At 48.1% G+C, this 72,089-nt stretch overlaps 1 long non-coding RNA gene across 1 annotated transcript; it reads left to right on the top strand.

The window, feature by feature from the left end:
• Positions 1–34,941: 34,941 nt before the first annotated feature.
• LOC121017764 (uncharacterized) lies at positions 34,942–52,938 on the top strand. The gene is made up of 3 exons (XR_005784887.1): positions 34,942–35,132; positions 41,662–41,742; positions 51,907–52,938. It is a non-coding gene; the product is annotated as an uncharacterized LOC121017764 (long non-coding RNA).
• Positions 52,939–72,089: the final 19,151 nt, after the last annotated feature.

Raw genomic sequence — 72,089 nt, 5'->3', positions numbered from 1 at the left:
GATTCTGTGTCTCCCTCTCTCTCTGCCCCTCCCCCGTTCATGCTCTGTCTCTCTCTGTCCCAAAAATAAATAAACGTTGAAAAAAAAAATTAAAAAAAAAAAAAAAAGATAAAGAAGCCTCATGCCAGCTGGCGTGGGGCCAGATTCTGCCCAAGCTGTGCACCTTTGGGCGAACTACCTGACTGCCTCTTCTACTTTTGGCCTCAGGTTTTTTCATCTGTAAAATGGGGATAATAAAAATGTCTTCCTTCCAAAACTATTGCAAGGATTAAACGAGGTACGTATTTAAGGTGCTCAGAACAGTACCCGATAGGGCATAAGCACTATAGGAAATGTTGGCTAATGTTATAATGACTGATTTGCTTTGTTGCCTCTCTGATCCGATCTGCCCGTCAGTTTTTAAGGTAGGGTCTGTATCTTATATATCTTTGTGTTTCTGGTTTGTGCCCAGCACTGGCATAGGATAGATTTATGAGAAATGCTTGTGGAATGGGTCAGTGAAACCACAGATGGTTTAGGAAAGGAGCCTGAAACAAAATCTTATTCTTTCCTTGTAGAGTGAAAGATACGCTATAAGTAAATTTTATGTACTTACCTGCCAGCCCCTTACACAATTCTGATGGGTAATCAGTACTGCTCCCCCCTATATTTCTAACATCTATCTCATTACAGATTGTACAAACTCACTTTGCTGATGAGGTGTCAATAAATCCCGTCTAAGCGGTAGAACGGTTTTTTTGAGAGAGGGCAGGGGGGAGGGGCGGAGGGAGAGAGAAAGAGAGAATCTTACGCAGGCTCCATGCCCCATGCGGAGCTGGACGTGGGGCTCGACCTCACTACTGGGAGGTCCTGACAGCCGACATCAGGAGTCAGATGCTTAACCGGCAGATCCACCCAGGCGCCCTCTGTAGAACATTTTGGATGGAACCCCCGTGAGTGGTTCTTAAAGCAAAAGCGAAATTCCCGCCTTCCCATCTCTACAGCATCCCCTTATTCGGACCCTCATCTGGTAGCTGGGTTCAATTCTTCAGATTCCTGCAGGCTCTTGTCCTGCTGGGGGGGTTGGGAACACGCAGCTGTGCCACAGACCTGCTCGTCTACGTTTCCTTTCCGGCTTACTTGTCTTGCTTCCTCTTTCCATGTGTCTCTGTTATCCATGGCTGCTAATGTTTCCTCTAATGTCTTCACGCTTTCCCCACTTCTTACTTAAAACGAAAGGTGCCGAACAGCCTGGCCAAGTCTGTAAGCTAGAGAGCTGCCTAGGCCTCATTTTCCTGGAAGATTACACATTTAGTGCTTCAGAGGCCGTAAAAGTCTACGACGGTGTGGGAAAAACCTTCGGTCGGCCAAGAGTCCCTCCCAAAGGAAAAAAAAAAATAATAATTAACGCTTAGAGTTTATTTTTTATTGTAAAGTTTGGTGACAGTGATATTTTGTATCAATGAACTCCAAGTTAAATTACTTATGCACAATCTATCAAATGGAAAGGTTCATCGTCTGAGCGAAAAAGTCAGTTCATTGTGATTATCTAATTCTGCTTAAAGAACATGATTAGGTACATTTTAATAGCAGTATCCAGAGGCCTGACTATAAGCTTATATTTCTCATTAACAAAGCTTCATGCTTGGCTAGCAGGGCTTGCACTGGGATCAGCTGCCGTAAGAAAACACTGCTTTTGGAGCTGTTAAATCATCAAGACAGCACAATCTTAATTAGACATTTAAGCTAAAATGAGTGTTTGAACATTGAGGCTTCCTTAACTCTTTCTTAATTTTTTCCCCCCCATAAAACACAGACGTGTCATTTCCTGCCAGAGTCAACACAAAAAGGAGCTGGGGGCGGGGTAATTTCACTCCTTCAACCTGCCTGCTATCTGCAAAACCACTGATCGAAAGCAACAGATTGAATTGACTATTAGCACCTGATTGCTCGCTGAGCAGGTTTCCATATTGTCCATCCATCCACCGACCGTCTCTCTTTTCTGTCTGGTTCTACGGTTGTAGCCCACTGCTTAAGGCACCGTGGAAGATGGCCCAGGCACAGTTTTAAAGACAAAACAGACCCCACAACTGCATGAAAGCCTCACTCCTTTTCGTCCGTTCAGTAAATGTCCTAAGTCGTCACAGAACTCGTTGATCCAAGAGCAAGCCATCTCTCCTTTTCATTTTGCTCTGATAGAGACAAGTGACACAAACATGGGGACATACTCCAAACCAGATTTCTTGTCTCAGTATTTCAGATGGGCTTTAACAGCTACACGGCATTCCCAAATCTAGAAAAATTTATGGACGCGCGGCTTTGCCAAATGTCTCCAAACTTAAATTTCTCTTCACATTCTCAACTCTTGTCTTGCTTATTAACTAACTTCACTATTTCTGTGAACAATGCTTATTAACGATTTAACGAATATCTCAGCCAAATGCTTAAATAATGGGTCTCTATGAAACTGTATGCATGTGGGGGGGAAATGGCAGAGGTTGGAAAGAGATACGTGGTTCTCTGATCACAATTGTACAAGATGTGAAAACAGTGAAGGTGGAGCTTACACTCTTTTTTTTTTAATGTTTGTTTATTTATGTAGAGAGTAGAAGCAAAAGAGGGGCACGGAGGGAAAGAGGGAGAGAGAGAGAATCCCAAGCAGGCTTCCCGTTGTCAGCACAGAGCCCGATGCGGGGCTCAAACCCACGAACCGTGAGATCATGACCTGAGACTAGATCAAGAGTCAGGCGCCGAACCCACTGAGCCACCCAGGCACCCAAAAGCCTATATTCATGCCGAAGGGGGGACACTTGTGAGGATCAAGACAGAGACCTATAAAAGCAAGCCAATTCTTTCTAATGAACCCCACGAAGGCTTGTAATTTGAAGTCACTAGGTGCCTTCTGGCCCCCCCCCCCCACCCGCCCAGTGTGCTGGGAGAGAATGTGCTCCCCACACTGCAGACAGCAGAACCATATTCCCCGGAGAAACTAAGCTAGAGACGTTCCAGGATTGGAAGCATCTGTTACAGAGGCCAGCATCTGGAGAATTAAGTAAACCTCTTCAAATAAATCCAGTCGTTATCTTTCAACAGTCTTCAGGATGCTGGCAGCCAGGCATCCTGGTTCCACACAGCAGAATAGAAGCTCTTTCTCCAGAGAAATTTAATCTCCTCAGAGAAAAGATATACAAATACCAATATGGCAGTGGGGGGCGTTTCCAGCAAAAGTATCAGCTGGCCACTCAATAGTAAAGTCGACCCGTTGAAAAGCCTCATCTGTGCTTGCAGAAATTCCGATTCACTCTCCAATGCCTCCTTAAATATGAACAGATGGTCAAGGAGCAATCGACTTTTAGGGGAAAGTTTCATATATGCAAAGGGGCGAACTTGAAAAAATAAAGCGTTGGGCGAAAAAAAACGCAGGAAGCAGACGTGAACTCCAAAATGAGTATACCTGATATCACCAATGAGTGACTGAGCCACTCAGGTGCCCCGCGTGTCTCCTCTCTTAATGATCCCATGTGTGGCCAGTAAGAGTCCAGAGTCCAAGATAAGTACCCTTGAAACTATGTAATGATGATCTAAAAAGGAACCTTTAGACAATCGAGAATAAGCTCTTGGAAATTAAACATACAGATAAAGACTTGGGTGGGAAACAAAATATGAGAGAATGACATAACCAGTTAGGAGAGAGAACATTCGAGGAGGTCAAGGAACATAGAACAAAGGAAAACGTGCCAAGGGAACGATCAAGGAAATGATGTAGAAACATTTCCAGACTGGAAGGACACGTAAGGCAAATCGTCATGAGAATTCAGGACAAAGGAACTCAAAGGAATCTTGTGAAAAGCTTTCCAGAAAGCAAATCGAAGGACCCAGAATAAACAAGGGCATCCAACTTCAAACGTGGAACACTGGAAATTCAAAGACAACGGCACTATGCCTTCACAAACAGCATCGAAAAGTATATTCTAACCTAGAATTCTACATGCAGCCAAATTATTATCATTCAACTATGAACAACAAGGTCTTTAACACAAAAGAGCCCTAAAGGATTTCCAGGACAGCCAAGGTTAAGTCCATAAAGACAGTGGTACGGGAGGTCTAAAGAGAAGTCAGTTCAGCCTGGAGCTGGAGGGGGCTCCAGAGGGGCTATCCCCAGAAGACGAATGAAAACAGAGAGATCGTCAGATGGTAAAGACTTGTTTTGAGAGACATGTCTCAGAGGGGAGGCGTGGTAAGAGCTTAGGCTCCTGAGTTTGATCTCGCAGTCCATGGGTTCGAGCCCCGCGTCGGGCTCTGGGCTGATGGCTCAGAGCCTGGAGCCTGCTTCCGATTCTGTGTCTCCCTCTCTCTCTGTCCCTCCCCTGCTCATGCTCTGTCTCTCTCTGTCTCTCAAAAATAAATAAATGTAAAAAAAATTTAGAAAATATAGGTCAAAGTGCTGGAAAACGGTTGCTTCCGTGGGATGGGAGAGGGATCTGATATCTTTAAGGAAGGTCTTTTAGTTTTATGTGACTTTAAGGCCATGCGTTATTTTTTTTAGAATATTTTGAAAATCTGAAAATAACAGCAAATGAGGGTTATATCTCATCGGATTTGGCAGGCCAAATTGGTGCTTCAAGAACATTGGCCACATTCACTCTGCAGTTTCAGCCTCCTGCCTCCCACGTGACCAGATACACTTGGGGTCTATGTACCCGAATTTAAGAAGCGTGGACTAGGCTTGGTCATGATGGGAAAAGATACAGTTTCCATTAGGTTTTCCCCACTCTCATCTTCTGAGACCCTCCCTCCATGCTTAGATGGTTTCATGTTCCCAATCTCTCTCTCTCTCTTTTTTTTTTTTTTAAATGTTTGCTTATTTATTTTGAGACCGAGTACAGGCGGGGGAGGGGCAGGAGAGAGAGAGAGACAGAGAGAGAGAGGGAGAGAGAGAATCCCAAGCAGGCTCCACAATGCGGGGAGCCCAATGTGGGGCGAGATCGCGACCTGAGCCGAAGTCAAGAGTTGGACCCTCGGCCACCTGAGCCCCTCATGTCCCCTCTCTTAATGATTCCACGTGTGGCCAGTAAGAGTCCAGAGGCCAGAGACCTTTGTCGGTACTGACCGTGAAAACAAGGCTCAGGGACCGTCAGCGATTTGCTGATGTCCCACAGCAATGGTTTCGCGATGGTTTCCAAGCTGGCCATTTGGGCCGGTTGCTATGATGCTTTATTATAATCCAAGCCGGAGAGAGGTAGGTCTATTTATATGTGCTTTCAATTTTTTCTCAGCTAGAGGCTGAGCCCACGGAGAGGCTATTGAGCACCAGCTGTCTACGGTTTATATTGTTAATTCATTCCACTCCATGCCTTATCCTCTCTGGAAATCACCGCCATCCTGCTCACCGGCAAACAATAACTCTGGGGCGCTTGGTGCGGCGGTGGCTAACAATATCAATTACCCAGTTTTCTGCCAATTCCTATTAGACTTTTTCTAACTGGAAAATTTACACCGTGTTATTGAATTAACAACAGCGGAAGGCTTTGGGGAATTTCAACTAATTAGCCGGCGTTTGTAAACCCCTTTGTTGAAGATAATTTGTTTACATGGCGGATGCCAACCTTTTCACGATGGGGGTCTGCACGGGCCACGGAAGGTGCCACGGTGGCCACACTTGGCTGGGCATCTCGAGGCCAACGTGGCGAAACTCATTTTTCTTTGTGACGAGGTGGGATGCCCCAGCTCACTGGCACCTAACCTGGCATCTTAACATGTTGATAATTACACCTGGGAGAAGCTTTGGGCTTCCCAGGCTCCCGGCTGTGCCTTTTTCCAAGCAACTCCTCATCCGTGTCAGCAGGGCAGCTCCGCATAACTATTTTACCAATTCTCCACCTTTTCGTAAGCTTGTCCCCGCCCCCCCACCCCCTCTTCCCCGCCGTTGACTCTTCTTAGACCTCTTTGTCTTTCAGAAGTCATGATCGGGTTTTTCAACGCTAAGACACTCTACTGGTGATACCACGCATGGCCCATAATCGCTTATTATCCGACCTGTGGGTACTCGTCACGTTAATAACTGCACGGCTCCGGGGAAATACAGCTGAATTTGCCCTGGTAAAGGGGAATGGAGAAGACCGACGTCCCTTTTGGCGACAGCGGACCTGCTGGTGTGGTTCTCTCTAATGACGACTGAGAAAGGAACTGGGTTAAAATGTAAATTGTGATCCTTTGTGGTCTTTTGACACAGGCTGCTTAAATGCAGCTTTCTTGACGAGGGCGGTCGGCACACTGCGTATTTTCTAAGAGTGATGCGAAGAAATAACATCCATTCTTGCGATAGCCTTACGTATTTTAACGAACTGAGTACTTTAGTTCAGATTTAAGGACCGGCTTGCCAAATAACCTCAGCAAGGGCAGAAAAGTGTAACCGGCAAGAAGTTATTTCCTGAGCTGATGCCTGCTCAGATGTTTAAACCCTAAAGAAAAGGTGGGTTGATAAATAATTGAATGTGTGGATGAAATTTTTAATCCCTTCTCCTTTCTAGGTCCGATGAGTAAATTGTCACCTTGGAGTTACAAATTAATATCCATGGTAAAGATTTTAATTTTTGTTTGTTTGTTTGTTTTGAGAGACAGAGCGTGAGCGGGAGGGGCAGAGAGAGAGGGAGACAGAATCCAAAGCAGGCTCTGGTCTCTGAACGGTCAGCACAGAGCTCGATGCAGGGCTCGAACCCACGAACCGCGAGCTCGTGACCTGAGCCAAAGTCGGACACTTAACTGACTGAGCCACCCAGGCGCCTCGTGGCGAGTATTTGAAAGCACTGTATTCATATTTACAGGTATGTTGTCCGCACGCACTTAGAGGTTGTTCTTCGTATTACCTTCTAAGGCAGCATCTGAAGTAAAAGAGGCCATCCCTCCCTCATGGTATTTCTACCCCGCGCTCTTTGTTCTGTGCGGAAGGTAATTAAAGTCTCCCTTGGCCTTCTGTAAGATGGTGGGGCGGGCAGGACTTGGAGGTCTTTAGTTAAAACTCAAGGAAGTTTCTGTTCTCACCTCCTCCTGACTGTGTCCAGTGAGGATATTTTTCACTTAATTTGCACGTATTTGTTCTGATGTGCAAAGAAGTGCTCTCACCGAGGCTGGCGTCGATGGCCTGCTTTCCGGGCATCACATCATGGAATTCTGCATCATTCCTAATGGGCAGTGTCGCAGGATTTCTTTCTGCTGAAAGGGACAAAACGCAACTCGAAGTGATTGGAGTAAAAAGGCATTTCTGGCTCCCAGAGTAGAAAAGTCTAGATTTGGCTTCATACTTGCTGGAATCAGGTGCTCAAAGGGATTTGCCTCACTGCAAATCTCAGCTGTACTTTCCTTGGTGTTGGCCGGATTTCACATAGGATTTCCTCGAAGGGGCAAATAACCCACAGGCACACAGAACGTGGCCCGAATCCTCCCCTGAGCTGGGGTTTTGTCTGCGATGTGTTTTGCAATCTCTTCAGAACTTGGGACCGTGCTTGGCACATAGTAGATACTCCAAAATACTTATTAAATGAATGAAAAATGGTCCTCCTTGGTTCTCATGCCCCATCTTAGAGCCTGGGGTTGGAGTCAGGTCTAGCTGATTCATGTGGCTAAATGAGGGGCGGGTGGTTCAGTTGGTTGGCTCAGGTCATGATCTCACGGTTTGTGAGTTCGAGCCCCACATCGGGCTCTGTGCTGACAGCTTAGAGCTTGGAACCTGCATTGGATTCTGTGTCTCCCCGTCTCTCTGCCTCTCCCATGCTCATGCTCTGTCTCTCTCTGTCTCTCAATAATAAATAAACGTTAAAAAATTTTTTAAAAAGGGCTGCTATAAGCTGAATGATGGTGTTTCCCCAAAATTCATATGTTGAAATGTATTCCTCCATTGTGATGGGATCTGAAGGTGGGGCCCTTGGGAGGTGACTAGTTTCATGAATTAATCTCAGGAGTGGAATTAGCGTCCTTATAAAGGAGGCCTCAGAGAGCTCCCTTCCACCATGTGAGGGGGGGGCTGACAGGGAAAAGGTGGCCATTTATGGACCAGGAAGCGGGTCCTCATCAGTCGGTGAATCTGCCAGCACCCTGACCCTGGACGTCCCAACCTCCAGAACCGCGAGAAATAGATGCCTGTCGTTCGTAAACCACCTAGTCTATGGCCTTTTGTTAGAGCAGCCGGGGCACGTTGGCCAAAACTGGACTCACATCATGGGAGTGCGTGTTTCCCCAGGAACTGTTGCCAGAATAGAGGAAAATAAATGCTGAACTGGAAAAACCTAATAGATGGCCACGTCACCGTGGCCAACAATAGCGTTCCATATGGAACGGTGAGAGAGTGATGTAATAACTGGTCGCATGGCATCCTGGGACTTCATTTGCTTTTGCATATACATTGCTAGGTAAAGGAGGGACGGTGCCTCACAGGATTGTTAAGATGCCGTTGCCAAAGAAAGTGGAAAAGAGACAGTGAGGCGACACAACAACGCCACTCCAGAGAACATCACCAGGAGCGCCAATAGATTTAATTCAGGGGGCGCAGAGCTGAAGGGCGACCCAGTGATTGGGGCGGTAACTGGATGAAAAGCAATCTCTCCTTGTGAATCGGGAAAGTTTTGAGTATTTGGCAACGTGACTGGCGTCATCTTCGGTTCCTGCGCGGGGAGCACAACGCAATGAAGGCACAGGAGGAAGCACGAATGCCCACCCGGAGCCTCTGGGCGTGCCGCCACATTTCCTGCTCTTCCTTGCGATTGGACGGGTCACGTGACTCATTCTGGCCAACAGAATGTGAGTGTGTGGTGCAAGGCCAAGATGGGTTCATGATTGGTCGGTCTTCTTTATGCGCTCTGGTCTAATGTCGTCCCACCTGCCTACGGTCGGATGCCAGGGAGAACGTGGAGTCACAAAATAGAGCCACCAGGTGAAAACAACCGAGCGCCTAAATCAGTACTTCAAAGACCACCATATTCTTTTCGTGAGACCGAGATACGGGTGAGAAATAAAACGTGTTTGTGTTCAGCCACAGAGAATTTGGGGATCCTTCGAGTCAGCGGCTAGCCACAGGTCTTGAACAATCTGCGGCATAAAGGCAGAAGCAGCGAGACAGGGTTTGAGGGGCTTCTGCGATCACGCAGACTGGAGGCGAGGGTGGCTTGGAACAAGATGGCAGCAGACGTGATCGGAAGAATGTGTGGATTTTGAATATGTTATGAAGACAGAGCACAAGGACTCGACGGAGGATTCGATGGGTGGGTGGGGGGGGGAGTATAAGAGAAAGAGAAACCTCGGTGATCACTTGAAGATTCTTAGCCTGAACAATACCAAGGATGGAGTTGACATTTACTTAACTGGAGGAAACTGTGAGGAAAGCAAGGCCATGGGAGGAAGGAAACAAAGACATCATGAGTTCTGTTGCAGACATCGTTTTGTGATATATTCAGCTGGGCATTGAAGTAGGGAGATCAAGGGGACAGATGGACAAACGTCTGGAGTTCAGAGATGTCTGGGCCAGAGATACTCATGAGTTGTCAGTGATTGGAGGTATTTTCTGCCCCAAGAGCAGATGAGATCACCACGGAAACGATCACATGTAGAGAAGGAAAGCAGGTATTAGGAATGAACTCTGACAGTGGACATGTGCAGATGGAGAAAAGTGAGGAGCAACAAGCGTGGGGGACCCAGAAGTTGGAGCTAAAATGGGTAGAAGCTAACTAGACATTCTAGAAAGTTCTAGAAGCACGAGCGACTGAGAAGTTGGAGCTAAAACCAGGTAGAAACAGACTTGTGAGAGAACGTTCTCGAAGCATGAGCAACTCGGAAGTTGGAGCTACAATGGGTGGCAGCAGACTCATGAGAGAACATTCTAGAAGCCAAAAGGAGGAAGTAAAGATTCACGTCAGATGCTGCTGATAGGTCAGGTGAGAAAGGGAATGAGCGCTAACCCCTGGACCCAGCAATTGTGGAGACCATGAATGTCCCAAACAAGAGCCGGTCCAGTGACAATGGCGGGGGGAGGGGACAAAAGCCTTGTGTTGACTGCATTAAAGAGAAAACGCTTGGGGAGGAGAGAATTCAGAAAGGATGCACATCAACAACTTTTCTCAAGGACTCAGCTAGCCAATGAAGTGCCCCCTGCTTTTATTCGGTGGGAAGAGGCAATGATTCTTTTCTTTTGCTACAGACATCCCTGTCTACACCTCGGTTGTGTGTCTCTGGATGAGCACCTCTCCCCCACCCTGCGCCCCATCCCAGCCCCTGCATCTCCTCCTTTATCCCTTCACCATCTTCATTAGCACCCATGCTAATTGCTCATTAATGACTCCATTCGGTCCTACACCACCGGCCTGCAGAGGACCTCTTACCTGTCAGACACCGCGCTGCATCCGGGCCCATTGTGACAGGTGAAACAGCCTGCGGACCAGAACACGGTCCTTAAACCTTTCTGCTTGTGACTCCCCTGAGACAATGTTGGAAAAAAAAACAAAAACAAACTGCGATGCCTCTTTCACCCAGACTTCAAATTTAAAACGAGATGTTTGTGTTCTCAGCGTCTTCCGGAGGAAGGAAGGAGAGAGGGGGCTCAGCAAACACCTTCTGGGGGGCCACCATACCCCACATCCAAATACGTTAAGCCCACAGGCTTTTTGTTACACACAAGGAGTTTGTCATGGTCCTCAGGGAGGAGGGGCCTTCCGGAACCAAAGGCAGGGACAGGAGACCTTGCAATAGGGCAGCACGGCCGGTGCAGACCAGCCTCATGGTTCTGATTCAGCAAACTTCAAAAAGACCGGTTGAAATGAATGCGGATTCGAAAATCTCCCCAGCGAGAGCCGCTGCAGATTAAGCTGCGTGGGGAGACTTTCACTTTCTAAACTCTCTTCAATTATTGACCTGCCCTACTGACTTATTGCGGATAAGCTGTTTCTTTATCATCTTTGGCCCATGTTTAAATTCCTATCTAAATATTTTCATCACGAGTATACCCGAGTGCAAAAGGCATTATTTCCAGTGAATGGTAAACATTTCATTTAGAAAATAAAACCATTACGGGGCACCTGGCCGCTTAGCCAGGGGAGCATGTGACTCTTGATCTCAGGGTCAGGCCCCACCCTGGGCATGGAGCCTTCTTAAAAAAAAATAATAATAAGTAAATAGAACACAACAATCACTACCTTCTTTTAAAAGTATCCAATAGATGGGATGCCCGGGTGACTCGGTCGGGCTCGGTCGATTCTTGGTTTCTGCTCAGGTCATGATCTCACGGTTTGTGAGTTTGAGCCCTGCATCGGGCTCTGCACTGACAGTTCAGAGCCTGCTTGGGATTCCCTCTCTCTCCTTCTCTCTCTGCCTCTCTGTCTCTTTTTCTCAAAATAAATAAACTTAAAAAAATAAAAATAGAATAAAAGTATCCAGTGGAATCTACATATCGTAACACTGAAACATGACGTCATCTATTTTTTTTTTTTTTTAATGTTTATTTTTGAGAGAGACAGAGACAGAGATGGAACACGAACAGGGGAGGGGCAGAGAGAGAGAGGGAGGCACCGAATCCGAAGCAGGCTCCAGGCTCCGAGCTGTCAGCACACAGCCTGACGCGGGGCTCGAACCCACAGACCGTGAGATCATGACCTGAGATGAAGTCGGACGCTCAACCGACTTAAGCCGCCCAGGTGCCCCTGCATCATCTATTTTTAAAATGTGCAGACAAACCCTCCTTTAGCAGTGAGAACATTTAAGATTTCCCTTACTAAGCCTGTATTTCCAATCTGATCTCTATCCCCCACACAGGATTTTATCCTAATATAATAGTTTGGGCTTGAAAGACTTTTATTAGTTCTCTTACCATCTTTCACTGCGGCAAAAATTCGTACTGTAAATGCCCTCCAGCCAAAGGCCAATCAGAACGTGCTTGTAATTGAACAAATCAGGTTTATTCATTGAAACGAGGGAGAGCACACACCACGGGGAACCATTGGACATCTGAGGACGAGGGTGCTTGATAGGGTTTATTACACGACTTGAACTTTAAGTAATTGGGGGAACGCTTAGGGTAGCTTGGCTTCACTCTGGATTGGATGCTTTCGGAAGTGGGGGCAATTTTATGATGGGTTATCTTAATTTTATGTGGATGGTGGTGTGCAGGGTAAAGGCTTATAATGGTACGGAACCCTCTTACCTGGGACTTTGTGCTTTCTTGGCCCCTTCTTTTAGGCAAGGACAGATGAAATCAGACCGCAGGATATTAATTCGCGATGTGAGATTCTGCTGCTTGCGGTCAAGAGGGTGTCTCCTGAACCTTGTTTGTAGTCAGACTAGGGTCAGTCCATTTTCTCTGTTGTAAAATGAGTTGTTGAACCCTCTGATGGGCCAGTGGCTGCCCAGGAACATTTAGGACTCTGGACCTGACACCTCGGCCAACTGTAACCCAGGCAGTTCCCGGAAAGCACGTGATTATTAGTCCTTTGTAACAGGTCTCAAAGCAAGAGGCCTAGACCGTAAACCCCAGGCAAGGAAAACATATCCCAGCATCCAGCAGGGCCTGTGTTTAGAGACTCAGGCGGTTTCTTCTTTTCACCCAGTCTTGAAACTTGCCCTGTAGTATTTACACAGGGGCCTCAAGCTTCGAGGAAATCAGATGCTACGTGATTGTCCATGGTAAGTCTGGCTAATGAATTTAGACTCATTTATTGGGTACCCAGGGAAGATGCTGTGTTATTTACGACATCTGCTGGGGTCCATGACAAGTTTCAGATCACTGTGGGAACTGCAATCAGGAGGGTCTGCATGAAGAGGGCATCAGTCTGGCCTCCCGGAGTGCCCTGTGTTTACCTCATGCTGGAGGTTCCTGAGAGGGGTGGTTGTTTTAAATATCTCGTAGTCTCCGGTAATTACCCCCAAACTCATAGGTACATTAGAGTGAAGCAGGCAGGTATGAGCCTGATAATTGCTTCCGAAGTACAGTCCCAGTGGGGTACCCACTCTTTTGGGAATATAAGTATCATTTATCACAACAGGAACGAATCAATTCGGTGTCCATTTTCCAAGGGTTCCCGTTGTGCTTAGGAAATCCTTGTGGGTTTTAAATCATTTAAGTCAAGGATTAACCCAAACCATTCACCTCTTATGATATGTGTATATACCGTATATATACATATATACGGTATATACACCATATATATATATATATATCACATATATATATGGTGAATACACCATATAAATATATATATATATTGATGTATATATGTATACATATATATGTATACATATATACATATATATACATATATACATATATGTATATGTATATATATACATACATATATATGTGTATACACCATATCAATATATATATATATTTGTTCTTTTATCATTTTCAAGTTAGTAGGTTTCGCTAAGGGCAGTTAACGTAGGCATCTACACTGATCTAATTTCTGTGTGAGGCCTAAATGTCAATGGCAAATTCAGCTCTGTAGAGCAGAATATCTTGGCAATTTCTAGTTGTTGTTTTTTTTTAAAGCACGATCCATCAATAAACAGATATACATCAGAAACACAAAAAAGTCTCTAGAAGGTTCGAAAAAGGCGTGAATACTTCCCCAAAGAGGTTTCCTTACTCCAGACAAAAGAGAAAACTAGAAAATCAGGAACTGTCTCTTTTTAAATAAACGAGCACTCCTATCACATCGTTTTAATAATTTTGTTTTTTTTTTTAATTTTTTTTTTAATGTTTATTTATTTTGGGGACAGAGAGAGACAGAGCATGAATGGGGGAGGGGCAGAGAGAGAGGGAGACACAGAATCGGAAGCAGGCTCCAGGCTCTGAGCCATCAGTCCAGAGCCTGACGCGGGGCTCGATCTCACGGACCGCGAGATCGTGACCTGAGCTGAAGTCGGACGCTCAACCGACTGGGCCACCCAGGCGCCCCTATAATTTTGATAACAAAAAATAAATGAATAAAGAAATGTAAATATATAATATCATCGAAAGGCAATTGCTATAAAACTGTTACAATTGCTCAACAAAAACAATTTGGTAATCTACTGTCATTTAAGAGGTCAGGATAAATTATGTTTAATGACCAGTGTTTTTGGGGGGGCCTGGGTGGCTCAGTCGGTTGAGTGTCCCGCTTCCGCTCAGGTCACGATCTCACACTCGTGGGTTCGAGCCCCACATCGGGTTCTGAGCTGACAGCTCAGGGCCTGGACCCTGCTGCAGATTCTGTGTCTCCTTCTCTCTCTGCCCCTCCCCCGCTCACGCTCTGTCTCTCAAAAATAAATAAAATATATAAAAGAAACCTTAATGACCAGTGTTTTGTACTTGTTTCTTAATTAAAAACTGCCCTAGCATCCAAAGATTGTTTGTTAATTAATTCAAAGATTTGTCTAAAGTCTTAAAATTAGTTATGGTTCTAAAAAGTATAACTTGGCTAATACACTAAGTCCTTATGATTTGTGGTATTACGAGAGTTGCATAAAATTAAACCCTTTAAAGACACATCCATCACCATCATTTCATTTTCACGAACGTAATTTGATGTGTATAAATTTTTAATTTTAAACAAGCTATGGAGACAGTGGTAACTGAAGTAACTCGTAAAACCAATGTAGGCAGTTTAGAAAGTTGAAATAGGAGACATTTAATTCCGTACTTACACCAGTAAAATTTTGCGCTGGAAGGTATTTTTACAGGGTCAACTCATGTTTAAGGACTGACTCATGCCCCAAAGTCTTGTTTTATCTTAGAGCTAAAGCCATTTTTCCCCTAACCTCATAGCTGTAATAGCAAAGGGTATTATATAAATATACTTTGGGGGGGTCCACAAAGAAAAACACCGCATAATCACTTCTTTCTTTTTAGACATTGTTGGGTGTTTATCTGGACTAGATATTCCTGGACTGCTGACTTTGCAACTGAGCAATGTTTTGTTTTAAATCTTTAACCTCTCTTTCCCCGAGAGAGAGGGAAAGAAAGAGAGAGAGAGAGAGAGAGAGAGAGAGAGACGTACAGTGAGAGAGAAAGAGAGACAGAGAGAGAGAAAGAGATAGAAACAGAGAGGGACAGAGACAAAGAGAGACAGAGAGACAGACACCAACAAGAGGAAGCAAGCTCCAGGCAAATACAAAGTTATCATTATAAAAGGCTAATCATGTCTTCTCTACAGAGGGAGGACAGTAAGTCTAGATGCAAAAGAAAATCCGGAGTTTGCCGTGTATGTTCAGAGAGGGTGGCATGCATCTGGGTTTGATGTAACTTCTGGGCACGGGACAGTTTTCTCAGCCCAAGCAATCAGCCAGTCGGCGGTCACGAACTCCCAAGTGCTGAAATGGCGGAGGCATGACTTCTGGGTTAAACAAAACGCTCCCTCTTTTAGACAATCAAGACAGATAATCCCCTCTCGAGGATTTCTTGTTCCAAGCTACCTTCTAAATGAATACTCTTCTTCCCGCCCAAAGCTCCCCAAAGTGGCCACTGCCATGTTGAGCGGTCCCTGGTGAAATGGCACAGTTAACGACAGAGCCACACAAGTTAGCGTTACAGCGAGAAAGCGAGAGGAAGTAGGTTTGGTCTGGGAGAGGCATGGTGTAGACTGGAGAGAGAGAGAGAGAGAGAGAGACAGTGTGGATGGGAAGGAGGCACAGAATAGACAGAGGAGAGGCACAGTGGAGAGAGAGGAGAGGTAACAGTGTAGATGGGAGAAAGACACAGTGTAGACAGAGCAGGGCGCCATGTAGACGCAAGGAGGCACAGTGTATGTGGGAAAAAAACAGGGTGTAGATGGGAGAGAGACATAATATAGACAGTGGGGAAGCAGAGTGTAGATATAGGGGAGATAACAGTGTAAACGAGGTAGGGGTGCAGTGTAGATGGAGGAGAGCCTCAGAGCTTCTGGAATCCATCAGAAGAGGCTGATTTAGCTTTGTGGCTCTGGGTCCTGGCCAAAGGCAGTCCTCACCCAGCCATCATCAGGAAGCAGACCAAAACTCCTGATTCTCAGAAGACAAAAATAAACACAGTTCTCAGAAGCACCAACACAGACCTGAAGGAATGTCCTTATCTGGTTTGAGAATGGTGATCCAGATCAAAGTTGGTCTGAAACAAGATGCCAAGTGCCAGGGAACACAGTGAAGTCCTCAGCCCCCTGGCCCAGCCTGGGGACAGATTGATCAGCCCCCTTCCCAACTTTTGCCCGGGATGGCCAATGCCGTGCGTCAATCCGGCCAGGCCACAATCCAGTCCCTGGTTATTCGGTCGAACGTTAACCTGGATATTGCTATGAAGAGGTTTTGTGGATATGATCCCAGCCCATAATCAGTCGTTTTAAGTGAAGGAGGTTATTCGCCATAATCTGAATGGGCCCGATTCAAGCAGTTGAAGAGTCTCAAAAACAGAGCTGAGGCTTCTCCGAAGAAGAATTTTCTGTGGATACAAGCTTCAGCATGTGCTGAGAGTTCCAGCCTGCTTCCTGATGGCCTGCACTCCGGACTTTGGACTTGGCCTCACCGATTCATTGCAATAAATCTACTATAGACAGGTCCTACTTGTTCTATTTCTGGTCGAACCCTCACTAATACATCTCCCGGTAACCATTTCCTGTTAGAGACAAACAAGGCTCTCTAAGACTCTAGGCAAGCAGACAGACCAGGAGCAGGTGTTAGAAGACTGGAGAACAATTTCATCAAAGTGCAGGGTAAATATGATCAAATACACAAGCTAAACCCCGGAATGCTGGGATATTTAACAAAATATCAGAGCTCGATGTGGCATGAACTTATCTCTCGGTCACGTACGCGGGGGCGGGGGGGGCACCTCAAACACGTTAGAGACGCAGCAGGTCTCGGATGTGAATGCCAGCACCGGGGCCACGGTTTCCATCCAGGACAGTGAGGACTGGGGCTGGATCTTGGGGGCACCTCCTTTTCCGTCAGTGCCCCCCAGCCGAACACCGCAAGGGTACGCTTATAGGTCTGGCTCGTTGCGACAAGGGAGAATGTACCCCATGGGGAAGCATTGGGTGCCTCCATAAGATGGTGGAAAAGATTTAATACGGGATTTGGACTCTAGTTAGGTAACGGGCGGGAGCTGTGCCAAGCGGACTTCCCTCTAGCTCGAATGCTGTCGGGAAGTGGGGCCAAGTCCGTGATTGGCCGTCTTCATAATTCTTCTCTGGAAGTCTCCTTTTATGGAAACCTCACCTAGAAGAGAAGAGCGGGGCTAAAGTAATAATCGGAAAAGAGGCACCAGTCACTCCTATTAGCTGGGAGACAGTGATGTGTAGTATTATCATTGCATCCACGATAACTTTGGGCTATCGACCCTGTCCCCCAAAAGTCTTAATTCCCAATGTGATGGTATGTGATGGTATGGTCTCTGGGAGGTGATTAGGTCGTGTGGGTGGAGTCCTCCTGAATGGGATCTGTGCCCTTCTAGAAGCGCCTCCACGGAGCTCCCTAGCCCCTTCTGCCACGTGAGGACAAGGTGAGAAGATAGTCCTCGCGGAGCCCGGAAGCGGGTCCCCACCAGACACTGGACCCGCCAGCGCCTTGATCTTGAGCTTACCAGAATCCAGAACTGTGAGATGGGAAAGGGATGTTTGCCATTTAAGCCACCCAATCTGCAGTATTTTCAGTCTAGTGGCTTGAACTAAGACACTTTGGTTTCGTCTGTGCTTAGATACGATTCTGAAATCTTTGTGTTTTGTTTGTTGTGGCTGTTTCGTCTCCCTGCGTCACAGTCACAGAGCACAGAGCATCAGACGCCAGTCGGATGCTGGCTGATGTCTGTCTTGGTTTCCGCTCGGGTCATGACCCCAGGGTCGAGGGATTGAGCCCCACCTCAGGGACCCTGCTAAGCGTGAAGACTACTTAAGATTCTCTCTCTCTCCCCCCCCGCCCCTCCCCCATATATGTGCATGCGTGCACTCTCTCTCCCTCTCTCTCAAATAATAATAATAATAATAATAATAAATATTTTTTAAAAAAGGAGGAAGAGAAGGTCTCTCTTGCACTTGTGAGATGAATGTGCAAAATACCAACATGCATAGAACACTTGGCCTATTTAATAAATGCTGCTCGCCTCTCCATCTGAAGGGAGATTTGGAAGGAAATAGAAATAAATCCGTCGAACTCAGAACTGATACATTTGGCTTTTGACTGGACTGGGTGACATTTTTTGGTGCACCAAAACATTTTCCAATTGACCAAGTCTCAACCCAACCTCACCAGCTACTTGGCTATTTTGAAAGCCCTTCTTAATGCAAGCCCACTTTAACACGATTCATGAAAGATGGATTCAATCCAAGCTGCAAAGATTAGAAACACTCCACAATTTTCTATCATTTTAAGAAGGAGAACACAACCTGAAAATGGAATATAATTGGGGCTTAGAAGCATCTCTGGGCTGCCTGTTTTAGTCTCGTTTCCTCAGGAAGTATTCATATTTGATCTCTCAGTGCACGAATGGGAATTAGAACCACTCACTTTGCCTTTGAAACAGGCAAAGGGTATCAGCGTGGATGTCGGGCACGCTGTTGAACCACATCAAACCACTGATCTCATCTTTAACAGCGAACAGCCCCCGGTCTGTTTAAAGGCAGAGGAAATTCTGCAACACGAAGACAAAAACGAAGGCAAGCTGATTCCGTTCTCTGAAGAATTTCTTGCCCCCAGATTCAGTCCTCGTGGATCTGTTACTTTTATTTCCTCTTGTTGTACATTTGGTGAAACAGTATTGAAACTCTGGGAATTTATATATCCCAATGTATACAAACAGATTTTAAAGCAAAAGCGAACACAGGGAGGAAAAAAGGCGGCGGGGGGGGGGGCGGGGGGGGCCGGTGCCTGGGTGGCTCAGTCTGTTAAGCATCTGACTTTTGGCTCAGGTCACGATCTCATAGTTTGTGAGTTCGAGCCCCACATTGGGCTCTGCGCTGACCGTGCAGAGCCTGCCCGGGATGCTCTCTCTCTCTCTCTCTGTCTCTCTGTCTCTCATTCAAAATAAATTTAAAAAGCAAACACAGGATCTCAGAGGCGGTAGGCATCCAATGAGGCAAGTTGGCGTTACATGGAAGTCTGGACCTCAGAAGGATTTGGGAAAAGTCTTTTCTCTTTTCCCTCCCTACCCAAGTGTTGAAAGGCTGTCAGGAGGCAGAGCTGACAATCTGGAGAACCTCCAAAGTCTTCTTCTGTTAGCTTAGCCACCTGCAGGGTTTTGTTCTTTCCCCGGGTGTGGCAGAGTCCCCTCCCAAAGGAATTTGAAAAAAAAAGGAATGTCCCCTCCCTAAGGAATGTTAAAACAAACAAACAAGCAAACAAACAGAAGAAACCCTCAAGGCAACCTGGCTATAACCTTTGCTAGACAGTGCTCAGGACCTTGAAACTTCAGACCATTTCATCAGTCTGCATGTTTGTGTGTTACCCTATATGGGAGACAAAAAATATCTCTATATATCTGACTATGCCACGTGGTGTTCAGGTCTCAGTTCTTCGTGTAGGAACCCACCTGAACGGTGCCAGTGCCCGCAGGTAATAAAGTTGCTTCCTGGAAAGAAAAGCCTCAGGGTCATGACCCTCTGTGCAGGAATCCTGCTACACTGGGAAGGGTTAAAAGACACAGCATTGGTGACAGGGGGCAAAAAATAGAATAGGTATGCATTCCTCTTCTGGGTCTTGGCTGGCGTTCAATTCCAAGTTCCTCTTTCGAGGTTGCATACGGGCCCTGTGTGTGCTACAGGAGGGAAAGGTGCCAAGAATGCAATGCCATGAGCAGCACAGACTTTCTGTTGTGGAAACACTTAGATGGCTTCCTGGATGGTGCCCCCACCGCACCGCAGGATTTTTGAGTCTCTTCCCATTGGACACCATTGTGGATGGAGCTGGCTTCCTCATGCTGTCATCAGGGCAGATGTCTTTCTGCCACATGAAATCCCAACTCTAAATCCTCCTGATGACTCACAGACAACAAGTGACCAAAGCGTCGTGGCCATCAGCGGTCATGGGGCCTATATGCCATAATCGTTTCCTACCGCTGCTCTAGCAAATTATCACAGATTATCTTAAAGCGTCTCCGGGCAGATTTATTCTCTTCCAGTTCTGGACGCCAGAAAGTTAAAACGGGTCGCCAGGGCTGGTTCTTTCTGCAGACTTAAGAGGAGGAGAATCCATTTCTCTGCCATTCTCAGCTTCTAGAAACTAGCCACATTCCGCGGGCCAAGGAGGCAAAACGCAAGATCACTCCAACCAAATACCTAACCAATCGGACAGAAAGAAACAAACATGGCATGTTGCAAGGCCGATATTGAGTCAGTGCCGAAGGAGCTGCCAGGGGCCAGGGAGGCTATTGAATTAAAACTTAAAGTATGACAAACACCTAGAGTTCATGCTAATGTAAATGTATAGAATGAGGAAGGAAGGAAGGAAGGAAGGAAGGAAGGAAGGAAGGAAGGAAGGAAAGAGATAACTCTTCATTGCAAAATAATTCCAAATAACAAACGTGGAAGGAAATAGAATGAGGGAAATAGAAAATCACCATTAGAACACCTCAGTAATAATGACTGCAAGCAAAATTATTATAAATTGTAATTGCACTGTTTTTCCTCTGATACTTTGGCATATGTACAGGATACGTATAGAACAACGACAAAATGACCCATGTTCATGGCAGCATTATTTACAATAGTCAAGAAGTGGAAACAACCTAAGTACCCGTAGACAGATGAATGGATAAGGAAAATGTGAGATACATACATATCTCCAATATATGTATATGTATTTATATATATTGGAATAATAGTCATAAAAAAAAAAAGAAACCCTGCCATTTGCAATAACATGGATGGACCCTGAGGGCACGATGCTAAGTGAAATAAGGCAGAGAAAGAGAAATACTATGTGATCCTGCTTATAGGTGGAAGCTAGAAAAGAAAAAAGTAAATAACTCAGAGATACAGAGAACAGATTGGTGGTTGCTGGAGGCAGGGGGGTAGGAGTGGTTGGGTGTAATGGCTGAAAGGGGGTCACAAGGTGCAAATTTCCAGTTATAAAAATAAATGCATCCTGATGATGTAAGGTACATGGTGACTATCATTTGCAATACCGTACTGCGTATTTAAAAGATGTTAAGAGAGCAGATCCTAAAAATTCTCATCACAAGAAGCAAAGTAACTAGGTATGGTGATGGATTTTAGCTAAACATATGGTGGTGATCATTGCACAATATACGCATATATCAAACCATTTTGTTGCCCACCTAAAACTAATACAATGTCATGTATCAATTCTATCTCAATTAAAAAAAGATTCACTGAATGATGGGCGAAATCACTGGATGAAAGTGTAAGGAGAGACATGATATTTGCATAGTCTCAAAGTATGCATGATATTTGCACAGTCTTCCTCAAAAGTAATGCTTATGGATTGGTAGGATCCATATTTCTGGAGAAATCCCCCAGGCAGCATCTTAAACAAGTGACCAAGCTGAGAACCGATTGCTATAAAATGCGGCAACATCAAGTACTCCTGGGTGTGATGCACCGAGAACTCAGAACACATCGCCTCGGTAAAATCCCTCCTGATAATTCACAACCTCAGTCCAATCAGAGGAAAGCAGGCAAATCCAATCTGAAGTGCTGTCTATGAAATAACGGAGTCTGAAGGTCACGAAAGGCAGAGAGGCTCGTCACCGTTGGGAGGAGGCTAAGGAGACGTGAAAACCAAATGCCACGTGGGAGTCTGGATTAGATCCTGGGACACAAAAAGGACATTGGTGCAAAACCTGGGGAGTGCTGATTAAAGTTTGTAGCTTCGTTAGCAACATTGTGTTCATGTTAGTTTCTCAGTTTGGGTAGTTTCACGAAGGTTATGCAGAATGCTACCATGGCCGGGGCCAGCCTCAGTCTAAACTTACCTTAAGATGAAAAGTCAAGGTGAAACCAGAGCAGGAGGTAGTGTTGGCAGCTTTCCGTGTGAATGCTTTCTTCTGAATGCTCACGTTGCTATTGTCCCACAGCTGAAGGCATGATCTGGTAAAGAGTAAGGGGTCCCTGCCTTTGCTTGGCAGTTCGAGTTCCGGGAATGTTTTCACAATGGTTTTCCCATTTGAGCCTCTCAGCAATGTGCGTGATAGGTATAGAGTGATGTTCTTTGTGTGTGTGTATATATGTGTGTGTGTGTGTGTGTGTGTGTGTGTGTATGTATGTGTGTATATATGTATATATATATATCTGTTTTCCGATATAGATAAGATACATATATATATATCTATGATATATATTTAAGATATCTATGATATATATAAGATATACATATAAGATATATATGATATATAAGATTATATAGGATATATATGATTATATATAAGATATATATGATATATATGTAAGATATATATAATATATATGAGATATATATGTTATATATACATTATATATGAGATATATAAGATATATATATGAGATCTATCTCATATATAAGATATATATGATATATATAAGATATACATATATAAGAGATATATATCCTATACATAAGATATATATCATATATATGATATATATAAGACATATATCATATATATGATATATAAGACATATATCATATATATATATAAGATATAAGATATATAAGATATGTCTCATATATATGACATATTGACATATATAAGATATATCTCATATATATGACACATATAAGATATATCCTATATATATGTATATATATATATGATATATATAAGATATATATATCTTATATATAGGATATATATATATCACATATAACATATATATATGAAGATATAAGGCTATATATGAAATATTTTGTTTAGGGATAGTACAGGTCCTGCTAGACACGTCTACAGAGTTTCTCTCCCTGATAACTTTTCAGTATTCAGAAAGGGTGAGGGTTGAAGCCTTTCCTTACTCTGATACTCTTTTAAAGAGCTCCCAACGATCTGCAAGTCTGACAGCCTCATTTGCATGTACCTACAAAGTTCTGGCTCGCTCCCGTGGCTCAACCTGATCATCTAACAGCCACCGCACGACAGAGTCGAGTCAAGTTTTGAATTTATGGATGAGTCAGCGTTTCTAAATTTCAAAAGCACCTTTGAGGATGGCAGGATGGGTGAGCGAGGGATGTGGGCACTGGGAGTGATAAGAGTTTCCGTGGGCTGCAGCTCAGACACCCACTATTCACGCCCGTGTTTTGATGTGGTGATTTCACCTGTCACTACCCCCGGGTGAATTCAGGGCCGGAAGCGAGTCTATTGGCAGCCGGGGTTAAAAACAAACGCAAATACGTTCTGCCACGCTACAGAGCCCGTCCTCCCCTTTCTCAAAGCACGCCTGAGCAATGGAGGAGGACGGCAAGTGCCTCAGCCGGCTTGGGGCTGCCATAACGAAGTACCATAGATGTCGGGGTGACTTAAACAAAAGACATCTATTTACTCGCAAGGCTAGAAATCTGAGCTCAGAGGTCAGCAGGGTTGTTTCCTGTTTCCCCGGAGGCTTCTCTCCTTGACGTCTAGGTAGCCAGCTGACCTCCCCTGCCCCGTGAGTGTCTACATCCACATTCCCTCTTCTTCTAAGGACTATAGGATCTAATCTATAGGCTTGGAAGACATCCTAATGATCTCATTTGAACTGAACTCTTGAAGGACCCTGTCTCCCAATGCAGTCACTTCTGAGGTGCTGGGTAGATTAGGACCCCCACCTATGCATTTTAGGGGGACACCGTTCAGCCCAGAGCAACATCTTTGATACAAACACGCAATCGACCTGGTCGCACTTGACAAGCTTCTACGGGCTCCGTAGTGATCCCCAGCTCAGGTCTGGCTCTTCATTCCACTCAGGGGGGCTTCCGATTGTGGCTGCTACAACCACAACCTGGGTCCACCGTAAAACTGCCCAGACGGGGTCATCTTAGCGCCATCGAGTATCTTATAATATCCCCCTCATTTCTTCCCCATGCCGTAGCCTGATGGTTTCCTCAGCATATGGCCGTGAGGGAGATCGCACCCAAGACGTGTTTTCTCCCTCTCTTTCCTTGTGGTGCATCTGATGTCTCAGCCCGCTATTTATCTCAGGCTGTCAGTTTCTGAGAGGTCACAGTTTTCAGAGAAGGTCGTAGTAGATTGTCCAGGGCTTGGACCAGAGGACAAGTGGCCATTTGAAAATGGAGGCTTTATGGGGCGCCTGGGTGGCTCGGTCGGTCGAGCGTCCGGCTTCGGCTCAGGTCACGATCTCGCGGTCCGTGGGTTCGAGCCCCGCGTCGGGCTCTGGGCTGACGGCTCCGAGCCTGGAGCCTGTTTCTGATTCTGTGTCTCCCTCTCTCTCTGCCCCTCCCCCGTTCATGCTCTGTCTCTCTCTGTCCCAAAAATAAATAAACGTTGAAAAAAAAATTAAAAAAAAAATTAATGTTTATTTTTCAGAGAGGGGGAGAGAGAGAGAGAGAGAGAGATAGCGGGTGAGGGGCAGAGAGAGAGGGAGACCCAGAGTCCAAAGCAGGCTCCAGGCTCGAGCTGTCAGCACAGAGCCCGACGCAACTCATGAACCCCGAGATCGTGACCTGATCCAAAGTCGGATGCTTAACCAACTGAGGCACCCAGGCGTCCCTGGGGGGTAAGGACTGTTTTAAGTTGCCTTGTACCTGCCCCTGGGGTGATTAAGGCAGGCGACTATTGGCTTGGAGGACGAGAGCCCAACAGGGGAGGTGGTGGGGTGTAGGCTCTGAATTGGATGGTGCGCACGTGACAGATAGGCCCGTAGGACAGTCATTTACCATCTGTAAGACTGGCTCCCCCTGAGAAGGGCAGTCTCCTTGGGGTCAGTAAGGCTCCTGGGGAGCCCCACATGTGGCTGGCAGTCGCTGCCACATGGTGGTGCGGTGCGTGTTGGCCAGAAGGAAAGGGAGCTGAAGCTTCCAGAGGAGGAGCCGTGACATTGGCAGAGACTTGGGGTGACGAAATCATCGTCTGAGCTGGACAGAGGGCAAGGAAGTGGCGAGACGGCCCACAAGGCAGGGGTCGAAGCAATCCCATCCCACGTCTTGGCACGGGTGTGGCAAACATTGGACTTCTGGGCCCCCCACACACGGGGTAGCGAGGCAAGAGGACCGCGCTTCCTGGGAAGGGTCGAGTGGCAACCGAAGTCGCGCTCTCTGATCCCGTCAACCCCCAAACTCATCTGAAAATTAGACAAAGCCGGTGCAGGGTGGGGGGTGCGGAGTCCGGGAACCCTGGGGCAAGGAGCTGGCCAGGAAAGGCCCCTGCTGATAAGGCCCTTAGGCAGGCTTCCTCTGGTGTGATACCCTGGGGTGGCTGAAGAGAGTTGGGGACACAGTGAGCTGTGTGAAAGAGAGATAGCCTGGACACCACAGGAAGCATCCAGAGGTGTGGATGCAACAGTCGTCATGCCGTTGTTCTGTTGTAAATATCCATGAACACTTACTATATCCTGGGTACTAGACCCTGGGATTACAGTGATGAGCCCACCACACATGGTCCCTGCCTGGTGCTTAGATCGCTTTCACGGCCCAGCTCTGGTCTGCAGCCCTCCAGCAGAGAGCTTTCTAGCATCCTCAAATACCACCAGCTTGCGGGTGACCACTCTTTATGTCCTGACCATCTCTTTGGGTCTGGGAGCCCCATCTAGAACATTCCATCGCAATGCTCTACCCTTCATGACTCCCAAGATACCTACCCTGAGCCAGTCACTGTACAGTAAAACCTTGTATTGCGGGTAACTTGTTCTGCAACGTTTCTGCAAGAGGGAGCAAATATTTCTAACAAATTTTAACTCGATAAAGGAGCGATGTCTTCCAGTATGAGCAGTACGTGATGCCGAATGCCACACGATCAGCACTGAGCCAACGGTTCCTGAAATTCGCTTTGATATACGAGTGATTTGGATTGCAAGCATGCTTCTGGAACGAATTATGCTCACAAACCAAGGTTTTGCCATGCCCTTTCTATGAGGTAAGATTATAATCCCTTCTTATGGATGTAGGCATTGGCTCAAGAATGGTGGGGCAAGTAGCCAAAGGTCACTCGGAAGAAAACCGATTGAAAGAAACCCAGCTCCCTCTGACTCTATAAAACCAGTGTTCTTTCCAAATCGTCAGGCGTAGATGAATCTGAATTGTTAACCTGATTAAATCATCCCATTTGCTAATAGGTATTACATCTATTTCTAGGTGTGGGGATACATGCTTCTTAGTAGCATTTTGATTCCTAGTTAATTAAGTGATATGAGTATACCCAAAAGATGAGTGGATAATTTACGGGTTATTTTAAAAAATTTTAATGAATAAATAACAACGCTTTCTTTATTTATCTAGTTTAAAATGTTAATGAATAGCGACCCTTCTAATTGCAAAGCTGAGTATTTAAGGGAACCTGACACTTCATAAATATCAAACTGTGAGGTTTCATGTGTTGGTTTTATATAAACATAGGAATTGAGTAATTACCACCCTTGCTGTTCATTAAAATTCAAAATTAGATAAACAATAAGCAGGAATGTTTTTGTTCATTATTATTCATATCGAGTACTTTGCCTTGAATATCCCCCTGCTTCTTTTCATGATTTCTTTTGGGCACGGCCATTTCTCTTTGAGCACAAAAAAAGGACCCATTGGGTGGAAAACGCTGCTTTTCCTTTGGGCTGTCTTTTGGTTTGTTTGTTTGTTTGTTTGTTTCCCCCCCCCCCCCCCCAACTAAGTCATCATTTCATTTGGAAAGAGGCAGCAACGGAGAGAGACAGGTCCGGGCTGAGGGTTGCATGATGCTCAGTGCTGGTCTTAGCTCTGTCTCTAACCTGTGGTGGGTTCCCCAAATCACACACTGACCACCACTGGGCTTGGGTTTCTTCATCTTCAGGATGAGGACACTGGATGGTCATTCATTCATTCATTCATTTCCTTTCCCTTAAAGTATTTGTGTGTGTGTGTGTGTGTGTGTGTGTGTGTGTATGTGTGTGTGTTCTAGAGGTGAAGAAGAAACAATTGAAGTTTCTTGCCCTGATGGAGCTTTATCAAATAAGGACACAAACGATTGATTCTAAGGGTCAGGTACAAGAGTCTGTCTTCACCCTAAGAGCGATGGTGGTGGTTGAATCGTGTTCCTTCGAAAGTGGTCTTGTTAGATGCAAGTTAGGTCTGTCTATTCTGTGGTTTGTTTTGTTTTGTTCTCCCTCCTCCTTTCCTTAGATCTTGTGAGCCTCCTGAGTGGTTTCGCTTGCAAAGCCCTCTTAGGGATGTGGGATCCGAGGACAGTTTGTGAGCTTATGTGGATGTACCAGGTCACAGGTGGGGGAGGATGGAAGACCTCAGGGCCAAGATGCTCGCACCCCTGTCCCTGGCCTGCTGCTACGGGATTTCTGCCGCCTTGCCGAAACACAGCCCCGCACAGTTAAGGAACCGTCCAAACCCACTCTTCGGAAAACAGCTTGATGAACCTGAGCTTTGAGCTTCCACCCGAAACAGTCCTCCGGCTCTCGAATTTTATATCCGTTAATCTGATTCCCCCAGAAACTGACGAAGGTTCTAAGCACGCACAATTTCTTGCTTGTACGTACAACGATCTACGATTCCTATTGCAAGGGACTTTGCTTGTTATAATAATCTACTTGTGATTTTGGTTTTATTTTTTTAAAAGGAAAAAGAGACACTGCAGAGACACGGTCCCGGCAGGTTCCCCCGGGGGAAATACCGCTTCTATCTGGAAGAAGGCTGTGCCGTGAAGCTTTATACCAGCCTTGGACCACAGAGGCCACTTTTCGTACCATGGGCCGCGGCGTGAGGGTTGGCTTAGTGCCAGGACCTGTGTTGAAGCTGGCCGCAGAAAGCTCTTCAGACCCAAACGTTACTGGGGTTGGAGACAAAACCCAGGACTATGCTGGAAGCAATGCATGTCTGTGTGAAATGAGCTGAGCTGGGAGGGGACACGGCCGAGTCTCCGGGAAGCCTTTTAAGAACCCAGATACACACATCTCTGCCAGGAGACCTAAGGACCTGTGGAGAAATCAGACTGCTCATCACAACTGAGAGGCTGTCCCCGCCCCCCTCCCAGAGCCCAGCCCTGTTTCTTCTTTAAAACACTTTGTTTTTTTTTTTTAGGAGCCCCTGGGTGGCTCAGTCGGTTAAGCGTCCGACTTTGGCTCAGGTCGTGATCTCGCAGTTTGTGAGTTTGAGCCCCGCGTCGGGCTCTGCGCTGACCAGCACAGAGCCTGCTAGTCTCTCTGTCTCTCTCTGCCCCTCCCCTGCTCATTCTCTCTCTCGCTCAAAATAAATAAATACACTTGAAAATTTAATTTTTTTTAAAAAATTCGGGTATAATGAACATACAGTGTGGTATTAGGTTCCGGGGTACAATGTAGTGATTCAACAATTCTATAGATTACTCAGTGCTCATCAAGGTAAGTGTATTCTTGATCCCTTTTATCTATTTCACCCATCCCCCCACCCACCAGTTTGTTCTTTGTATTTAAGAGTCTGTTTATTTTAGTTTGTCTCCTTTTTTCCTTTGGTCATTTTTGCTTTGTTTCTTAATTCCCACATATGAGTGAGATCATATGGTATTTGTCTTTCTCTGACTTAGTTCACATAGTGTTACAAAAGCTTCTAGATCCATCCATGTTGTTGCAAATGGCAAGGTTTCATTCTTTTATGTGGCTGAATAGTATCCCATATACGCACATGCACACACAACCCACATCTTCTTTATCCATTCATCTATGGATGGACACTTGTTTGCTGGTTTTTTTTTTTAAGATTTTCCTATTTAAAAAAAAATTTAATGTTTATTTATTTTGAGAGAGAGAGAGAGAGGGAGACATAGAATCCGAAGCAGGCTCCCGTCTCTGAGCTGTCAGCACAGAGCCCGACGCGGGGCTCGAGCTCACAAACTGTGAGATCGTGACCTGGGTCGAAGTCAGACGCTCAACCGACTGAGCCACCCAGACGCCCCAGATTTTTTCTATTTTTAAGTAATCTTGACACCCAACATGGGGCTTGAACCCACAGCCCCGAGATCAAGAGTCACACACTCCACCGACTGAGCCGGTGGGCGCCTTGAGCCTAAACAACACTTCTGATCCCACCCAGAGTAAACGGTGAATGGGCTCTCCCCCTGGGAGATGCTGTCCGCACATGACATGCCTCTGAGGGCAGCACTGGAACCTTTCATATCAGACCCACTTGTGCCGGATTCCATATTGGCCTCATCCGCCCCGTTATTTTGTTCTCAGCTTTATCGAGGTACGACTTACAAACGACAAAATGCACGCATACTGAGCCTATAGTTTGGTGAGTTCTGGCAAGTTCATGGCCTGTGAAACCACCACCACCGTCAGGATGGAGAACATTGCCACAGTCACCCCAGAAGTACCCTCGCGGCCCCTGACAGCCGCCCCTCGTCCACACACAACCCCAGACCCATGCCGATCTGCTTTCTGTCACCATAGACGTGTTTGCTTTCTCTAGAACTTGATCCATACGGCACACTCAGTTCATATTCTTTTGTGTCTGGGTGTTTCCCCCCCCCCCTTTTTCACCGGATGTGTTTTCAAAATGCATCCACACTTTCTGTGCATGGGTATTGTGTTCCTCGCCAGGGCTGAATAGCTTTGGGCTCGATGGACGCCGCACAATTGGCTTCTTCGTTCACTTGTCGACGGATGCCTAGGTTCATTTCTGGCTCCAAAGCTGCTGTGAGCAGCTCAAGCACAAATCTTTGAGTGGACCTGTTTGTATTTCGTCGGGGTAACTAGCCAAGAGTGGAATTCTGGGTCGTGTCGCAAGGATATGTCTCACTCTGAGAGACATGTCCCCAGTGGCTTCCAGAATGGCTGTACCATTTTGCATCCCCACAGGCAATGCAGGAAAGCCCCATTTGCTTTGCCCCTTCACCAATACTTGGTATTGTCGACCTTTTTCCTTTCTGCCACTCTTTTGGTTTACTTCTTTTTATTATTTTTATTTATTTGTTTTTAGTTTTCTTTGCAATAATTTATTTTTGAGAGACTCAGAGAGACAGAGCATGGGCGGGGGGGGGGGGGGGGAAGGGGGTGCAGAGAGAGAGAGGGAGACGCAGGATCCGAACCAGGCTCCAAGCTCTGAGCTGTCGACATAGAGCCCGACACGGGGCTCGAACCCACGGACTGTGAGATCATGACCTGAGCGGAAGTCGGACGCTCAACCGACGGAGCCACCCAGGCGCCCCCGTTTCTGCCATTCTAAGTGGATATGGAGTGGTAGGAACAAATTGCTTTTTTTAAAAAAAAATTTTGACGTTTATTTTTTATTTTTGAGAGAGAGAGAGAGAGAGAGCACAAGCCAAGGAAGGGCAGAGAGAGAAGGAGACACAGAATCCGAAGCAGGCTTCAGGCTCTGAGCTGTGAGCACAGAGCCCCATACGGGGCTCGAACCCACAAACTGTGAGATGATAACCTGAGCCGAAGTCCGACCCTTGACCGACAGAGCCACCCAGGCGCCCCTGAGCAAATCGCTTTGAATTTCCTTACACGCGCCCGCCCTCACTCCTTCCAAAAGGAAATGCTTCCCGAAGAGCTTTTTTTTATAGATGACACGAGAAAGCGTATCGTGGGTCGGGCCTGGCATACAATAGATGCTCAATAAATATCAGCCCCACTTCTCCTGGCCTCAGTTCGCAAGCCAGCTGCACATCCCCTCCACCGGGGAGCTTTTAGAAGGTTTCACAGCCCGTCAGCAAAATTAGAATCTCTGGGGAGGCCTGAGACGGGCCGCTGTGCGGGGAACAAAGCCTAGTCGGCCCCGGCACCGGGCCCGGCCTGGGTCCGGCCACGCGTAAGTAGCAGCTGGTGACCGCCGCGACCCCGAGTGTTTGAGGTTTGCACGCGTGCGAGCGAGTGAACCAGCGGTTGGAGCCTGCCCAGCCGCCGCAGTGGCCTTCGCAGGCAGGCTGGCCAGAGACAGGCATGTTTGCAATTTCCGAGGAATCTGCAGGCTGGAGAAGAACGTCTCCAGCCCAGCAGGCCGTGGCAGCAGGCGGAGTGGGGATCACGGGCAATCAGGCACAGCCGCCTGGAGAGGCAGCCGTAACCCACTCTGTCGCTCCTTAGGCCGGCTTTGTGTGGTTTAACAAGGCTTTTCCAGTCTCTCCTCCGCAGCCAGCTGGCAAAGCCGTGGGATCAGCCAGAGGGTGCTGCCGAGGTGCCCTTCTGAGGACGGCAGGTATGCCCAGAGCCCCTCGGCTGTCCTGAGAGCGTGATGCACGGGGAGGGGGCAGCCTCCCCGGCCCCCTCCCAAATAAGAGACCCCTGCTTCCGGCACGCCCCGAAAGCAGAAGGGGCCCCGGCCTCCCTGTGGCTGTAGTTTCTGGAAGGGCTTTCCTGTCTGTCATTCTCAACAGCTGAGTCATTTTCCAGAGAGTTAGAGCAGGGAGAAGGACTCTTCCCCAGACGGGAGGTCATACACAGTCTTTGTCTCAGCCTCGTCTTTCCTCCCACACCAGACCGCCTGTTTACTGGCTGCCGGGTGCCTGGTCGGTGACTAGAACTAGGCTGAAGCTAGAATTTCTGGAGGATTTGGATATCTCACACTCAGGGGCTGAACGGAGCCCACGGCACCCAGAACACGGGTAGAGGACCCCCCTCCCTCCATGCCACGCACCACGGCTGTGAAGGCGACCACCCCAAATGCAGTGACGCAAAATCACAGCCTTTCACTGTGCTAACAGATTCCGTGGGGCGGGAATTTGGACAGATACGGTGAGGACGGCTTGTTTCTCCACTTCATGAGGTCTAGCACCGCAGCTGAGAAGTTGTCAGTGGCTGAGGGGGACTGCAGAGGTCGGGGACCGGAGTCATCTAGAAGCTTCTGTACTCATCAGGCTCGTGCCTGGGGTAGGACGACTCGGAAGCTGGGCCCAGTGGAGACCATCAACCAGAGCATACGGCCTACGGGTGGCCTCTGTATGTGACTTGGGTTCCCTTACAACGTGGTGGCCTCGTGGCGGTCAGGCTTCTTACATGGAGTCAGAGTCCTAAGAGGAAGTCAACAGCATCAGAAGACACGTCAGGTCACCTTTGTCGTACGTTATGAGTCAAAGCAATCATTAGTCCTCGTAGATTCAAAGCGGAGGGACGTTTATCCCACCTGTCAACAGAAAGGAGCCTCATATATTCTGTGTTAGAGTAATCTGTGCTTTGATCTGAAATATTTTTTTAATGTTTATTAATTTATTTATTTTGAGAGAGAGAGAGGGCGTGAGCAAACAGGGGAGGGGCAGAGAGAAAGAATCCTAAGCAGGCTCTGAGCCGTCAGTCGAGAGCCTGATGTGGGGCTTGACCCTGGAACCGTGAGAACATGACCTGAGTTGAAATCAAGAGTCGGACGCTGGGGGCCCCGGGGTGGCTCCGTCAGTTAAGCATCCGACTTCGGACCGAGTCATGATCTCATCGCTCGTGAGTTCAAGCCCCATGTCGGGCTCCGTGCTGACAGCTCGGAACCCAGACCGTGCTTCGGATTCTGTGTCTCCCTCTCTCTCTCTGCCCCTCCCCCGCTCATGCTCCGTCTCTGTCTCTCTCTGGGAAGCCGAGGAGGGCTGGGATGGAGAAGGAGCAACTCCAGGCTCCCGTGAGTCACTCCGATCCCTTCTGGACGCCTCCCCGGGATCCCTCACGGGCGGCTCCCACTCCCTGTGCTGCTGGATTTCAAGGGGAGGCAAACAGTTGGGCCTCAAATCCCACCCTGAAGGCTTTTCAGTTTGCTCCTCTCCTTGGCCCCTGGAAGGGCCTCACGGGGCCAGCTCTCAGGAGAACACTGTTCTAGGAGGATCAGAAAGGTGGCGGCGAGCTGGGTGGAAAGGAGAGGGGACCTGTGGGCGGGGCGACCCACGAGGCCAGCCGGCTAAGGCTGCACGGAGGGGAGAGGAGGGCCGTACCTCCGAGACCAAGGAGCAAGATTTGGGAGGAAGGGGAGGGGGCCGCGGCCACTTTCCAGAAAGACCATCCGCTAGATCAAACACATGGCCACGCTCCGCATCAGGCCACTGAGTACGTGCAGATACGGTTCCTCCCTGCCGAATGGCTTTGAGTGACTCTAGCATCCCAGGCCCGTAGAAATCACATCAAAAACTGAGTCAGCTCTTCCGAGCTTCCTTTCTTCATGAGCCCCCCGAGTGTGGGTGCGGGTGTCAGGGGGATGGGAGTTCCTCGCCCCTCCGCCTTCGTTGCACAGGAAACGTATGAATTTTTAAACCTGCAGGGAGCACATTGTTTGTGATTACCCTAGACCTTGAAAAGGAAGCGCGACCATAAATTTTGAGATGAACGGCCGGCCGAGTGCTGGAAGCCTGCCTCTCTGCTTGACTTCAATAACTTATCTCAATGAATCCCCAGCAGAAAGCATCTTCTATACTTCAGTTCTTGAGAAGATGAGACGTGAGTGCTGGGGAATTATAAGACAGAGGGGCTTTATTGCAACAGTGAACAAGCTGAAAATTACAAGGTAATGGAATCTCAGTAGGAGGTCCCCGTACCCTGCCATTAGCTAACTCAGACAATGATTGCGGCAGAATAGGCAGAAGGGTCTAGAAGCCCCGCGCGGGCTTCTGCACTTTGCGGCCCGGATGGAGTCGCGCTTGAAGGCCCAGAGGGTACACCTGGCTGCCGGGGGCTTTGACCCCGGCAAAGGTTTGCTTTCAGTCCCCGGCGGGGAGAGCACACGGGGTCAAAGCTCCCTTCCGGTCTCCAGGATCACCTGCCTTGAGGAGCCTTCCTCCTGTCGGAGATGGGTTCGCTCGGAGCCCCGGCAACGCGAGGAGGCTTAAAGAGTGTTCGGAAGAGGTAAAGCTTCTGGGCCAGACCTAGAGGAGACACTGCTCTCCGGGGACATAGCTCTCCAGGTGCTACCTCCCGCGCCACTTGTGGGCTCCCTGAACCACGGGACAGCCCGAGAAGGGACCCCGGTCCAGAGCCACGAAGGCTCCAAGGCTGTGACGGAAATACGGGGGCCAAGGTGTGTGCCCTGATGGTGGGGCGGCGAGAATGCGATCACACCGGATGGAATTTGCATACCAGGTGCCGGGCTGGTGTTCCACACACCTTTCCTCTGACCCTTGCCACGACCCCTCGGATCTTACCCCCGTTCCGCACGAGAGAGAGAGACGTTTGTCCTCTAAGCGCACCACAAATTTGGATGGCTTCATCCCAGGAGATACTGTTTACCAAAAGGTGGCTCTTTGGGGATCATCTTTATGACTTCAGCCCTATCCGTGTATTTCCGCTCAGTGTGCCCAGCTTGCCCACGCTTAGCTTAGGTGAATGCAGCCGAGGGGTGGGGCGCAGCCTGGGAAGAGCCAGGCTCTGCAACAGGCCGCGACCCACTCGCCTGACCCAGCTAGGAAAAGTAACAGGTGTAGCGGCCGGCCGCAGCTTCTGGAATCCAACAGGAGGCAGGAGAAGGCGGCAGACCTCACATAATGGGGGTGGAGGGAGGGAGGGAGGGAGGGACACGGCCTGGGCAGTGGGGCATTCTGCGGGCGTCCTGCAGGGGGCTGGGGTGGGGAGGGGGGAGTAATCCACAGCAATCGGCACCCTCGGCTGCCACGTGTCACTGGGGACTTCCGGTCCCTGGGAGGGGCTGCTGACCAGAGCCCAGCAAGGGCACGCTCAGGGAGTCCGGCTGGTAGCACAGTGCGAGGGTAGACTCTGTTTCTAGAGAAATGAGGCTGGAGCTCTCTACAAACGCCCCGTGTGTGGGGGGCTGGAGGGCAGGCTCCCGACTGCAGCACCAGCATGCCTGCAGGCGGGCTGGAGGGACCGGTGGACGTCCGTCTGTCCGCCTCTCCGTCTGTCCGCCTGTCCGCAGCCCCAGCGGCAGGGAGAGGAAGGCCAGGGGGCGGGGAGGGGCTGGGCACCGAGTCTAGCGAGCCCCGCCCCCAGGGCAAGCGGCCGGTGCTTTATGTTAAGACGACAAAGGTTTGCTTTCAGTCCCAGCGGGGAAAGCACGCAGGTCAAGTGTCTGCACAAATGAGCCAACAGCGCCGCTGAACAGCCTCCGTTGAGCCCACCTTTGTCTGAAACTCCTGAGTGCATGCTAATGAGAACCGTTTCCAGCTTGGGTTTGTAAGCGCCTGCAAACGAGGGCCCGGCTGTCATCCCCAGTCAGAGGTAAAAATGCGGCTAATTATGTAAAATGGGATGGAGCGCTAAGCCTAGAACCGCTGAAGGGGGAAGAGAGGAGGAGGGGGTGGCTTGACGTTGGGGGAGGCTCTCTGCAACTTGGGGCCTTTGGTGTTCCTTTTTCACTTTGTTCCGAGAAGGCTTGGCTGATGCCCCGGGTGTGGCATTCAATTCAGTTCACCCACCATTTTCTAGGAGAAGTGTACCTTGGAAGAAAACAAGAAGAAAGGAAGGAAGGAAGGGGGAAGGAAGGGACCCAAACAAGCAAACCCCCAAACAGACATTCTCCCGCTAGTTTGGATATCATGCTCTGCACACACTTTGTTTTCCTGAGTGTACCTGCCTAGTCACCAGGACAGAGTGACCTGTGTTCCAGTGTGTGCTGTGAGTGATCTAGAAAGAAGTGTCCCTCCTCTCCATTAAAATAATAATAATAATAATAATAATAATAATAATAATAATGAAGACTGCCTATTCAGAGCCAAGAACTGTAACAGAGTTTGTCGTGTGTCACCTTGTTTGGCTCTGGAATCACACAGAAGGAGCTATGCCGGCCCTGCGGTCATTTCCAGACCTCACGGCAAGTGCATTTCCTGCTCAGATTACCCGCTCACTGCATCCGCAGGTGGGGCTCTGCTTCTTGTGGGACCCATGCTGGCGGAACAGTCGCGATCTTGCCCGTCCCTGGTGGCCGTTCTAGATAGAAAGGAAGCTCTGGAGAGCCCACCCCAGCAAGAGGGCTCTTGTCTGAAAGCGAGGGACGCTCAGTTTCGTTGGCAGCTCCTTCCATGGTCGTCGCACGGCCCCATCCTGCCCCAGGAGCGCCCGACGCACGATCCCACCTTGTGCCCAGAAGGCAGAGCATGGGACATTCTCGGTCAAAAGCACCAATGGACACCAGTGGCCCCCACGGTGCTGAAAATAATACCTGACTCACGGCATCAGCGGGATCATCCTTCATTCTACGGATGAGGTTTCCAAAGCTGGGACAGCTTGATTCGGGGAGCCAAAATCAAGGGTTTTCATGGCTTCCTATGGTTTTGCTTTTAGTATCCATGACTCTGTTGCCTGGAAAAAAGCCAACCTGTGGGTAGATCGGCAAAACCAAGCGTCCCAACCTGAAAGCTGGTTGCCTTGCAGGGTCTTGCCTACGTGGCTGGTCACTTTGCTGGCCTCTTTCCTGTGAATGTCTTTTTACGACGCCGTTCCAACCAGCATGAGGTTTCCCAGACAAGGGTCCCATAGAATGTTAGTTCCGTTCGATACCAAAAAGCGTCCCACTGGGGCACCTGGGTGGCTCGGTGACTAGCAAATGATATTTACCAATAGCTTGAAGGCAGAGCCTGTGGCTGTGTGAGTCTCTCCACCTGCCGTACCGAGAATATAGCACAAACTCGGTGTGTGATATAATGAATACCACCATCCCTGAATTTTCCTGTGCCAGAGCCACTGCAGGACAGGAGTTCATGGTCTGTATCTCTTAAAATGCAGTAAATATCAGTGCCACTCATTAACATCTTGGTCCCTTGTGTCCCTGTTAAGATAGCATCCAGAAAACCAAAGCCAGTAGGTTTACGGCACGTCGTGTGCTATCAAATGCCGTTTGGTAATCACAAGGAGATTTTGGAGAATCTGTTTTGGAGAATCACAAGGCCTGTTGGCAGATTCAAGCCTTGAATGGAACACTTTTTTTTTTTTTGAGTTTATTTATTAATTTTGAGATAGAGACAGGGCGAGTGGGGGAGAGGCGGAGGGACAGAAAGAATCCCAAGCAGCCTCCAGGCTGCCGGAGCCCGACACGGGGCTCAAACCCCTGAACGGTGAGATCATGACCTGAGCCGAAATCAAGAGGAAGACGCCTAACTCACTGAGCCCCCCAGGTGCCCAGGAAGGCAGTTTTTAAATCTGTACGCCAGCCTGACCAGATAGTTCTCATCTTCATTTTCTAGATAACTAAGAGTCAGATTAGCCTGCCTGGTCAAGATCACAATGCCGGTACGAGACTGAGCCTGGATCCCCACCTGGGCTCTTTCACTCCAATGCTTGGCTGCTCTCTGCCAGATGTCCTACAGGGACCGAAATAGACCTCACAGGAGCATCGCGGGCACAGGCTTGCAAAGCTCAGGGTAGCCATAGTTTCACTCTTCAATGGGGCTTCCACAGCTTTCGGAGGTCAGTGGTGCCCAACCTTGACCGGACAGCAGCAACACCCGTGGAATGTCATAAAATGCCCCAGTCAGTCTGTGCCCCCACCCCAGTGAGATCAGAACTTCTGGGGTGGGTGCCCGGTATTTGGGTTTTTTTTTTTTTTTTTGAAGCCCCCCAGTGATTCCAATGTGGAGTCGAGATTGCGAACCAGCGGCACGGGGCACTTGCTTGGCCTCTGGGAAGGACCCGCTTGGCTCTGAGAAACTGTAGCCCTCACCTTCGCCTTGGAGCGTGAGATCACACCTTAAATATGTGTATTTAAGGGATTCCAAATCCTTCGGCAGGGGCCAGAACTTTGGGTTTGGACTATCCAACGTTCTGCCCTTACGGCTGTCCAGACTGGGGGACGACTGCATCTCTGGTCTGCAGCGTTGTTTTGTTTTGCTTCGTTTTTTGTAATTGCGTCTATAATCATGCCCTCTGCGCAGGCTGGTGCGCAGAGGAACGGAAGGAAATGGACACACCTTCCTTGTTCATACTTGCTGTATAGCAGGTACTCAAACACGAAGCTGTCCCTTTCTCTTCCTTCACAGGTCCCTCTTCTCCCCTAGGCCTAATTTAAAATGAATCAATAATCTTAAGAATATTACGAATTCCACGGCTGTGTTTAAAACTAAGGTTGGTGGAAATCCCGTGTTGGGACCAGGGAAGACCTAGAGTCAAGAGACGGCTTGTACCATTTTCCGTTGGCTCGGGCAACGTTATTACTGGCGGTACCATTACAATGGCCTTTGTTTAACTGGAGGAATCGGAGTCAAGTGTTCACTTAAATCAGTGAAGTTCAACGGAGACAAATATGTGTGTAGAGTCTCCATTCATAGATGCGCTAATTGCTGGCCCGACTCACTAAATTCTAATTAAAACCCATCCCACCAGATGATTTTATTTTATTCCTTTCAACTTGCAATTAAAGCATTTGCTGGCCAACTATCCGGAAGAAATGAGGAAAATCTGCTTAGGTGTTTGCAGAAGAAAATAGGATGAAGGCCCCTGAGGTGGTGACGGGTGCCTTTGTAGTTGAACAAGATGGACTCCTCGTTGGTTGGGTACGACTCTGGGGGGAGGAGTTGGCTGCGCTCTGGGATATCGAGTTAGCTGGATGCCAGCTTAGTTTGAGAATTCGGTTCTTCACGGATGTATTGACTGCGGGTCCGTGCCCGGGAGCAGGACCCTGATGTGAATCACCAGTTTCGGAACGTGTGAATGGCAAACCCAAGCACGGGCGGGGACCCACACTCTCAGGATTTTCTCAGGATGCTGTACCGTGGCCTTTCCCCCTTTGCTCTCATTCTCCTGGTTGGGTTGGTTCCAATTTCCTTGATGTGTTAATGATCCCCCACTTAATGACTGTAATCAAATGGGCACCCCACCCCCCCCAGAATTCTCTCAGATTCTATTTGCCCCGCACTTAGTGGCCCTCTCTTGTATCCTCCTAGATACCTGGGGGTAGGACTTAGCCAGATACTCACCTAGCGCTAGGTTAGCTATTACACAGACTACGGAAGTCACCATCCTTAATGCAGAGACCGCAGTTACAAACCTATAAGAAGAACGCTGAGGCCCCAGTAGATAAACAAAGACATAAATCCTTAACAACATGAAAATACGAATGTCTCAGAAACAAAACAAATGAACAGAATAAAGAAGAAACCGACCAAAACGCCAGACTCAAATACAAAGAACAAACTCCCAGTTCCCCCGACGGGGGTGGGGGAGGGGAAGGGGATTAAGAATGAGGAGCGCTGAGTCGAGTATAGACCTGTTGAATTATGGTCTATTCATCGTATTATGTTGTATACCTGAAACTAATATAACATATCAACTCAACTGTACTTTAATTAAAAAAAAAAGCAAATGTCAACGATATGAACGACCAAACATGTTTAAAATACAGACGAAAACAAGCATGAGATACTATTTTTCACCTATTTAACAGCGGGATCATCGTAGTTCAGAATGTTGGTGAACGGGCACATTCAGATGGGCCGATAAGAGTAGATATGGGTATCAGGCCCTCCACCAACAAGCTCAGGGCCCAGAACAAGGGTCCAGCTGGAGGCCCACATGTCATGTGTCTACACAGGTCAAAGTCACAAACAAAGCTAATGAACTGTTAAATATTTTCAGTCTTCCCACCTTGACAAATAACGCCTTCCCAATGAGTTGGATGAACTTTAACTCCTGGATTCCCAAGACTTCTTTCAAGAACTTTGGATGGGGAGAGTGAGCCCTAGGCCCCCAGCCCTTGGCCTGTCCTCCATATTTTTCCCACCCCAGCTCCATCTGCATTGTGAGGGGTTTTGTGCGTGTGTATGTGGACACCCTAAAAGCACCTTCAAGATCTTTCCAGGTGCCTACCCACCCCACAGACAGCAGGGCTAGGGGTATGGACATGGCAGTTGAGGTCTGCTCTTGAGAAAATGGCCCCAGGGAAGAGACGCCGGAGCCCTGGAAGCAGGCGTGAGAAACTGAGACAGGCATTTCTAGGACTCCTAGGAAGAGTCTAGGAGTCAAGGGTCATGATTCCCAATGCATTATCTCCTTGGCCCATGGAACCCTTAGTCAATGGGAAATACCATGACCCGAGGAAGGTCAAAGAAGGGCCCAGGAAAGTGTGGGACCAGGACAGGGACTCTTCTTACCAGGGTCAATAGTGATGGTATTATCTCTCTAGGAAACAACTAAACAATATGCTTCCACAAATTAAAAATGTGAATAGTCTTTGATCCAGACACCCAATCTTTAATTAGAACTCTATACAGAACACTAAACAAAAAAGTGAATTAATACCTATATCTAAAATATTGTTTGGTAGTGTGATGTATCATTACCCCTCACCCCCCAAAAGAACCCCACAGCCTAAATGTCTAACAATAAGTCGGTTACTAAGTTATTCATGGTACCATCCAAATAAGTCCGACGATGTTCAGTGTCAAAAATAACAATAAGTGGGGCGCCTGGGTGGCGCAGTCGGTTAAGCATCCGACTTCAGCCAGGTCACGATCTCACCGTCTGTGAGTTCGAGCCCCGCGTCAGGCTCTGGGCTGATGGCTCAGAGCCTGGAGCCTGTTTCTGATTCTGTGTCTCCCTCTCTCTCTGCCCCTCCCCCGTTCATGCTCTGTCTCTCTCTGTCCCAAAAATAAATAAACGTTGAAAAAAAAAAAAAAAAACAATAAGTTATTTAATATATAATGTCAGGTGACAGATTTAAGTGAAGTGTTTTTGTACGTAATGGAGAGCGGTAATTAAAAAAAAAATAGATCAAGATGTGAAATTTTCCATACATCACTGGAGGTATAGAAAAGATACGTATTTTTTTTAAGTTTATTTACTTTGAGAGAGAGAGTGAATGCACGTGAGCCAGCAGGGGAGGGCGTAGATAGAGGAGGAGAGAGAGAGAATCCCAAGCAGGCTCCGTGCTGTCAGCGCTTTGCCCAGTGTGGGGCTCAAACCCATGAACCCTGAGATCATGACCGGAGCTGAAATCAAGAGTCAGATGCTCAACTGACTGAGCCCCCCCCAGGCGCCCCAAAAAAACATTTAAATGTGAATTCGCCCGACTAGAATATTAACTGCAGTTGATGAAGTAGGTAAGGGTGAGGGAATGAATTACAGGTAATATTTTTCTCTTAATGTTGGCCTTTGTTTGGAGAACGTTCTAAATAACAGCTTATTAATTTTGCTCTCACAAAAAAAGAATGTACAAATTATTTTCTATGTCTGGAAATGGAGCTGAAAAACGCAAGAGAATCTAGATTTTGGCTTGGGGATGGGTTCATAGGTGCTTACGACATTGTTAAAAATAAATAAGTTAATATACAAACAAAGTAAGCAAGGACTTACTTGCGGGGAGCAATGGTCAAGGTGTGTCGTAAGCCAGAATTATGATTAATCTATTCCTGGACAGCCGAGGTCCATGTAAATCCACACAAAATTTCATAAACTAAGGATAGAAATAGAAATGCAGGGCCAAAAACAAAGGAGAAGCGAAGATTCGCTGCCCGGAAGGTAAACGCCGTTGATCCGAGGTTGTTCTCCCGAGCTTACCGGCAGGCACAACAAGGAAAGGCCACAACGGGCCTTCTTTCTGTTTGTAACCAGCACCTACTGAGGTATGTCACTTCGCACGATGCTGTGTTCGTCTGTCGCTTGCGGGCGCACTACCTTTCTAGAAGGCGTCCTTGTCTCTCGATTTCTGGTTCGGTTTCTGAGAGTGGCGCAATAAAAAACAGGTTGGACTGAGCTCTTTCTGACATTTACTATACCTGCGTGTAAGCTGTTGAATCGAGACATTTCTCTGTCCTCCCAGGTCCCAAGGAGGCTCAGCGTTGCCCTGAACGGGCACTTTGCAGCAACCAGAGAGGAAAAAATGTTTGTCCCTGCTCTGAAGGTGGGTACGGAGAATAACCGACGGGACAGCCTGAATGGCAAAAATCAAGAAGATGTAGGATATCTGTGGGGCAGTTTCTGGGAGGAAATTTTCTGAACACAGGGCAGGAGACAGCGCTGAGTTCATGAGTCCCCAAGACGGCCATTACTTGTGACATGGAAGGCAAGTTCAGGGTCCCCCAAGTCCACCCTAAGATTTGACCATTTGCTAGAAGGACTCATAGAGTCACTGACAGTCGCTAGATGCAATGTTACAGTTTATTATGGGAAAAAGATGACGATTAAAATCAGCCCGAGTGGCGGAGCATTCCACACGTGGGGCTTCCGGTCATCACCTTCCGGTGGAATCACAGCAGCACTGCCTTCTCCCAGCGACAACGTGTGACAATGCGCTTGGAGTATTGCCAACCAGGAAAGCTCACCCAAACCCTGAAGTCCAGAGTTTTCATCAGGGCTTCAGCACGTGGACATGTGTGACCACCCACGTGGCTTGACCACGGTCTGGGGCCCCTCTAGAGTTTGACCTCATGCTGCCGGGCCCAAGGCCCTGCCCGTGAATCACATACAGTGACAGTGTGGCTCAAGGCCCCCACGTAAACAAAGATGCAGGTCATTCTAAGGTTTTAGAGATTACCTCCCCTATAGGGATTAGAGAAAAGGCCAGATCTCTCTTTGGGTAAAGTTAATTCTTTTTTTCTTTTTTTTAATGTTTATTTATTTTTGAAAGAGACAGAGAGAGACAGAGTGCAAGTGAGGGAGGGGCAGAGACAGAGAGGGAGACACAGAATCCAAAACAGGCTCCAGGCTCTGAGCCATCAGCACAGAGCCCGAGGCGGGACTTGAACTCGCAAACCCAGAGATCGTGACCTGAGCGGAAGATGGGTGCTCAACCGACTGAGCCACCCAGGCACCCTGTTAATTCTTTTTTTTTTTTTTATGTTTATTGATTTATTTTTTGAGCGAAAGAGAGAGGCAGAGAGGGAGAGAGAGAAATCCCAAGCAGGCAGAGCCTGACGCGGGGCTCAAACTCACGAACTGTGAGATCATGACCTGAGCCGAAACCCAAGAGTCGGACGCTTAACCAGCTGAGCCCCCCGGGTGCCCCTGGGTAAAGTTAATTCTTGACTACACAGACAGACATACTCAGATGCTCTACGTGCTGTCATTGGGTATGAAGGGATCGTTTGGATTGTTGCATATTCAGGGACTCTACACGGCCGTCCCCCTTTCCCACCCCTTTCGAGTGCGAACAATCCAGACCCGAAAACAACACAGGCCTTATGAAAGCAGCGTTTCGAAATAGTAGCGTTGCCAGCAGAGCTCCCCGGAGAGGAATTTCTGGAATGGAGTCAGATGTGCGCCATATTTATTAAGGGGTACCTGTGGGCAGGAGAATGTTAGCCCCACAAATGCCTACCTTAAGATCCCTGTAACCTGTGAATGTGTTCCCTTGCACGGTAAAAGGGGCTTCGCAGCTGTGAATACGCTAGGGATCTTGAGATGGGGAGGTTAGCCTGGATTATCTGGACGCGTCCGATACAATCACAAGGGTTCACACAGCAGGGAGGGTCAGAAGTCAGGAGGGACAAGAAGGAAGTGTAACAGTAGAAGCAGAGGTCTTCAAGGGCGGGGGGGCGGGTGTCTGAAGATGTTTGCGAAGTTGCCGGCTTTGAAGAGGAAGGAAGAAGCCAGGAGCCAACCAAGAAACCCGTCTCAAGAAGCCAGAAAAAGGATAGATTCTCCCATAGAGCCTTCGGAAGGCCCATAGCCCCGCCGGCATCTTAATTTTCGCCCAGGGAAGCTTCCAGAGCTATGTGCGCTGTTCGAAACCACCACGTTGGTGGTCTTTGGCGACAACAGCCGTTGGAAACCAATGCGGTGCCCCGGGGAGGGCGAGGAAGCAGGTGTGGGGCGAGAGGCGAGTCCTGCAGAGATCCTCAGGTCTCAAGGGCGGCCTTGACCGACTGTCCGGGGAACCCTGTAGTGAGCGAACCCTCCAGGGCTGTCTGTGATCAGGCCCGGCCTTCATACCTCTGTCTCCCCCAGCCAATGCTGCCACAGGGGCAATGCCCCCCCCCCCCCGTAAGGCCTGCCCGCCGGCTGTGACCCCGGCTTACCGGAAGGGGCATCTGTGCGTTACAGCCCACAGGGCACTCAAGTTGGCATGAGAACCCCGTCCTACCCCCTACTTGGGTCAGAAGGAACCAAAAGGAGACCTGTCCCCTTGTTCTCTTTTGGGGGCAAAAGCATGTTCGGGAAGGTTCCGGCAGATGTGAAGCCTTGCATTCGTGCAGATAGAGAAGAGGAAGGCTGTTGGGGGGGGGGGGGGGGGTTGTTGAAGCTTATGCCAAATTTGTGGCTCCTCGGTCTTTACATTTGCATAAAGGGGCTGGGGCGGTGCCAGGATACAACCCTCAGAACAAGTCAGGGCAGTGGCTACAAGATGCTAAAATGCGAATAGTCTAAAATGCAAATAGTCGCAGCCCGCGTTGTTGATTACCGTGACCCCTTCTGAGCGCTTTAGGGTTTTGCCACCTGGAGGGTGGGCTGCCCTCTACGCCCCTTGGGAGCTCATCAGAAATGCGGACCCTCAGGCTTCACCCAGACCCCCCCCCCAGGAAAGCCCATTTTAACGAGATCCCCAGGTACTTTACAAGCTCATTAAGGTTTGCAACGTACCGCCTTCCATATATTCACCCTTGACATTCTCACCGAAAGCCCTAGGAGGGAGGGGCCGTTGTTATTCCAGTTTTACAGACGATGACATTCGGGCACAGAGAGGTTCTGTGATTTGTGGAAGGTCCCACAGCTGGGAGGGGGGTGACCGGTTTTGTTGCAGCATCTGAGCTCTTTTTTTTTTTTTTTTTAAGTTTATCCATTCTGAGAGGGAGAGAGGGGATCCCAAGCAGGTTCCACGCTGACACAGGGCTCGAGCTCCCGAACCGTGAGGTCATGACCTGAGCCGAAATCAAGTGGCAGATGCTTAAGTGACTGGGCCACCCAGGCACCCCCAGAATCTGAGCTTTTAAGCCTTCCTGCTCCTGAAAAAAAAAAAGTGACTTTGGAGTTGTGCAGAGCCGAGTTCATGTATCAGCTCCTTCTTCGTGGCTGTGTGCCTCCAGACAGGTTGCGGAACCTCTCTGAGCTGCTGTTCCCTCATCAGGAAAGGGGCTCAGGAATCGCACGTACTTCATAGAGCTTTTGTGGGCAGGATAAGAGAAGGCTTGTGAGGCATTTAGCAGTCAGTGTTCGTTTCTGTTCTGTCCCCATCTTGGCCACGATGCCGTCCTTGTTAATCATCACCCTCGTCATTGCCATCATCGGCATCGGATTGCCAGGGTGAGGACCCAGGGTCACGGGGGACAGGACCTGCAGGAACTGAGCAGAAAGTCACCCGGGGTGGAGCGGCCACACGGGTGCTGACAGCCGCCTCGGGGCGCTGACCACAGAACCTGTTTCGTCAACCTCCCCTAAGCCCCGGCGAGGTTTGTGACTCGTGTTCTGGACCCTTTGCTGCCCACCCAGAGTTGCGAGCCCGGACTGAATGTCTTCCTGGGATAGTGAACTGGAAGGCGGTGTTCTCCCCAAGCGGCGGTTGCTGTGGCAACAGGTGCCCCCCGGGGACCAGGACAATGCTGGCAGAGGCTTGACTCCTCATCTCCTAGAAAAGAACTGTCCACTTCTGCCTGGGCCTGTTATTCCCAGGGGACGTTTGCCAAAAAGGCACACGCCGTCTGGCCCGCATCCTCACCATCACCTCCTGGCTCTACGGCTGTCGGAAGGAGCGTGTCCTCTGGCTTGTATCTGTGCCTTTGCAGTCGGTGCTCGCGGGCTGGGTTACGAGCGGCGCGGACTCTTTGAGGGTCGCTTTTTATCGATCTAGCCCTGCGTTTCCTTGCTGCTCCTTGCCAGCACCCCCTTATTTTCTGGGCCTCCTCGAATGCGCACTGCCACCCTTATTTAGGAGAGAGCCAGAGTGTCCCAGGCTTTATTTAGCCCGGGAAGGAAACTCTCAGGGAAGGGAACAACGTGGGTCCAGATGGCTCTGTTTCCTGATGTTTGCCTTCCTTGCAGGTGGAGGGGTTCTGTTTGGATTCCTGCTGCTTCCACCACCCTTCCTTCCCGAGGGCGTTCGCATCTTTTTTTTTTTTTTTTTAATTTTTTTTTTAATTTTTTTTTTCAACGTTTATTTATTTTTGGGACAGAGAGAGACAGAGCATGAACGGGGGAGGGGCAGAGAGAGAGGGAGACACAGAATCGGAAACAGGCTCCAGGCTCCGAGCCGTCAGCCCAGAGCCCGACGCGGGGCTCGAACTCACGGACCGCGAGATCGTGACCTGGCTGAAGTCGGACGCCTAACCGACTGCGCCACCCAGGCGCCCCATCTTTTTTTAATCCATTGATGTGCGTGTGTGCGCGCATGTGTGCACGCGCACAGGGAAACAACTTTCCCTTGTTTTCCTTAGCACAGCCAGAAAGGTTAAAAAGAACTTCACAAAACAGCGAGGAAAAGCAAAAGAGAAACAAAGTAATAGAAGCAGAGAACCCGTCCAGAGCTCCGGGACAGGTGCTTAACGCTCTCATCCCAGAGTTCTGGCTCCTTCTCTGGGTCCTTTCCCCCTTCAGGGTCAGGCTTCCTCCCTCTGCTATGACCTCATCGCGAGGAGCTGGTTTCCCGGCGAAGTCTTAAGGCAGAGGCCAAGAGGAAGGGTTCTAACCCCGCTCTCCCCAGCCAACTCCCCAAAAAGAAAGAGACCATTCTGGAAGAGAGCGGGACATAAGAGGAAATGTTGTGTCCAAGCCATCCTGGACCCAGAGGCCCCCTCTGAAATATTTCTACAGATGGGACGGCGCTTTGTGGTGAGTTGAGGTGAGCCATTGTCATGTCGTCTGGAATTTCTCCTGCTTCGAAATTAGCCACACTTCCCCTGTCCCTCTCTCTTTCCCTTTCTTCCTTCTTTGCTTCCATTTATCCGTACAATAAATACTGAGTTTCAACTGTGTGTGAGGTGCCTTGGTACGGGGCCTTGATTGGAAAATGTCTGTTTAGGGGGCACCTGGCGGGGGGGGGGGGGGTTTCAGTAGATTAAGCATCTGACTCTTGATTTCGGCTCAGGCCACGATCTCACGTTTCGTGAGATCGAGCCCCGTATCGGGATCCGCCCTGTTGTGGACCCTGCTTGGAATTCTCGGTCTTCCTCGCTCTCTGCCCCTCCCCCACTCGCACGCCCGTTTTCTTTCTCTCTCTCTCTCTCTCGAAATAACCACAGAAACTTGAAAAAAACGTTTACTTTCAACACGTTCCTTTTTGTTTAGGGTCAATAACACTGTACCTCGCACATACTGACACATCTCTCCCTTTCTCGGGGACGTAACCTTCCGCAACTCCGCACACGGATGCGTTCTCGCGGTCTGTGCGCCTCCGCGGGCTTGTGTTTGGGGAGACACGCGCGCCAGAGTGCGTGTGCACGAGTGTGCCTGTGTTTGGAATCCACCTCTCTGTCCGCGCGTTCGCTTTAGGTCCACTGGCCCGCATGCTCTTTGGAGGCAGCCTTGCCGAGCCTTCAGCAACTCAGTACCTGACCCACCCTGACCACTCGACCTGCCCTGTGCCATCATCACCCTGCGGGGAAGCTTATACAGTTCTTAGGGGCCCCGGGAAAAAAGGAGCTGACCGGATACCTCAGGAGGGTGGAACACAGCTGTTTCTCATGATTCAAGTTCCAAAACAAGCCGTGCACCTCGGGGAGCCCTCTCTCCACTAGGTAACCAGGGAGGGAGGTGGCAGATGGCATCTCTGTTTCTCCGCTGAACCCTCCCCCACACTAGAGCCCCACGTAGGCCTGCTTCTTGTCTCCACTCACCGTTCGGGGGACTCTGTTCATATCAAACAAAGCTCTCCGCCAGGCTTCCCTTCCGAGCAGGAGGGGGCTCTCGATCAAGCAACCACCAGAAAACGGCCAGTCTGCTCTCTCCGTTCCTCAGCAGCCCACGTCGCCTCCCTGCATCCTACTCCTTAACTGCTCTCCCAGGTGACATCCATCCCAGACATCTGCGACATCTACGGCACGAGCTGCCTGGAAGCCAGGAGCGAAGAGCCCACGGGATAATGAGAACCATTTGCCTTTATGGGGTGCCTTTCTTTCGAGGATCTCCAAGTACCTTTCAGACACTTAAATGTTACGGTTGCAAATGGGGAAACTGAGGACTAAGTACATTAAGCCTTTTCCTCCGAGACACATGGCTGAGGACGTGAAGCATCCAGCCCACCTGCTCCTCTCCTCTCAATTCTTCCGAAAGAATGCAATTTACAAGCTGGGAAGTGAGGGTATCACAAAACCCCGGAGCTCATTTTCTTCTTCTCTCCTTGACTGCCCTTCTTCCCGTACCAGCTTCTCCTCCTCCTCCCAAGGGTCTGCATGCACTGAGCGTCCAAGGATCCTGCCCTCGTGCAATTCTGGCGGAGAGCTGGGCTCCAGGAAAACAGGGGCAGGAAGGTCATTGTAGAGGCCAGGCAGGAAATGGCCTCCCCGAGATTTGTTCCTACCTTAGCTTAATCCATCCATCTTGCGTGTGTGCGCATGCTTGTTGGGACACATGAAACATCTCCCGTGGGTCTGACCCTACGGATACGACAGAAGACAACACACACGTGGCTTCTGTCCCCTGGAGCTGGCAGCAAGTCCCATGCTAATACCGTGCCCACCTCCATCTGTATACTGACACGGCCAGAGGGGTCTCATTTTCTCTCTTGTAAACCAAAGCATTTAGTTACCACTTCCGCCCACAGGAAAGGTGTGAGCCAAAGGGCCAGTAAGTTCCTGGGATTATAAAGAGCATTCTGTTTATGAAAAATACCTTTCTGGGGACAAGAAAGACCATTACAATCTTGATACATTTTTTCTAATAATGAGTCTACATAATAATAGTAATAAGTATTGAAGAAAATAGTCACTATTTTTATATATATGGGGTAAGTACTCAGTATTGAGCTACATTCTAAGCCCTGTATACACATGATCTCATTTACTCCTCATATCATTTTTCTGAGCCAGGACCTACTGTTATCCCCTTACATAGAGGAGGAAACTGAGGCACAGAAGTGTTAAAAAGTTCTCCCAGGGAATGTCACCAGCTACGAGCTTAGGGTTTTAAGTAATCTATCACAAATTCATTCTGCAACTCTGAGAGGTACTCAGCTTTCCATGATGAAAGGCAGGTTTAGGAAATTAAGCCCTCGTGAAGGCACACGGGTTGTGAGGAGACAACATAGGTGGAATCACGGCTGGCTGTCCCCACAGCTATGACTCTTAATACCAGTGTCCCCTCTGGACATCGAGAGGCCGCCTTTATGCTACAGTCCATGCAGTGCCTAGCATGGTGTTAACCCACAATACACATTCCATAAGCACCTGCTCATTTAAAAAAAATTTTTTTTAACATTTATTTATTTTAGAGAGACAGAGACAGACAGAGCGTGAGTGGGGGAGGGGCAGAGAGAGAGGGGGAGACACAGAATCCGAAGCAGGCTCCAGACTCTGAGCGGTCGGCACAGAGCCCGACACGGGTCCCGAACCCACAACCGTGAGATCATGACCTGAGCTGAAGTCCGATGCTCAACCGACTGAGCCACCCAGGGGCCCCCTCATTCTTTTTTATTGCGTTAGTAGATCCTAAATTAAATCCGGATTTCAAATTCCGTTATCCACATTCCTGGGAGTAATAACATGGGTAATTCAAAGGACTGTATAGTTACTTAATCCTGGATGCTTTGCTTTAAAAATGCATTTGTCGGGCGCCTGGGTGGCTCAGTTGGTTCAGCTTCCGACTTCGGCTCAGGTCAGGATCTCATAGTTGGTGAGTTCGAGCCCCACGTCGGGCTCTGTGCTGACAGCTCAGAGCCTGGAGCCTGCTTCCGATTCTGTGTCTCCCCCTCTTCCTTCTCCTCCCCCACTCATGTGTCTCTATCTATCCCCAAAATAAATAGACATCTAAAAAATGCATTTGTGTATTTATGTTTGAGTATGGATTTGTTATTTATGGGGTTCATGTCACTTCTTACAAAATAAGGAAGCTATGGCCTGATGGTCTGACTCAGGAGAAGCTGGGAGCAACTGTATCGCTCCCTCCCCAGTGTCTTTCTGTTTCCAGCTCCCATGGGGGCACAGATGTCATCTCATACCCTGAAGTTACAGATTGGCCATCCTGGCTGTCCTTGGCTTGTGAAGGGCTTCTGTTGACTTACAGGGTGAGTCTGCTAAGTGATTTTCTTCTTCCTTCTCTCCCTTCCTCCCTCCCTCCCTTTCTTTCTACGGCTTTTATTATCCTTGTCAACATTTCAAAAATGAGGAGATTATGTCTAGATGTCTGGTGTCTCCTGAAAAACTCTAATATCCGCCAACGTAAGCCCCACACTTGCACTTGGCGGTTAGCTGAAGCTAATTAGGGAACGGCTTCTCTCCTAGACGGGCCCGTGCCGTCCACGTGATCTCAATCTTCACCACACACTCTATCGCCTCCCCGACACCAAGGCTGAGTGTCAGTTACCACCCATCATCACGCCTATGCGCTTGTTTTCCTGACTCCTGGGCAGCGCCTCTCAGTCCTGTTATAGATCCAGCAGCAGAGGCGTCTGGGTGTGTGAGCCCCGTCTCCGATGATGCGGACCACCCAGGGTGGGAAGAAGAACGCGCGAGACGTCACTCCAGCCCGTCCCCATGGTCCACCTGCCTCGTGCCTTCTCCCTGCTGGGGCACCAGTGAGTGCAGCATGAGATGGAAAGGCTCTGGGTCCCCTGCCAAGGCCATGGAACTTTCCAGCTTCTCTCAAGCAACCCAGGAAGAAGAAAAATATTAACCTTGAAAGTTAACTGCCACAGGAGTCCCCTGTATGTTGAAACTTCTCAGGGGCACTTGGGTGGCTCGGCTGGTTTAAACGTCTGACTTCAGCTCAGGTCATGATCTCGCCGTTTGTGAGTTCGAGCCCCCCGTCGGGCTCTGTGCTGACCGCTCGGAGCCTGGAGCCTGCTTCCGATTCTGTGTCTCCCTCTCTCTCTGCCCCTCCCCTGCTCACGCTCTGTGTCTCTCTTTCTCCCTCAAAAATAAATAAACATTTTAGTAAGTAAATCACTCAATCAAACTTTTCAACTAAAATAACACCCTTTCTATTAAACCACTTAGGAGGGAGCCAGTAGTCCTCATCCAAATAATGTACGGAGCTTTTTTTTTTTTTTTTTTTTTTTTAACTCCGGTGTGCTTGCTAAGTGACTTATTCCTCTCCGCGAGAGCAGTGAGTGACGTTTGGTTGGAGAAGAGAAGAATCCCATGCCTTACTGCATGCTGATGGCGTGTAAATGGGGTCACTGGTGCCACTGTTAAAGAACCGGAGACCGTTCTGTCTTGCCAAAGTGGCCACAAGTCAGCAGATCGGTCAAGTTGTGTCGAGACACCGACGGACGTTTCTGCCAAGTTTGGCAGAAGTTGGCTGCTTGTGTGGGTTTTTTTTTGTGTGGGAGGTTGAATTAACCTTCCCAACTCTTCATTCTCAGAAGAGAATTTCTGTCTCCGTGCCTCTTTCCCTAGGACTTTGAAATACCTTCCACTAGAGTCCGGGGAGTCTATGCCTCCAGCCAACTTTGGACTCGACCGTGCAATTCGCTTTCATAAGGTGCTGAGGGTTAAAGAAGTTAGCAAATTTCCACCAGCCCTACTGAGCATCTGCCCTCTGTAGTGAGCAAAATAGATAGACATAGACCCCCGGAAGCTGTTGGTCCTTCAGCTTGGGTCTCGGGATGAACGTGTGGGGAACAAGCTCGGATCTAAGGCAGCCCCGCCGAGCCCAGGTAAGATCGGCCGAACCACAGCCAAACCTCAACCCCTAAGCTTGAAACAAATATCTGTTGCTGCGAGGCCCTGAGATTTGGTTGGTGGCTTACAACAGCTCACAGAAAAACAAAAACAAACACAAAACGAAACAAACAAAAAACCCCAAGAACACCTAGATAATATAGCTAGTAAATCGGGGAGGGGGACGAGGTTACTGGTTCGACTCTGCAAATCATTGAGCATTTTGATTATGCCACACAGTGTGTGGCTACAATTTTATCATTTACTCCACAAGTGCACTTTTCCTAAGATTTTCTTTTGTTTTGTCCTGCCGTTTTCAGGGTGTTGCTGTGATGGCACGTGCTCTTCACTTCACTGTGCGTTCCACTAAACCGATACGTCTCCTGCGATAAGTGAAGGCGTCCTCCTCCGTGGAATCTCTTGACGGGAACCGCAAGTTTACCAGAAAGACGAAGTGTGGCGGGACCCAGGAGAAAGAGCAGGTTGCGTAAGCATTTCGTAAGTTGTCCTGGGTAAGGTAAGCCCCTGATTTTTCTCACTACGAGAACCCAAGGTGTTCCAATCCACCTAGCTTCACCAGCTCTGCTTTTCCGTCTACATAATTCCGTCAGCCCCCGTTATCTTCATTCCATGGGCAGCTTCGAGAACGAGTCTCAGTGGTCCTCTTATCTGCTCATTTACAGTCATCTTGTTGGGGTCACAGATAAGTACCCAACTCATTAGGCGCTGACCCCTACTGGAGTAATCACCATAAACCACCTCCCAGTTCAATTGATGTGTAAACTATTTAAGGACAAGATGAAATGGACAGGAAAGATTTTCTGGTTTAGTTTAATTGCTTCTCAGGTGGCCTCTCATTTACCAAGCTCCGCTACAAGTATGAACCAGAACTACCCTAGTGAAACTAATATAAAAGACCCAAGTACTTGGGGAATACAGCTTGATTCAACACGGCCCAGGGAACCTGCCTTTGCCAGATTGAAAGAACGACTTTTTCAGCCTCCTTGGTTATGCCGGTGGTGGTCCTTCTCTCCTCTGCGCGGGCATGACACAAAATTGCACTCTCTTTGCATTTGATGAGCGGATTTTGCTGCCCACAAACCCCTTGATCTTTCAACTATATATATAACACAAAAACAGATGGTGATGTTAAGCACGAGTCAGGTTGCCTCTGCTGGGATGTCTTCGCTGGGATGCAGTTGAGGCATCGAGGAAAAAATGACCTAAAAATATTGCCACGAGCAGGAAACAAGATTGGCGGAACTCTGATGGTTGCTGATGCAACATGGTGCTTCCGTGAATGGTTGCCTCTGCCTTTGTGTGTGTGTGTGTGTGTGTGTGTGTGTGTGAAGTTTTTCCTAATAAAGATGAAACGCTTGTAAGTCTGCAGTCATATCAACTCTGATTTGAACCCAAATCTTATTTGGGGACTTACCCTGTGTCTCTTTGGGAGGTTTTTTTTTGTTGTTGTTTTGTTGGTTTTTTTTTTTTTTTTCTTGAATGAAAGAATGGCTGTTAGGAGACACCCTTTCACAAAGAACATTGGACCCTGGTGTTCTTACACTTTTGCTACTTTGTCAAGCCGTGGAAACAACTGTTTCAGGGTGTGACTATCATGTATGTGCAAGTGAAATGCTCTTGCCTTTTAATCTTTGCTGCTGTCTTCCAATTGGTGGTTTTTTGTGGGGGAGGGGAGGCAGGATGGGTGCAGGGGGTCAAAAGGTACAAGCCTCCAGTTATAAAAGAAGTCGTGGGGCGCCTGGGTGGCTCAGTCTGTTGAGCGTCTGACTTCAGCTCAGGTCATGATCTCACAGTTTGTGGGTTCGAGACCCTCATCGGGCTCTGTGCTGATGGCTCAGAGCCTGGAGCCTGCTTTGGATTCTACCTCTGTCTCTCTGCCCGCCCCACCCCCTTCTCTCTCTGCCTCTCTGTCTCTCTCTCAAATATAAAAAATAAAACATAAAAAAAAAATTTTTTAAATAAGTAAGTCGTGAGGATGTAAGGTAGAGTGGGGTGACTACAGCTAATATTAATGGTATTGCCCTGTTTAAAAGTTGCTAAGAGAGTAGATGTTGAAAGTCCTCATCAGAAGAAAAACAAGAAAAAAAATCCTTTTGCAACTACGTTTGGTGACAGATGTTAAACACACTTATTATGGTGATCATTTTGCAATGCATACAAATATCCGATCATTATATCGTGCACTTGAAACTAGTATACTGGGCTAACATACCTCAGAAATGAAAATTAAGTTTTAGAAGATGAAAAGCAGGGATCACGATATCAACTTGGTAGGGTTGACATGAAGACTAGATCAATTATATGTAAAATGCATAACATGGTGAAACAGGTGAAGTGTGATGGGGCACCTGGGTGGCTCAGTCGGTGGAGAGTCCGACTTCAGCTCAGGTCATGATCTCATGGTCCGTGAGTTCGAGCCCCGTGTCAGGCTCTGTGCTGACCGCTCAGAGCCTGGAGCCTGCTTCCGATTCTGTGTCTCCCTCTCTCTCTGCCCCTCCCCTGCTCATGCTCTCTCTCTCTCTCTCTGTCTCAAAAAAATAAATAAAAACATTAAAAAAATTTTTAAAAATAGGTGAAGTGTGGAGTGATCCAAGGTGTCAATGGCCTCACACTGCCCAGGTGACCATCAGCATGGAAGAAGGGTCCAGAGCCCAAGGGCCTTGATCCCATCCATCATGGAAAGTGTCAAGGGCCATTTCCCCATGAGAAAATAGTCTAAGCTTTTAGATCGTTTTCGGGACAAGGCTGGGGGGTTGTCCATCGAATCTGAAAATGCTATGCACGATTTTGCCCGTGTACCTCTGTGCATTTTTTCTGGAAAGATAGTCCATAGCTTTTATCAGATACTCAAATGAGTCTGTCTTCGTTCATTCATTCATTCATTCATTCAACAAATACTCTGAGTGTTTATTCGGGTCTAGGTGTAAAAAGTATACTAGTGAATAAAACAAGACAAAACACCTGCCTTTGTGGAGTCTAATTTCCAGTGGACCTGAAAAATTTTAAGAATCACTGATCTAAGCAAACCAGGAAGCCCACGGAATGGGGTTTTAATTTGCTAATAGCTCTCTTTTGGATGCATTGAGTTACAGACTATAAACACCTGTCCGACTGGGTCAGATATGGTTTCCACAGCCATATATATTCAATATTGTGGACACCCCGGGAAAGAATTAATGAAAATTTACTGATTATATTTGAAGCCAGCAAGTTTCCTCTGAGTACCCCACTGTGGAACTACAGGAATAAAGGAAGGTATTAAATATGTGGTCAAGCAAAAAACAGCAACACAAACAAATGAAAGATGTGGGTGTTTGGGGATCAGAGGAGCCCGTATTCAGATCTTCAGCTCCGTAACTACGAAAGATTGGACAAGATACACAAATTCTTAGGGAAACGGCGTCCCCTTGAATCGGAAATATTAATCGTGCAGGGTGTCGTGCATATGAAATAACAAGACTGGTAGTCAGTAAACATTAATTCTCTAAGTCTGGGTTAGGGGCAGAAAGAGAGGGAGACGTGGAATCCAAAGCAGGCTCCAGGCTCTGAGCCGTCAGCCCAGAGCCCGATGCGGGGCTCGAACACACAAGCCGTGAGCTCATGACCTGAGCCAAAGTCGAACACTTAACTGACTAAGCCACCCAGGCACCCTTTTAATCAAAGGATTTTTTTTTTAATTTTTTTTTCAACGTTTATTTTATTTTTGCGACAGAGAGAGACAGAGCATGAACAGGGGAGGGGCAGAGAGAGAGGGAGACACAGAATGGGAAACAGGCTCCAGGCTCTGAGCCATCAGCCCAGAGCCCGACGCGGGGCTCGAACTCACAGACCGCGAGATCGTGACCTGGCTGAAGTCGGACGCTCAACCGACTGCGCCACCCAGGCGCCCCAAAGGATTTTAAAAACAAAACAGTAAAAAAGTTTTAGTGTCACCATAAAACTTCTTGAAATGGAATAAATTTTGCTTAAAAACATATATTAAAAACTCATTGTGTTAGAACTTACATAAAAAAATGTATAACTTACAGAATGTAAGTAATACATGTATAACTTACATAAATAAATGTATTACTTACAGAACAATATATAATCACAGGAACTTATGGAGTTAAAAACTCAATATACTTTCTTTACTTTGCCAATTCTTTTTTTTATATAATCTTTTAAAGTTTATTTATTCATTTAGAGAGAGAGGGAGAGAACAAGCAGGGGGGAAGGCAGAGAGAGGGAGAATCCCAAGCAGGCTCTGCACAGTCAGCACAGAGCTCAGTGTGGGGCTCGAACTCACGACCCATGAGATCATGACCAGAGTTGAGATCGGGAGTCAGACGTTTCACCGGCTGAGCCCCCCAGATGCCCCTTTATTTCCGCATTTAACTTGCTTCATCTCTGATGCTCACAGCCCTGGAAGAAAGGCAGGAAAGGGCTTTGGCTGCAATTTTCAGGAGCAGATCTGAGACTGGGAATGGGGCAGCGACCAGTCTCCTGTCCCTTTCCAGCCTTGCCGTGGGTCCTGGAAAGCAGGGACCTGCAGTCATCACCCACTAATCCTGTTTCCTCTGGGTCAGCGGGAGGGAGGTTACAGCAGGCAGAACTTTGTAGACAGACAAAGCTGAGCCTCCCTGTGACTGCCGGAGCCTCGTAGCCGAAGCTGGATGGCCACCAGAGGGTATCTGCACCCCCTTTTCAAAAGCATCTCCGATGACTTGAGGCTCAGACCTGCCAGCCCTTCCTTTTTCCCTGGAAAGAGATTACCCAAACCCTCCAGTTGGACTCACATTCCATGGTGAATCAGAAGAGAGGATGAGACTGATTGATTGATTGATTCATTAATTCATTCATTCATTCGTTCATTCATGTATCTTAAAAATTATTTTACTTAAAATGTAAATAGCAAATATTCTGTCACAATACATATAATTCTCCAAAAAAAAATTATTTTACTTAAGTAATCTCTACCCCCAACGTGGGGCTCGAACTCACGACCCCGAGATCAGGCGTCGCATGCTCTTCCGACTGAGCCAGCCAGGCGCCCCTAGCGGTTGGAATTTCGAATCAGATAGTCCTGGATTAGAACCCCAGCTGAATCTACCTGTATATGAACATAGCGCTTACTCTCTCCCAGCCATCTGCATGTGAGAAATGGAGACAGTGATTAAAACCTCTGAGCGTGTTGAGCATTAAGGGGGGTAACATGTGTATGTGAAGTTCCTGATGTCTTTCTCCCAGGGCTGCCGTGTACGGTTGTACAGGTTGTGCCTTGCTCAAAAAGGCTATTTCAAGGGGCCAAGTGGGGATGGAAATCCAGCCAGTGCCTGGATCCTGAGTCTCATGCTCTGACGGGGGCTGCAGCAGGGGCCGGAGAAGCGTCTCACAGTAATCGGTACACTCAGAATGAACACCTCTTCCTGTCTTCGAAAGGCTCTGAATGCCGTAGGTGGGTCCTGCTTTCTTTTGAATCCCCTCCTTTTGATCATTTCCCCCTTAATGAACACGGGGCATAAAATCTACTACTCTGAGCCACTGACAATGTTCCAGGGGCTGCTCCGCCCCCATGCACTGGAAGGCACCTGCTTCTAAGCAAATGAGAGGAAGAAGATTTCTTGTTACCTCCAGGGCCCTGATAAGGATTGGTTCTGTCTCCAAATGAAATACCCTTTAAATGGCCCTTAAATTGCATTGCTTGTCTCCGTTAAGTGGAATCCTATGGACGATAAATCTGACTTGAGGGGCCTCAGTATAATTTGACTGAGATGCTACAAAGGGTTTACCAAAATGTAAAGCATTTGTCTATGGAAAATCGATGATGGCCCCCAATCCAGCTCACTCCTCACTTTCGGATAGCACGCGTGCACACACACACACACACACACACACACACGCACTTCGGGTGCGGTGGCCAGGGTCTCGTGTTGCCAGGACTCCATGGGCGTTGGGTGTGGCTTTTGTTGACGAATGATAAGCAAGTTCTCAACTGCAGCGATGCTAGCACCTTTCACGCGCTGTTTCTAGAATGCCAGCTCCTTCCAAGCCAGCCGCTGACCTGGAGAAGAGGGAGAAAAGAGCCAGGATTGTGCTCGAACCCGTGACCCTGAGATCAAGAGTCGCATGCTCTTCCCCTGGGGGAACTAAAGCTCTGGACGAACAGAAGGAAGCAAACCCGAGACCACGGCATGAATGGCCGGCTCGGGACATCCAATGGCCCGAAGGGCCAGTTGCCCCCTCACGTGGATCCCTTCCTCTGGGGTCACAGCCTTGTTCCTCCAGGCAGGGAGACAGCAGAGGATCCTTAAGACAATAGAGAAGCAGAAGAAAAAGTCTGGAAGTAAATACTATAGATATCACTCGGTTCAAAGAAATCACTGGGAAACCAGAAGGTCCGAAGGGACGGTGGAGAGCCGGGAACATGGCTCTGTCTTCCCAATGCCACCGGACAGCCAGGACTCAGGCTGCACAACGCAGTCCAAGAACTAGCAGGGACCTATTTGAGAGGGGACACAGGCGATGGCTCTTTCTATGTGGCTCAGGATCCTGTACTCCTGTAATCTCCCAAGCCCTCCACGTCCCCTCTTAAGAGCCCCCCACCCCCCCCAGAGCCCCCCGGTACTCTGGAAAGATCAAAGGACAGAAAGGGGGAGAGGGCAGTCCTCGCCGAGGCTGCAGGGAGGTTTGACTGACATAGTGTTTGCCACATTAAAGGAGAGGGTTTTTTAATGGCATGAAAATGTCTTTAATCACAGGAGCTAAACTGTGCTCAGTGCAGGTTCAAGGTGATAGAGATGTTCTTGTTCTACAATTGCATTTTCATCTCACTTAGATTAATTCATATTTTAATTGCTTCTCTCCCTGATTGAAGTGCGTGGAAAGGAGTGCTCTGATTCCTTTGATCTCACTGTTCTCCCTGCAAGGCCAAGGTCAGGCAGGGGCGCTGGAGCAGAGCAGGAGGATTTCCAAGAAGGGCTCCCAGAGGCGGGCGCCGCCTTGTGAGCAGGGGCACGCTCCAGGGGGAGAAAAGGCTGGTGGGGACGGGACAGGGGCAGGGCTGGCCCCACCAGGCTAAAGCCGGGAGCACTGCGGCTTTTTCAACCAGCGAGGGGCAGCGGGCAAGAACAAATATGGTGACTTTGCCAAACTGAACCGTTGCTCAACACATTGCCCTGAGCCCTGTGGTTTGGACCCCTGCTTTGGGTTTGTCTTCAGGCCACGACATTAATAAGACTGTAGCTCACACTAAACATCACCTGGCAGGGTCCCCAGGTCTTCTGGTCCCAATGTGTCACCTTGCCCTCTAGTAGGAAAATGCAAAACTCCCCACCTGCAAAAGCTCTGGGGTTCCGGAGGGGCTACATGTCTGTGTCTTGTGGCCCCTCTTGTTCTGATATCCTGTCCCTGCTCCCATCTCAGGGTGGTGGCAGTAAAAAAACTTCCCAGGCCCTCCCCACCAGCAGGGACTGCCCAGAGGCCAGCAGCCCTCCTGGTTCCCCAGCCATGTGTGCCCCCGTCTGGGCAGATCATTTCCTGTCTTCCTGCCTTCTTTTCCTATGTTTGCCTCTCAGGGGTGTTGGAACAAAGTGCCACGAACTGGGTGGCTTAAACAACAGAAATCTGTTGTCTGTGCAAGTCCGAGATCAAGCTGTTCGCAGGGCCATGTTCCCTCTAAAACCTGCAGGGGAGAATCCCTCCTTGCCTCTGTCTAGCTTCGGTGGTGGCCGTCCTTCTTTGGGGTCTCCTGGGCTTGTGGCTGCCACTCCAATCCAGTGCCTCTGTCGTCACATGTCCACTGTGTGCCTCCTCTGGCTTCACTTGCCCATCTTTTCTCTGTGTGTGTCTGTGCCCCCCAATTTCCTTTGTCTTCTCAGGACGCGAGTCGTGGGACTAGTTCCCACCTTCATCCAACGTGACTTCATTTTGACTTGATTACATCTGCAAAGACCCCATTTCCAAATACGGGCACATCCATCTGTATTGGGGGTTCATACCCACACCTATTTTTTTTGAGGGTGCAACATTTCCTCTCTTCTGGAAGACTTTAAATCCTTCCTTCCTCATTGGGCCCAGAAGTTTAGTTTTGCCTGTTTGTGCTCCAAGCCATTGGGGCCAAGTGGACTATGTGATGGGGGTCGGGGGGGATTAAAGAAGGCAGGTGGCAGGACCCGGGACATCCAAAAAGACCCTCCAGTATTTTCCCAAAGAAAATCTCTTCCCTCCCTAGGATGGGAATCTTGTTTAAAATAAGTTCAGTTTCCCACTTATTGATAGTCATTACTCTTTAATAAGCACCCGCCATGGGTCCGTTTTCTTTTCTTTCTGACTCTCGAATTTGTCACTGCAATGCTGAAAATGGGACATTATCATTTTCTTTTTTTTTTCATTTTATTTTTTCTTAATGTTTATTTATTTTTGAGAGGGAGAGAGAGAGAGAGAGAGTGTGTGTGCACAGAAGCCAGAGAGGGGCAGAGAGGCAGAGGGAGACACAGAATCCAAAGCAGGCTCTGGGGTCCAAGCTGTCAGCACAGAACCCGATGCAGGGCTCGAACCCTCAAGTGTGAAATCCTGACCCAAGCCGAAGTTGGACGCTCAACCTACTGAGCCACCCAGGCGCCCGGGACATTATTATTTTCAAAGCTCGGGGGCTAAGGCTCCGGGATGCCTAGCAATGAGCAGGTGGAAAGTGACAAAGCCAGGGTAGAACTCACTGCTGTTCAGCGCCAGGGCCAGTCCCTGTAAGGTGCGATTGATTGCGGCTCCCTCACCCACTGGCGGACCGTGCCGTCCCTCTCCCCTTTCCCTTCCCCTTCCCCATCCCTGGGCCCTGCAGTGACTGCCTATGTTAGCTTCCTGTGGCTGCTGTACCAAATCACCATATACTGGGTGGTTTAAGGCAATGCACGTTTGTTCTCTCACCGTTCTGGGCGCCAAATTCCGAAATCAGTTTCGCCGTGCCAAAATCAAGATGTCGGCAGGGCTGTGCTCCCACTGGAGGCTCTAAGGAAGGATGGGTCCCTGGCTTCTTCCAGCTCCTAGTTGCCAAGGCTCCTTGGCTTGTGGTCACATCGTTCTAATATCTGCCTCTGTGGCTTTCCCTCTGTGTGTGTGTGTGTGTGTGTGTGTGTGTATGCCCAGTATCTCTGCTTCCCTCTTATAAGGATACACATGATCACATTTAGGGCCCACCAAGATGATCCAAGAAAACTTCCCCATGTCTGCCTCCTTAGCTTAGCAAAGATCATTTTGTAGGAAACATTCGTGGGTTCTGGGGATCAAGACGTAGACTGAGCTTCGGGGACCATGATCTAGGGTACCCCCCTGTCCTTTACGGCTCTCTCCTGACTGCTTTGTGGCTTGCAGGCACTGGGTTTCTTGCCCTCCTGGCCCCTCCCAGCAGTGGGAGGTGGGGGGCGGGGGCGGGGAGGAAGGGAGAGGTTCTTGTGTGTGGCTTGCACCACAAAAGAGGCATCAGGGAGCTCTCTCTGTCTGGGTTTTATAAAATGGTTGTAATAATGCTTGTTTGAAAAAGGGCTGGAGATCATGTCCTGAGGACGAACGTACAGGCTGTTTTGGACGGTAGATTGCTGCTTTGAGCCTCCAAGATCTCGTAAAATGGGGGTCTCGCAGAGCCGAGGCGAGGAAATTATTGTCCTGCTGGGGAAAAGCGTTCTTCGGAGTGAGAACGGGGCGGGAAGATGCCTGCATGGGGACCAGTGACGAGGCTGATGGCGTGGCCGCTACCGGAGGACAGACAGGCGGCGCCTCCCCACTTGCCACCTTAGGGACGACAGCCATCGCTGCAGATTGGTCACCAGGGCTTGGGTTAAGAAATCCCCACACGTTCCTCCAGCTTTTCCGCAGTAATACCCGATGTTGCAACCTTTCTGTCGCTTTTCTGTTTTAAACGTGTTTCCCCCAAAGCTGATGGCACATCCCCAGTGGTCTCAAAGCATAAAGCTTTTTTGGCTCGAGGCGTTTTGGGATGTTGTGGTGCCCTGAGGCTCGCAGCCCGGTGGCCAATGCCAGCTCTCTAAAGATGGGGCTCTGGGTGAACGAATTTGGGGCTCTTGATTTGAGATAATCAATGGCTGTCTCACTGCTTGGCAAGGGCATCTCTTGGTCAAATGAGGCGGGCTGGATGTGACTGGCTTCAGCTGAGAAAACAATCAAGAAAAAATGGGAAAGTGCCTTCACGGTAGAGACAGGATGTGCCCACTCTTCTGAGTCCCTGAGAGCGTTGACTGGGAATGGGCGAACATATTATTTCTGATCCACGCTGTGGTGCCTTTGAAAGTAGAGGAGACGTTTCTCGTAATTCAGTTGGAATCCCAGGCGTCTGTCCAGACTGTCTCCATTTGCTGTCTGTGAGGAACGTGCGCTTCTGCACGGCTGGCCTTGGGCAAAGCCGGGAGGTAGATTTGCTTACATTATTCTCTTCCAGCTTGCTCTGTTCTCCCCTGCCTGGTATTCCGAAAGCCATCCTTCTGGAACCTGACGGAAACCGTTTCTCACATCTCATTTTACAATCCAGGAGGCTAAGAACCCAGGAGATGGCGACTTGTGGTTCCACGGTTAACATGGAGGTGGGGTTAGGACGTGTCTCCTCAATCCGGAGGAGAAAACGGGTGCTCTTTCTGGCCGTGACCGGCCAGGGTCCGGCACTGCCTGCCCCGCGGAGCCCAGCTCAGTTCACTCGCTCGGCTTCTGTCCTCTGGCCTCCAAACTTCGGTGCTCAGGTGAGGTGACTGGTGGGCAGCTGATGAATTAGCGAATGCTATCATGACATTGCCCTTTGGGGACGACCGCACATTTTCTCTAAAGGGCTTCCGTAGCGTGTCTCCGTGCAAAAGAATGGACCTTGAATGTGCGCATTTCACCTCCTGGTGGCAGATGTAGCCAAGAGAACTTCAGATATGGGAGGATTTGCGGGGACACACATACATAATTTCTGGTATTCGTGCGCAGAAGGAGACAGCAGGAGAGAGCCCAAGAGTGTATCCATGGTGGGGAGAAGGGAGGCAGGGTAGGGCGTGTGAGATGATGACCTGAGCCGAAGTCGGCCGCTCAACCGACTGAGCCACCCGGGCGTCCCCGGTTGCACTTTTGATCCTCCTTTCATACTGATTTCTCGCCCTCAGATTTCACTCAGATTTGTTATTCCTAGTTTAACCTCTTTCAGTTTCTATCCCACATGCCAAGTTGACCTGCTAAGACTCCCTACTCTAGGCAGTAACTTCCCAGGATTCCTTTTGCCCTGGCTCTATTCCTTATCCTCACATGTATGGTCCCACCTGCATTCATGTTGACAGATACAGAATTCGGAATGCATTCCCGTGTCTTTCTTCTCCTTCTACGTCCCAAAGCCTGGCGCAAGTTCAATCAATATTCATCGAAATATACATATACACATATATTTGTATTATATATATACACACACACACACACACGTATACACATATATATGTATTATATATGTGTATGTATTATTTTGTATGTGTATATGCACACATATATACACATATACGTGCATATACATATATATATGATTTATATATATACTATTTGTATATATTAGTGTGTATATATACATACATATATATGTATTATGTATATGTGTATGATTATGTATATACACACACATACATATATACACATGTATGTATTATATATGTATGTATTATTTTGTATGTGTATATGCACACATACATACACATTTACGCACATATACATATATACAATTTATATATATACTATTTGTATATATTAGTGTATATATATACATGCATATATATGTATTATGTATATGTGTATTATTATGTATACACATACATATATACACACATATATGTATTACGTATGTATTATTCTATATGTACATGCACACGTATATACACATATACACACGCATGTATTCATAGACATACACATACACACATACACATACACATACACAATATACATATGTATATATACAATATACATATACATATATACAATATACATATGAATACATATATATTCAACATACATATATGAATCAATGGATTTCAGAGGGTCCATTTGTGGTGACTCTATTGCTTTTAGGTGTGGTGACAAGGTTTGACAAGCCCCATGTCAACATGGACGTTCCGGTCAATAAAAGTGCTTTCATTGGGAAAACAAGGCATGATTCTTGACACGAGGACTGCCTCGTACACTGAGGATGCAGAACCATAATTTTAAAGATAATCTTTCCTGTCGTGACCCGCCCCCCACCTCACCCCACCCCAGCTTGTCCAGCTTTAGATACATTTGCACATCCTGCCTTGATTTGATTAGCGACAGATGCTATTATCTGAGGAAATCTAAATTGCCTCTTCCTGCGCTAATGAACTACTGTACCAAGTACGTGGGGGATTTGAGAACGAGATAGATTTATTAATGAGCACCTAATTAAAGGGACAGTTACAGAGTTCAGGTGGGGGGGGGTCGGAGGTGTGGGGGGGGAGTGTTTCTATTTCTTATGAAGATTGGCACTTTCCATGGCAAAATTACAATGCTCTACACCTAGTTTAAGGTCTTCAGTGCCGCAACTTAGAAACCGAATGTAGAGTGAAGTTTAATTAAATGCGGTAGAACGTGACACCCTCCTTCTGGCTGGGGGTCAGGTCTATAGGACCGGGGAGCCTCTACACCTGCTACCGACCGTCCGCATCGCTGGGAGGCCTGCCATGGTGCCCATCATAGGCCCATGATAACAAAGTGGAATGAGCACTGCTTTTTGAGGCATCTGAGAGGGAAACCAAAGCCCGGAGAGGCTTGACCTCCATCAAGGTCACGAGAAGTTACTCCAGTGCCACAAAGAAGGAGCATCACAGAAAGGTCGGTTAGCATGGGGCAGTGGGCTGCAGGAGAGAAGCAAAAGGGAACTGAGGCCAGAGAAACAGCAGATGTCTTCAATGAAGACAATCCATCCATTTAAAAAAGTCATTCCCTGAATTATCTTTCATATCCCAGCTGCCTTCCATTGCACGGAAAAGGGATTCTGCGTTCTCTTCGCGCCTCCAGCCAGGAGGCAGACAGAGAGGCTGGGCGAGAGAAGCTAGTCCTTTAATTCTGTTAACCAAAGATACTGTTTAAAATGACTGGTTCACAGGGTGCCTGGGTGGCTCAGTTGGTCGAGCGTCCGACTTCGGCTCGGGTCATGATCTCACGGTTCATGGGTTCAAGCTCCGCATCGGGCTCTGTGCTGCCAGCTCGGAGCCTGGTGCCCGCTTCAGATTCTGTGTCTCCCTCTCTCTCTGCCCCTCTCCCGCTCATGCTCTGCCTCTCTGTGTCTCAAACATAAATAACACATTAAAAAAAAAAAACAAACTTAAAATGACTGGTTCACCTGCAGAAGCCCTAGAGTTCAATGTCCCTAGAAATATTTTCTTATTCTTCGAAGACTCACACAAGGATTTCTCAGAGAATGTTGTGGCTTGGGTTACGGTGTTTGTAACAGACGCAGAGAACAGGAGAGGCATGTTTTCCAGCCTTGTATGCATGAGAATAATCTCATCCATTTATATAATGAATAGTAGTCTATTCCACGAGATTTCCCCAGTCGGTCCGCTATGTCTTATTTTATGAAATAAATAGAGGTGCACGGTGAAATCATCAGCTCCTTCGTTGCAGAAGCCGGTGGAGGTTTAAAATTGGTCTCCCCTGGTAAGAAATCATGACTGCCTTCTTACGCAGCTACAGCGGAGAAGTTACATAGCCGAGAGATGCCATATTTCTCCCGGGCTTACAAATAGCAACTACAACATCAGCATTCTGGGTTTAAAAAGGAGGGGAATAGATTGGCCCCAACCTAGCCAACAGGTTCCCCAGAGAGAGGGACCAACAGTCCACATGCGTGGTTTTAGCTCAGGCTCGTAAGAAACAGTGTCTGTTGTAGTTGGTGGGCCTTTGCGACAGGGTCCTCTGTGCTGGGCAGCTATTTGGGGTGATGTCACACAAGAGGCAACATCTGCTCTGGACCAATAGACACGACCGGGGGTACAGGAAATAGTCTCACACCTCCTGGGGAGAAGGCCTGGTTAGAGGTGCTAGAAGATTGAGGTTCAGATCTGGGCGCGTCACAGTGGGAGACGTCCGCAAAACCCTCCCAGAAAGAGGGAAACAGATGGGGGACCAACTTCCCAGTGGACTAGAGTCTGAGAACCAAGCTTGGGTGGGTGAGAGTAGCTGGCCTGTCCATTCCACAGAGGGGTCAAGGAAGATTGAAAAGATAGTATCCGAAGGTGATTCTGGAGTTGAGATGCAACCAGACTAAACTGACCAAAGTCTTGGTTAGGGGGGAAAACCATTTCATGCAAGTCAATGGGAAAGCACAGATCCCTAACCTTCAGGGAGGTCAGTGTGGAGCCCTGTCGTCAGAGGAGATAAACTCCGTCAAGCCTACTTTGAGAACCACTGCTCCAGGGATGTTTGTGCTGGGGAGGTCGGGGATACAAGCGTCCAAAGGTACTCTGGGGGATTTTGAGATGGCGTGGGATGGCTTCTCCAGAAAGAGCAGATTTCAGGCAGTCTTACGTGCCGACATCCCACAGATCCCCGACGTGCCAGGGCAGGACATACGACATCTCCCTGCCACCAAAGACACCGTGTCTCTACTAAGCTGCTGATTAGAGTTAAGAAACACAAATCTCTCTTGGGGTGCCTAGGTGGCCCAGTTGGTTGAGCCTGATTTCAGCTCAGGTCGTGATTCCAAGATCATGGGATGGAGCCCCATGTTGGGCTCCACACTGAGCGTGAAGCCTGCTGAAGATTCTCTCTCCCTCTGCCCCTCCCCCACTCTCTCCCTCTCTGTCTCTCCCTCTCCCAAATTAAAAACAAATGCACTAAAAAAAGAAATGCAAACCTCTCTCCGTTCATGGATGTGAAGAGTCAGATGTTAGAATCCAGGTCTGCCAGAGGACGAGGGCTTTTCAACTCCCCGCTCTTGCAAAGGGAGACCAGAGAGAGAAACTTATTTTCCTGGGAGGACCCAGTAGTGAGTGGAGGACATGGGTTCAAATTCAATCTCTTAACACCCTGACTCTCAGTGAAAAAAAATTTAAGAGAAAGGGTGTACCATGTCATGGCACATCCATCAAGAGCTCTATACATTCGCCAAAGGAGGAAGGTAAAATAACGGGGTGGAATTTCCATGCCTGAATCCCGCGATCTGTCACTTCTCCACAGGGTCCTAGATTTTCCTTTCTTTACGTCAAGATGAAATGACTGCCTTTCAACTTGGGCGTCCCAAGAAGGAGCCTTTCTGGTCTTACTCTTTTACCGGAAGCTGAGCACAGGGTCCTCTTCACGTCAAGCTGGAGTCAAGGTTCCAGGGCCAGCCTTTGAGTAACTGTCGCTTCCCTGTCATTGGAGGATGCATTGTCAGGAGAGGCAGAATCAAAGAAAACTATCGCTTCTTCCACAACCACCCTCTGTTGTCATACTCTGCTCCTGAGTCAGGCACATAAGAGGACAAGGACGTAAAAGAACAAATTCTAACAGAAATCCAGAGGACTGGGGGGACTAATAACACCCCACCAGCCCCCCTGGCACACAGTACTACTTAAATCACAGATGGAATGATAAAAATTCTAACAGGAAAAAATGGGTAGATATGTCTTCATATAGGTCCTCCCCACTCTGGATGGAGAAGAGTTGTGTCTTAACTCATCTAAAAAGTGTTTTATCAGGAAGGGGGAGGACAGGACTCTAGCTAGGGCCCCCAAACCTCGCCTCACTGGACAGTTCCCCACTGCTGTTTTCTATGGTTGTCCTTATTGCATGGGGAAGATCTGACTGGAAATGCTTCAGGAAGAGCATCTTTCACATGTAGGACCCAGGTCACTTCCGCCCCCATGGAGTGTGTTCTCCATGGACTGGACTCCACCCAACACATGGGCTTGGTAAAGAGAGTGGCCCCTTCCTGAACTAAAGTTCCGGGTTCTTATTTTATATGGCCAGAATTTTGATGAGTTGGGTGGAGGGATGTGATGGTGGTGGATGTGGGTTGGAGGCTTGAGTCAGATCATTACAAAGAAATGTCGTTATCACAGATTTTCAGCCTCACCATTATGATGAAATTGATTAACCATTTAGACAACTCGTATTTATTGAGCCATTGAGCTGACTACAAATATGGCTGGTGCCTACACTCTTGGAATATTAGAGACACCCTGGGAGACAGAGAAGAGACCAATATCATACTTAAAAGTTGATGCACCGGGATGAGTGCCACACGGAAGAACGCCATAGTTCTCCAAGAGCATGGTTATATGAAGCCAGCGTATGGGTTGTCCAAGAGCATGGGTACGAATCCAGTCTATGCAGGCACCAGACAAGACTTTCTGCCTCTGTTTTTCACTGCTCTTCTAAATGAGCGGATTACTCAACCCAAGCTTTGAACCCTAACAGTATTTTGGTTTTGCAGAGTATGTGTGCCTGGGATGGCATCACTTTTAGCACATACTTGTCATTATTGAAGGGATGGGGGTTCCAGTGACTGAGGGCAAGACCTTAGAGGTACAGTGTCTGCTTCTTCCCAGAGCAGGAGACTATAGTTAATGGTTAAGTTTAGTGCCATTCAACTGAGACCTGTATTAGGCAGGCTTTCCAGAAAAACCGAACCAATGGGATATATGTAATTATATAATTCTTTATATGATATTATAATATAGATATAATAATATATTAATATTATAATTATGTTATAAAATAAAATATTGTGTAATGTTGATGAATATTAATAGTTGAATATGTATTAATATACAGAGTTGTTAATTATAAATAATTATAATTAATAATAAGAAATATATTTATATATATAATATACAGAGAGAGAGAGAGAGAAAGAGATTGATTTTAAAGAATTGGCTCATGCTATTATGGAGGCTGGCAAGTCCAAAATCTGCAGGAGAGACCCAGGTAAGAGATGACATTGTAGTTCAAGTCCAAAGACCACGTGCCTCGGAATTCCCTCTTGTTTGAGGACAATCGGTCTTGGTTGTATTCAGACCTTCAACTGATTGGATGAGGCCCACCCACGTGAGGAAGGGCAATCTGCTTTCCAAAGTTCATAGATTTAAATGTTACTCTCATCCAAAAAAACATCCTCACAGAAATATCCAGGGTAACGTTTGACCACATATCTGGGCACGGTGGCCCAGCCAGGTGGACACATAAAATTAACGAACGCAACACCCTTCAAATAAGCTCAAATATTGGGTGAAGAGGGAAAAGTCGAGGGGCTCTGTGGTGCTTGGAGAAGCTCTTGGAGGAGACGGGAGTGAAGCTGAGTGTCATTAGAACAGGAAGAATTAAGGAGGAAAGCAGTGAACACGGTGAAGACAGAATGCTCATTTTCCAGCGTTTCTTAAATCAAGAACATCTGGCACGGAGACTAAGACACAATCAACACGTTCACTACAAACCATAACCCTGGGGCAGGAGTGGGTGTGTGAGGGAATACAGGGCTCTGGAATATTCCTTACTGGCCCCCTCCCACCTCCTGAACCTTCAAAGCTCTTTGCGAGTGGAATAATGAACAGCGAAAAACACTAGTCGTGTCTCAGGGCTCTTATATATCTGTCAGAACTATAGGGAAAATCATGACACTTCTCAGAATATAGTCTTAGTTTCTGTTCACCTGTCTCATAACACACACATTAGTGGTTTAAACCCTCCTGGCCCCAAACCCTGCCTTACTTACCCCTGTGCTTCCAAAGCCCAGCACGGTCATGTCCTGGTTATGTGACAGATGGGCGTGTCCCCTCGGGAAGAAAAGAGGGGCTGAAAAAGTGGGTGGTCGTCCTCCCAAACTCACCCACTTAGGTTCCCCACGATCATTTCCCATTTCCCCAAGTCCAGCAGGAAAAGAATGCCTCACTTTCTCTCCCGTCCCCAGCCTCCCACCAGCTACTCCAGCGACGTGCAGATCAGTATTGAATTCCTACATCTTGCGGATCCCTGCCGCAGAATTCTGCTTTATTTGATGTCATAAAACGCGGCCACCTTGCATTTCAGCACGCCAACCGAAGAGACCCTTACGCAAATGGGTATATTTCCACAGACCCCACACAATAGGCCTAATTGCGTGGGTTTGCGGTGTAAGTGGAGGTCGTTTGATTACTAGCTGTTTTGTACCAGGAAAGTGCACATTAATTATTTAAAAGATGGACTTATAATTATTGTAAGCCTTAAGTAATTACCTATAATTTTGGCAAGGGTTAGAAAAACGGATAGTCTAGCAAATTCAGGTTTTAGTCGTTAGTACGATCATAATTACATTTAAATTGCAAAATGAAAATTATGCAATTTATCTCCCCAATAATGCATAAACATTACAGTGATTGTAGGTTTTAATGGACTATAAAAACTAGAGCAGCAATGGGCAGTCAGGGGCACTCTGAGACCCTTGCTACTATTTTATATTTTAACTGCTTCCTCCACACCCCTGCGCTGTCCTCTCCATGGGTTAGCAGCGTGGCGCTCTAGAATGTCTTTCGACACGAACGCAGGGAGCACTTTGCAGGAGACGAAGGACGCGAGGCTCTTTTTGATAAATCTGAAACGAACACTGGAGTGATTGCACCAGAGCGAAGGAAAGGAGGAAACTACTTAGGGTCTATCCCAGAGCCCCAAAATCCTTTCAAACTTGAATTCGCATTGGAATGGGATTATCACACCTGTTTTGCAGATGGGGCCACTCAGACTCAGCGAGGGGACGAGCTGTTCTGACAGCTGTATGGCCTGGGACCAGAGCCTCGCATGTCACGTCGATGCGATGCGTTGTGGCTGGCTGTCACTCGCTCCTATGTGCCCTCTTCAGGGTCAGGACCCATTCAGTTGCACGTAAGGCATTAGATGGGCTGGTTTTGCTGGGCGAACACAGCCATGCTCTACTGAGGCATAAAATCATGACATTTTCGCCCGACACCCTTCGCCTGAAGTCTCTTCTCCTCTGGGCGGCCAGTGCACCTGCCAAACGAAGCTCAGATACCGCCTCCTGCGTGAAGCGCTTGCTGCAGCAGAAGCCCTCACCCCCTTGCTTTGTTCCCATATTGACCTGATCAATGTCGGCCTGATAAATGTCTCCGTCGCAATTCGCATTCATGAACGACAAGCTGTAATACAATACGACCGTCTCTCTCGCTGCGCTGAGAGCCTTCAAGAAATCATCCTAGTTCATGTATCGTTGGCAGCCAGCGGAAGCTGAGGAAATGTTTATTAACTGAGTCAATCAACTAATCAATCACGTATTATTTGTCCAGTCTGCTTATTGTCTTCCGTTCCGGGCAGCGCTGGTTTTCGCGGAAGGGAATGACAGGATCTCGAGATACCGCAATCCAGCAAAGAGAAACAAACAGCGGATGACAGACAAAATGACAATGCCGACATATTTATCGTCACTGAGCAAACGGCGCTAGCGTTGGAAGTGTTTGCTTAGACCAGTTATCAATTTTTCCTCTGCCGGAAGGCCACAGGAGTTGCCCAGACACCGATCTGCCTTGCTTAATCAGGTTCAGTTTTACCTCGATGCAAGAAGGTAAATATTTCCCGTTGTCATCGTCTAATTACGGGATGATACCAACAATAAATATTGACTGAGAACCTAATCTGTGCCAGGCTCCATGCTGGGAAGTAGGACGCCAAAAAGAATGGGCTCCAGCCTGTGCGTTACTCGGGGAGACAGACTCGGGCAGCGCAAATGAAAAGCGAAACAGATGTATGCTTTTCATCAGTAAGCGCTACAAGAGTGGGGAATGGGGGTACGTGGAGGGGTGGGTGAGGGTGAAATGCCCCAGGTGGTGGGGACAGAGAGAGAGAGCCTAAGGGAGACGTGGGGTTTGAGACCACCCCGAAAGATAGGAACGATATCAGTAGTCCAGGAAGAAGGATTGGAACGGTCATTCCAAGACTAGGTAACACGACAGCTCAAGGCGTGAGCTGCGGAGCTCCTGGGGGGGGCTCAGTAGGTTAAGCATCTGACTCTTGATTTCAGCTCAGGTCGTGATCTCATGGTCATGAGATCGAGCCCCGCATCAGGCTCTGTGCTGACAGAGCTCATAGCCTGCCTGGGAATCTCTCTCTCTCTTCTCTCCCCCACTCTGGCTGACCCTCTCCTGTACTCGCGGTCACGTGCTTTCTCTCTCTCACAATAAATAGACATTTAAAAAATAAAATTAAATTAAATTAAATTAAATTAAATTAAATTAAATTAAATTTAAAAAAGCATGAGCTGTGTTCAAACTGCACCGCCGATGTTCCAAAGTTTGCAATCTTGATGAGCTCTTAGGGTAGCAACTCCTATAGATTCTGATTCTTGTTTCCCTATCCTAGGCTGATCCTATGCTCTGATCCTGGCTCAAACTTTCCTGAGGGTTACTATTTGGACGGCCAACTGCCACCATCATCCCATCATCATAGTGGCTCAAAATGAAGGGAGGTCCCCTTAGGTAATGGTGCTTTGCGGAAA

This window comes from Herpailurus yagouaroundi, unplaced genomic scaffold, assembly GCF_014898765.1.
Source record: "Herpailurus yagouaroundi ecotype Mexico unplaced genomic scaffold, PumYag 216, whole genome shotgun sequence".
NCBI classification, from domain to species: domain Eukaryota; kingdom Metazoa; phylum Chordata; class Mammalia; order Carnivora; family Felidae; genus Herpailurus; species Herpailurus yagouaroundi.
The sequence above is the reverse complement of the archived record's forward strand: the minus strand, read 5'-3'. Positions and strand labels throughout refer to the sequence as shown.